The 72089-nt window shown below is 46.7% G+C and overlaps 1 protein-coding gene across 1 annotated transcript; it reads right to left on the bottom strand.

Annotated features, from left to right (window-relative positions):
* Positions 1-15941: 15941 nt before the first annotated feature.
* LOC141088682 (glutamate dehydrogenase, mitochondrial) lies at positions 15942-39344 on the bottom strand. The gene is made up of 13 exons (XM_073574854.1): positions 38868-39344; positions 35395-35475; positions 32745-32800; positions 32581-32644; positions 28225-28319; positions 26293-26472; positions 26055-26192; positions 24727-24864; positions 24561-24641; positions 22559-22682; positions 22387-22478; positions 18531-18593; positions 15942-17152 (listed from the first exon to the last, which is right to left on the bottom strand). The coding sequence occupies exons 1-13, from the start codon at positions 39253-39255 to the stop codon at positions 17033-17035; spliced, it is 1620 nt and encodes a 539-aa protein (XP_073430955.1). The 5' UTR covers positions 39256-39344; the 3' UTR covers positions 15942-17032.
* Between the last annotated feature and the right edge of the window lie 32745 nt (positions 39345-72089).

Here is a 72089-nt window from a genome sequence, read left to right as displayed (position 1 = left end):
ATAGGAATTTTTCCATTGCCTTAGACTACTTTTAATTCTAGTCCTTGGATAAGCCATTTCTGAATTTGGCTTTCCTAATATTCTACCAAAAGTACATTGCCATTAGTGATTGGCATACTTTGCACATGTTGTCCCTACAACTTTGGTTCTTAAATGTTTTTAATAACCTATGTTTCAATAAAATTATGTATTCTAACAGCATATAGCTTCTCTTCTCTTTCTACGATTTAATTAAATCTTTACTGTACGCAAACAAGGTGTGTTATGAACATGTTAAAACAAATTCAATAGGTTACAAGAACAGAACATTTACCTCTCTGCCAAGAATACTCTGAAACCAACTTCAGTTACATGCACACTTCTTCACCAGTACCAACTCACTAGCCTTCCCTGAATCCTTATATATCATAGAAGGCAGAGGCAGATCTAGTTTTTCTGCCACCTGTTGCAAGAATTCAGTTTAGCGCCCCCTTCTATACACAGCTTAAAGGGAATCTGTCACCCCTTTTTTTTTTTACTATGAGCTGTCGGCACCGACATCAGGGGCATATCTACAGCATTCTGTAATGTTGTAGATAAGCCCTCGATGTAACCGGAAAGATAAGAAAAAAAAAGAGTTAGACTATACTCACCGGGGGGGGGTCCGGTCCGATGGGTGTCATGGTCCGGTCCGGCGCCTCCCATCTTCTAAAGATGATGTCCTCTTCTTTCCTTCTTGTCTTGGCTCCTGCGCAGGCACACTGCTCTGTTGAGGGCAGAGCAGAATAATGCAGTGCGCAGGCGCCGGACCTCTCCTGGCGCCTGCGCACTGCAGGACTCTGCTCTGCCTTCAACAAGGCAGAGCAGTGCACCTGCGCAGGAGCCACGACAAGAAGGAAAGGAGAGGACATCATCGCTAGAAGATGAGAGGCGCCGGACCGGACCGCGACACCCATGTGAGTATAATCTAACTCTTTTTTCTTATCTTTCCAGTTACATTGAGGGCTTATCTACAGTATTACAGAAAGCTGCTGATAAGCACCTGATGGCGGTGCCAGCAGCTCATAGTCGAAAAAAGGGGTGACAGATTACCTTTAAGAGGTTTGAAAAATCGTCAAGTGACCGCTCATATACGATTTGCACACTGACAAGCCAACTTGCTGATCATCATAATTCATTCAAAGTTAAGTGAAAAACTACAGTCCCTGCTTCCCTGAGAGAAGCAGGAAGAGAGGCCAGATGGCCCATGACCATGAGCATTAAAATTAATGCATGCTGGAACTGGCAAGCATTGCTGAATCTTGACAGTGAGCATATTACACACTATTGGGATTGAGCATGCTACAGTGCTGAATTTTATAATTAAAGGTGTTGTCAAGGCTTGTGATTAAAGTCTGTAGCCACTCTATATGACTGCAGACTTCTGAATCCTCACAGCTTGCGCACTGCATGCAGTCAGGATTCTTCCATGCCTGGAGTTGACAGTCATGTATATCATGTGCTTACTTCCAAAAACATTATGACTAGATGGCCTTGCTCAATGCAAATGAATTGTGAACATACTTTGAGTTAAGTGACATCCCGCTCTCACCGCCGGCAGCAGTAAGTCCAGACAGCATGCAGTGCGCATGCTGTAAAGTTTCAGAAGTCTACAGTAAAATAGAGTGACTGCAGACTTTCATTATAAACCTGAACAATGTCTTTAATACTCCTAATACAATTACAACTGCTGTAAAGTTATGGATTGTTACATGTGTACAGGATCAGAATCAATAACTGTACAGAAATACATCACTAAACTCCTATTAGTACAGAAATACATCACCAGAACCACCATCTGTACAGAAATAAACCATCATAACCACCATTTAGTACATGATTACATCACCAGAACCACCATCAGCACATGATTACATCACCAGCCACCATCTGCACATGAATACATAGTTACATAGGTTGAAAAAAGACCTAGGTCTGTCAAGTTCAACCTTTCTCTACCAATAGTTCATTTTGTCACTAAATTAATTATAACCCACAATGTTATGTGCATTGAGGAAATCACCAGAACGACTATCAGTACATTAATACATCACCAGAACCTCTATCAGTATATGAATACATCACCAGAACCACCATCAGTACATGACTACATCAACAGAACTACCATCTGTGAATACATGGGGGTCAGCGGGTGCTCTAGTCCACTAGTCGAAACCGCATGGACCAGGGCATATCCCACAAAACACCCTCTCTCCTTTTACTGTGGGCAGAACATTACTCAGGCAACACAGGGTGTGGGTAAAACAGTGTGGTATTACTTTATTGAACCACAAAACAGGCAAATAACAAGTAGAACAGTCCCAGCACAAAACCCAAGATGGTGCAAAATTACAGAGTCTCACCTTTCCACTAACTTGCCAGGGTAAGAGCAGCGGTGACTTCAGAGCTTCTAGGGCCAACTACCCCACCTGTGGCATGCACAGAGAGGAGGTAACGACAAGCATAGAAAGATGACAGTCTATTGAGGTACAAGGCCAGGTGACCATAGGGTCACAACTAGGTATGAGAGAACGAACATACTGGAACCTCATTGAAATCAATGCAAGGTCAAACCAAACATATACTCAACACCTTATGGGGTGACAAAAAGCTTCCCAAACAGTTAAAACTAGAAAAAGTAAAAAAAAATAACCAGCTCACCTGCAGCATCGGGAGGTTGGTAATGTCATAATGGGGGCAGGCTTTGCAGCGTCGATAGTCTCTCCCCCCATGTGCTCACCCACCTATCCACTCTCTCTTTCCCCATGTGCTGACTTCTCCAGTCTGTGCTCTCTTCATTGACCTCTCTACCCCATGTGCTATCCCCCTTGTCTGCTGTCTCTCTCCTTCCTGTGCTGTGTTCTCTCCTCATGTGCTGTCTCGTTTGAGCTGTCTCCCCCCCTGTGTCTGACCATGTACAGAACATACCACAGCTCCTGGGCAGGGGAAGAAGCAAAAGACAATACATTACAGCAGGATATCACAGAGAATAAATTTTGTGAGGTAAAAGCCCAGAGGCCTAGCCCATCGAGACATTTACACAGTGCATAATTTACCTGTGCTTAAGCATCCAATTGCTCCACTCCCTTCCTGCCTCATAACCTTCACCTTCAGAAATCTTTAGAATAACAGGGGCAGCTGATAATGCCAAGAGCCCGCCATGGAGGAAAGTGATGCCATATCCAGGAATTCTGCATTATTGCAGGTGGTTTACTGGCTGAGGGACCTCTACAGAGAAGTGTCAGCCCCAGACTGCATGACAGGGGGAAAGGGAAGACAGAGACCGCCCCCCCAATCCTCCAGAGGCTGTACTCTGATACAACGACTGACAGTCTTCTAGTCAGAGTTGTCAGCCCCTGACTGCATGACAGGGGAATAGGGAAGACAGAGACCCCCCCCCATCCTCCAGGGTCTGTACTCTGATACAGCGACTGATGGCCCTCTAGTCAGAGGTGTCTGCTCTGGATTGCTTTGCAAGGAAGGGAAGGATGGGACCCTCTAATGCCCCCAAGTCCTACAATGAAGCGTCATATGACAAGATCTCTTCACTCTAGGAGCAACTCTCATGCGACTATCCCCTGTAGGGACAGGAAAAACACTTGAGGGTAGAGGTGGGAGCAGCCTTTTAACTCGTGTGTTCCTGCATAGGTCAAGGAAGGACTACCTTCTGGTGTGCTGTCCAGAGGGACATACTGAAGATACAAGATCTCATCTAAGCACAATGACTATTGTCATATCACAATACCAACAAAAACTGAATACTTAGGGTGCACAACATCCAGAAATAGCAGCGCATGTCTGCTTTGTCTAAAGTGCTGCCGGCTATTGAACACACGTGAATCCGCATGTGTTCACCGAATCATGCCTGTGGACTCAGTGGGCATGGGATTTCTTGAAATCCCATCCAATATGCTGTAACATCTGGCCGCTGTGGGTCGGATGCTGCATAACTGATAAAGAGAGTGGCACTCACCAAGTCGATTAAAAATAAAGTCCTTTATTCCAACCTTTGGGACATGGACAGGGTATGCAGGGAAGCAGAGGAGTGCAGGAAGGAAGAGTTAGGACTACGGCCATTTCGCGTTAATGCTACAAGGGGTCCAAGTGTGTAATCACTAATGGTAACTCCCTTTTATAGGCAACCCAGCCCAATGTGAAGTAATGTAAACAATTATTAAAAACAATTACAGAGAATCATTGTACAGAAAAACATTTTATAAAAAAAAAAAAAGATTAGGTTCAAACAATAAATTGGATTTATCATTTAAAAAGTCCTTGTGCATTAGTATTCAAGATCCATTTTGCTTCATGTCTCAATAGGAGTCTGCTGTGATTACCACCTTTGGGTGAAAAATTAACCACCTCGAGACATGCAAATCTGACGGATCCGCAGCATTTTTGGACATGAGGAATTGCACCAATTCCGCAGTGTATAATAATAATAAATTTTATTTCTATAGTGCCTACATATTCCGCAGCACTTTACATTTCAGAGGGGATTTGTACAGACAATAGACATTACAGCATAACAATAATCACATAGATTATAACAAATACCAAGAGGAATGAGGGCCCTGCTCGCAAGCTTACAGTCTATGAGGAAAGAGGTAGACACAAAAGGTGGGTGGTAACAATTGCCCTGATTGTTTGGACCAGCCATAATGTTAAGTGTGTAACAGTACAGACACAGAGGGCTAATAGATGCATAAAGCATTTGGGAACATGATGCGGGGAACCTGGTTATGGTAAAACTTTTGACTGTGCCACTCTGGGATAGATTAGGTTAATGTGTTGAGGCGGTAGGCCAGTCTGAATAAATGCATTTTCAGGGCACGCTTAAAATTGTGGGGATTGGGGACTAATCGTATTGACCTGGGAAGTGCATTCCAAAGAATTGGCGCAGCACGTGTAAAGTCTTGGAGACGGGAGTGGGAGGTTCTGATTATTGAGGATGCTAACCTCAGGTCATCAGCAGAACAGGGGGAGCGGGTAGGGTGGTATACTGAAACAAGGGAGATGTAGGGTGGTGCTGAGCCATGGAGTGCTTTGTGGGTGAGGGTAATAAGCTTGTACTGGATTCTGGAGTGGATGGGTAGCCAGTGTAATGACTGGCACAAGGTAGAGGCAGCGGGTGTAACGATTGGTGAGGAATATGATCCTGGCTGCAGCATTCAAGACAGATTGGAGAGGGGAGAGTTTGGTAAGAGGGAGACCGATTAGAAGAGAGTTACAATAGTCGAGACGAGAATGAATAAGAGAAACAGTAAGAGTTTTTGCGGGTCAAAAGTAAGAAAAGGTCGAATTCTAGAAATGTTTTTTGAGGTGCAGATGACAAGAGCGAGCGAGTGATCGAATGTGGGGGCAAAGGAAAGCTCCGAGTCAAGTATGACCCCAAGACAGCGGGCATGTTGCTGGGGAGTAATAGTGGAACTACACATGAAAATGGCAATGTTGGGTATAGGTACATTAGTAGAGGGAGGAAACACAAGTAGTTCAGTCTTTGACAGGTTCAGTTTCAGATATAGTGAGGACATGATGTTAGATACAGCGTTTAGACAGTTGCCGGTGTTTTCTAGAAAGGCTGGCATGATGTCAGGAGAAGAAGCGTATAATTGGGTGTCATCAGCATAGAGATGGTACTGGAAACTAAATCTACGGATTGTTTGACCAATAGGGGCAGTGTTCAAGGAGAAGAGGAGGGGGCCTAGAACCGATCCTTGAGGAACCCCAACAGTAAGGGAAGGTGAGAGGAGGAGAAACCAGCAAAAGATACAGTAAAGGAGCGGTCAGAGAGATAGGAGGAGAACCAGGAGAGAACGGTGTCCTTGAGGCCAATGGAACGGAGCATAGTGAGGAGGAGCTGATGATCCACAGTGTCGAATGCTGCAGAGAGATCAAAGAGAATTAGCATGGAGTAATGACCATTTGATTTAGCTGTGTAGTGCACAACCAATGGGAATCCAGAATTGGTGTGCACATGCTGTGCGAAAATCTGTGCGTATTTGCAGCGTTTTATTTTCTGCAGCATGTCAATTCTTTTTGCGGATCTGCGTTTCTGCACCCATTGACTTCCATTGAGGCAGTCAAATCCGCAGCAAAACCTCAGTTATATAAAGATTTGCTGCAGATGTGCATGCGAAAAATGCTGCATAAAGGCAAGAGGAAGAGTATGTGGGCAGAGATGTGCATGTCGGTCTACGGGCGTCTGTGTGTGTCTGCGGGTGTGTGTAGGCAGGCATCGTCCGATGGGACTAGTAGTCCCATCCGGCTATGTCTGCTGTCATATATAACAGTGACAGCATTAGCAGATGATGGGATAGTAGTTACAACATCCGGCTATGGTGTTCAATAGTCAAAAAACATTCATACTCAAACAGTTAATCCCCGATGCCCTCGATCTCCTGCAAAAACACGAATACTCCCTGTTCCGATGTAATCCATTTAATAACGAGTGTACCACAATGATCTCCCGTGTAGAACAGTCACATCGGAAAATTTGACACAGTGACGGGAGCTCATCCTCCCGCAGTGTATCACTCAGCTGCACAGTGTTCATGCTGTCACTTGCGGCAACGCTACGTGAGAAAGTTCTCGTGCAGTATAGTGAGACACGAACTCCAATTAACTCTGATGCAGCGCAGGAGCGATTATCTTCTGTCAGTGTTGATGTGACTGTTCTGCACAGGAGATCATTGTGGGACACTCGTTCTTAAATGGATTACATCGGAACAGGGATTATTTGTGTTGGGTTTATTTATTTTTTTTGCAGGAGATCGAGGCCTTCGCATGAAATAGGAGTAATAATAAAATGGCAAACTGTATTGTGTTTTATTTAATTAGAATACTTTATTCTGGCTGTGTCTTTAACATGCAACAACCATAGGCTTAGTAATGAATAGGTGTCTTATTGACCTCTCCATTACTAAGCCGTGGGGTTGATGTCACCAAACAATACAAAGGTGACATCAACACCCCTCCCTCCAACTATTAGCCCACTTGCCACCACTACAGGGCAATTATGATGAGTAAGGCTAAGTGCTAGATTTGGCACATCTTAGAGATGCGCCTTTTCTGGGGCGGCTGAGAGCTGAGGTTATTAGCCAAGGGTGGGGGCCAATATCCATGGCCCCTTTCTAGGCTATTAATATCAGCCCACAGCTGTCTGCATAGCCTTTGCTTATTATAGGGGGACCCAACATTTTTTGGGAGGCTTCCCTATTTTAATAGCCAGTATAGGCTAAAGTATACAGCTGTGAGCCGATATTAATAGCATGGGAAGATCCATGGGAATTATCCCTTTCCAGGCTATTCGGGCAACACGGTGGCTCAGCGGATAGCACTGCAGCCTTGCAGCGCTGGAGTCCTGGGTTCGAATCCCACCAAGGACAACATCTGCAAGGAGTTTGTATGTTCTCCCAGTGTTTGCGTGGGTTTCCTCCGGGTACTCCGGTTTCCTCTCACATTCCAAAGACATACTGATGGGGCTCACAATCTAAATTCCCTATCAGGAACAGTGATGATAAAGTGTGCAAACTGTAAAGCGCTGCGGAATATGTTAGCGCTATATAAAGATTATTATTATATTAAACATTTTAATAGCCAGTAAAGGCTAAATTATACAGCTGTGAGCCGATATTAATAGCATGGGATGCTGGCTTTCCCACTGGGTATCAAAATTAAAGAAAATTGGATACACGTCACTCCGTACTCAAGTTAGTGCTCAGAGAAGGATACCACTCCCTCAATACATATACATCAAAATTCCGGCACTCATGTGGTATGCAGAAATTGATTTATTAAAGTGAAGCAATCCCAAAATTCATAACATTTCGGTCTTACATCTAGGCCTTCATTAGACGGATTGTCATGGAGTGTCTAAATACAGCAATAAGTGCACAAAAACAGGATTTTTGGGTTGCTTACCGTAAAATCTGTTTCTCGGAGCCTTCATTGGGGGACACAGAGACCATGGGTGTATGCTGCTGCCACTATGCACAAAAAAAGGTTAGCTCAGTGTACACCCCACCGACCGGCAGGGAATTCCTCAGTTAGTGAGAAAGCAGTAGGAGAAGCAACAGAATAGATTGAAAACAGAACAAACAACTCAACTGTAACCAATCAACCAAAGGAAGGACAGGAGCTGAAGAACATGGGAGGGTGCTGTGTCCCCCAATGAAGGCTCCGAGAAACAGATTTTATGGTAAGCAACCCAAAAATCCTGCTTTCTCGTTCGCCTTATTGGGGGACACAGAGACCATGGGACGTCCCAATGCAGTCCCTGGGGTGGGAAACAAACTTCCATCAGGCCAGTGGACTCACCACCGCAGCCTGCAAAATCCTTCTACCTAGGCTGGCGTCTGCCGAAGCGTAGGTGTGGACTTTGTAGAATCTCACAAACGTGTGAACCGATGACCAGGTTGCCGCTTTGCAAAGCTGCAGCGCGGAAGCTCTGTGGCGTACCGCCCAGGAAGCACCCACTGCCCGGGTAGAGTGCACTCTGATCCCCGGAGGAGCCACTCGATGCTTAACCCGGTAGGCCCCCAAAATTGCCGATCTGATCCAGTGAGCGATAGTAGCCTTGGAGGCCGGGAGACCTTGCCGCACCCCATCTGGAATGACGAAAAGAGAGTCTCTTTCGCAAGGAAGATGTCCTAGACAAATAGACTCTCAGCGCCCTGACCAGAACCAGCTTGTTCGAGGACCGCTCCCGAGGATGAGATGGACTCGGACAGAAGGAAGGCAGAACAATATCCTCATTGAGGTGAAAGGAGGACACCACCTTCGGAAGAAAAGAGGGCGGAGGCCGCAAAACTACCTTATCCTGGTGAAGTACCAAAAAAGCGAGCGGCAAGAAAGAGCCACCAATTCTGACACGCGCCGGATGGAAGTGATGGCCACCAGAAAAGCTACCTTCCAAGAAAGGAGAGAAAGAGAAACATCCCTGAGAGGTTCAAAAGGAGGACCTTGCAGAACCTCAAGAACCAGATTAAGATCCCATGGAACCACGGGCGCTCGGTACGGAGGAGCCGTGTGAGCCACGCCCTGAAGAAAGGTTTTGACCTGAGGATGGGAGGCCAACGTCTTCTGAAATAAAATAGACAGCGCCGAAACTTGACCCTTCAAAGAACTGAGGGCAAGTCCCGCATCCAGCACTGCCTGAAGAAACGCCAGAACAGAAGGGAGCGAAAAGCACATGGGCGCGATATCATTGGCCTCACACCAGGTGAAATAGGCCTTCCAAGTACAATAATAAATTTTGGAAGATGATGGCTTTCTTGCTTGGATCATGGTATGAATTACTTGATCGGAGAATCCTGCCCGTTTCAAAACCTCGGTCTCAACAGCCACGCCGTTAAATTGAGCGGCCGAGAATTGGGGTGGCAAATCAGGCCGAGAGACAGATCTGCCCTGTCTGGAAGCTTCCAGGGGGTGTCCGCGAGAAGGTTGACAATGTCCGCGAACCAAGACCTTTTGGGCCAATTCAGGGCGATGAGAATGACTGGAATTCATTCTGCTTTGATCTTCTTCAACAGCTTGGGAAGAAGCGGCAGAGGAGGGAACAGGTAGGGGAGTTCAAACTGCGACCAAGGAACGGCCAGAGCGTCGGCGCCCACTGCCAGAGGGTCTCGAGACCTGGAAACAAACTGTGGGACTTTCCTGTTGAGGCGAGACGCTATCAGGTCTACATCCGGGGTTCCCCATCGACGGCAGAGCAGATGGAACACCACCGGATGTAGGAACCACTCTCCCGCCGGGAGACCCTCGCGGCTGAGAAAATCGGCGGCCCAGTTGTCTACGCCGGGAATGTGTACCGCGGAAGTTGGTCGGGACAGAAATCTCTGCCCAATGAAGAATCTTGGACACTTCTGCCAGAGCTGAGACACTCCGTGTCCCTCCTTGGCGGTTGACTTATGCCACCGCTGTGGCATTGTCTGTTTGAATCCGGACAGGCAAGCCCCTGAACAGCCTCTCCCAGTGGACGAGAGCCAGATAGATCGCTCGTATCTCTAGGACGTTGATCGACAGAGCTGATTCCTGAGTCGACCAACGACCCTGAACAGTGTGATTGCGGAACACTGCACCCCAGCCGAGGAGGCTGGCATCCATTGTTACAATCTGCCAGTGAATGGAAAGAAAAGACCGACCCAAGGGGATGAGAGGTGACGTCAACCACCAGTTGAGTGACCGCTTGATCTGGCATGAAAGACGAACAGGGCGATCCAGGGACAGAGCTGACCTGTTCCACCTCGACAGAATGGCGTGCTGGAGAGGTCTGGCGTGAAATTGGGCAAAGGGAACTGCCCCTATCGCCGCCACCATCTTTCCCAGGACCCTCAGTTGTTCGGAGGGATGGAAATCGTGTGGTCTGCAACGATCGTACATCCTGCTGCAGGGAAAGAATCTTCTCTCGTGGGAGAAAGACCCTTGACCAACGAGTGTCGAACAGTAGGCCCAGAAACACAAGACGTTGAGTAGGAATCAGACAGGACTTTTTCCTGTTGACGATCCACCTGAAATTGGAAAGAGTGTCTAGGACGATCGTCAATCTTAGGCGAGCCTGTTGAAATGAGGAAGCTTTGATCAGAATATCGTCGAGGTACGGAAAAAGAACGAGACCTCTGATCCTCAACAAGGCCATCAGCGCAGCCATGATCTTCGTGAAGACTCTGGGAGCGGTGGCGAGACCGAAGGGCAGCGCGACGAACTGGTAATGTTCCTGGCGAATCGCAAAACGCAGGAACTTCTGATGTCCAGAGAATATGGGAACATGTAGATAGGCATCTTGGATGTCTATTGAACACATGAATTCCTGCTCCTCCATGGAAGCGATTACCGAGCGAACCGACTCCATCCGGAAGTGGCAGAGGCGGACTCTCTTGTTGAGAAGCTTGAGATCCAAGATGGGTCGGACCGTCCCGCCTTTTTTCGGCACCACAGAAAGGTTCGAATAAAACCCTGTGAACCGCTCCGAGTCGGGAACGGGCACAATCACCCCGGAACTGAGGAGAGAGGTGATGGCCGTAAAGAACCCCGGGATCAAGGCTGGATCTTTTGGAGGACGGGATTCGAAGAAACGATCCCATGGAAGAGAGACGAACTCTATTTTGTATCCTGACGATACAACCTCCCTGACCCAAGCGTCCTCCGAGGCCAGCCAGACGTAAGAGGAGTCGACCTCCCAATTGGAAGGGACCCTCGGGAGTCCGACGATAGTCATGCAGATGTAGGCAGTCCAGATGTGGATCTGGATGGTCTGCCCTGGGAAGAGTGGGATCGCCAGGAGGGAGTGGGCCTGAAGGAATCTTTCTATCTTGGCGCGCCTGCGGTCTTTGTTGGTTGGATGGGTTCTCCGCCGTATTGAAACAGCGGAAAGCCCGAAAGGGTCGAAACTGACGCCTTAGTGGAGGTCTGCAAGGCTTGGACTGAGGGAGGAAGGAGCTCGTGCCTCTGGTGTCGCTCTTAATAATCTGGTCCAATTGGGATCCAAAGAGGCGTACTCCCTGAAAAGGCAGATTAGTAAGAGACTCTTTAGAAGACAAGTCCGCCTGCCAGGCCTTGAGCCAAATTGTACGTCGGATTGCCACAACGTTGCTTGACGCCTGAACTGCGCAGGATGCGGCATCCAAAGAAGCAGAAAGCAAATAATCCCCCGCATGGGAAATCTGATTGTCGAGATCGGCCAATCGCTCTGGCTGTGCTTTATCTAGGATGCCCTGATGAAGATCCTCTGCCAAAGTAGCTATGGCCTTTGCTGCCCAAGATGAAGCAAAGCTTGGACATACCACCGCTGAAGCCGCTTCGAAGGCAGACTTAGCTAGGGATTCTATAATCCTATCATTAGAATCCTTTAGAGACGCCACGCCTGAAAGCGGGAGAACCGTGTTATTAGAAAGTCTGGACACGGGCGGGTCCACAGAGGGAGAAGCAGACCAGTTGTCCGTGAGCTCTGTAGCAAACAGGTACAGTACGCCTAGACGCTTTCCTCTTTGAAAGAGTCTGGTCGGATCTTCTCTTTCCCTGGTAAAAATCTTTCCAAACTCGGAATGGAAAGGAAATACCCTGGAGGGTGTTTCCTCCCATCTGAACGAAACCTCCTGATCTGAGGATTTCGCAGGGGGGTCAGCAATCTCGAAGGTATGGTGAATCGCTGCAATGAGGTTCTGCACCGTAACCTTCATGTTCGCATCCTGGTCCGAATCCAGCTCTAAAATCCCCTCAGAAGACTTGTCCGAGAACGCTTCACTTTACTCGGGAGAGGAGGTCCGGGAAGGAGGCTGCTGAGAAGGACTCTGCGGTGATATGGGACGAGGAGAGGCTTCCGGCTGGAGATCCTGCCTGGGTCTTTTGCGACTAACGCTGGCTGACTCAGAAGGAATCTCTTGAGACCTGCTGGACCCTGCAGAAGTGTCCAGGGGCAACTTATCCAGAATGGCTACTAGGGACTGAGACACCCTGGTGAGGTCTGCCACTGATTGTGAAAGAGATGAAGCCCAGCCAGGCATGGGGGGTGGGGGGGGGGGGGGTCACTCTCACCTGGGGCCATAGATGGCTCCTGGGCGGCGTCAGGCTGAATTGGATTGCTACAGTCCAGGCAGAGGGGAGTGAACTGACCTGAGGGAAGTTTGCGATTGCAAGAAGAGCACGCAAAGTACTTGACTAGAGTGCAGGGGGGAGCCGTAGAGCGGGTACGATCAGATTTAGAGTTAGACATAGTGAAAACTGAGGTAGTGCCGGAAGGTTGGGGGACAGAAGGCAGAGGAGGGTGTCAGTCGGCAGATGCAGAGCTACTCACGGTCCGGTGTCCCCAGAGACAATGCTATCTGACTTGTCTGCAGCTGCAGGTCAGAGCGATATCCGGCTGACAGAACGGTGTCCGGCTGACAGGCTGAGAAGATGGCGACAGCCTGAGAGGAATGGGGAAGACGCGTGCTTCCAGGGGAAGGGCGGAGCTAACCACCAGGCTGAAAAAGGCACCGCCCGCTGGCCAATATAGGCTGGGGTGCAAGAAAGAGGCGGTGGGAGAAGCCTGCTTAGTAGAAAGAGGCGGGGGGCATGGCCATGACGCTGAAGTAGGCCCGAATTGAAATCGGGCCTAAATTAATAGCGGCGGCCGCCTGTCAGCACGGGGTCGGCGCGGAGGTGCCGCGGCATGAGTTCTGCCACAAAAGAAACCTGTCAGGGGAGAAGGGAACTGTGAGAGCGGAGGCTGCCTGGATGCGCAGGATGACCACAGGTGTCCGCAGCTCTACCGCATCCCTGCTCCAAAGGGAACGCTGCCACCGTGCCCACTGAGGACACCAAAGGGTCCCAATACTCACCCGTCCCGGGCCCGAATAAAGGTACCATGTTCCTGAAGGATGTCTGCGTCTCGTCCAACCGACTGGCTCTGGAAGGCGAGTGGGAGACAAGGACCCTATGAATCGCTGACACGTCTTCGTGTTGGTGTCCGCCTGGAAGGCTGCTGGTCCTGCTACGGAGACCTGCGAGGATACGGGGTGGCAGTACACGCCGTACCCACAGACTCCTTGTGAGAGTACAGATGTGACTATTCATTCACTCTGTATCCCTCCGGAAAAACCTGAAAAGGAACGACGCACATCGAGATAGATATGGGTCTAATCCGAGACCCGTGTCCACCTCCTACTGACACCAAGCTAAACTGGGGAAATCCCTGCCGGTCGGTGGGGTGTACACTGCGGAGGAGGAGCTACCTTTTTTTTTCATGCATAGTGTCAGCCTCCTAGTGGCAGCAGAATACACCCATGGTCTGTGTCCCCCAATAAGGCGAACGAGAAAGAAATGATTCTGAGGGGGGTCAGTTAAACTCAATAAGAATGGTGCATCACTTTTTCAATTCTCACAAACACAATTACTTAATAAAAATAAATCTAAAATTCATCAGGAAAAAAAAAAAAAAAATACAGCGGTTTATTTTCAGCTTTAAACATAGCCCAATGTATAATGTAATCCATACGGCCATCTGAAAACACTGGCATACGTTAGTAGTGAAAGATTTGCAGAATATGGGTCTACAAAAGCCTATTTTTTCTTACAAGAGGTGTCATAATTTAAGTGTCTTTAGACTATAATGTACAGCAAATTGGTTAAGAAAATATAATCCAAGGTGTAATTATAAATGTGGCATTACATATTTTAACTAATCAATTACATATAGGATCAGTCTCACATTGTCAGATTCCCTCTTGTAGAACAAAATTTGTTGTATAAATTTACGGTCAAATGCCTTTATTATATAGTCAAGACGATTAGACGATCAAAACAAGATTTCGTGAGAATTATGTATAAGAAAAGCATAATTCTGGTCCTGATAACCACCTCAAGTCCTACAAAACCTAGGGTAATTTTCCACCCCAAGATGGCAATCACAGCAGACTCCTATTGAGACACGAAGCAAAATGGATCTTGAACACGAATGCACAAGGACCGTTAAATGATAAATCCAATCTGTTTTTTTGTAAAATGTTTCTCTGTACAGTAGGATTCTCTGTAATAGCTTAAGAATTGCATTACTTCACACTGAGCTGTAATGCTTATAAAAGAGTGATCCTTACCCTTCGTGATTGCACACCTGGACCCATTGAAGAGTTAGTCTAACACGAAACGGCCGTCATCCTAACTTTCCCTCCCTGCACTCCTCTGCTTCCCTACATACCCAGTCCATGTGAAGGATGGAATAAAAGGACTTTAATTTTAATCAACTTTGTGTTGCTCTCTTTACTCTGTCAGCTGTATTTTACTGTTATAAGCTGAGCGCCGCAGACCAGTCGACATGCTGACAATAACGCTTTAATCTGGCTGCAATACACATGCATGAATACTGGAGTGCTGTGACACGCCTTAGTTTCATTAGGACGCTGCACAAGTCCGCAGCAAGTCCGGATCATGTGCACATACCCTTAGAAATGCCATTACAAGGGTTGTGATTTCTTATTTTGAGGTGTCTATATACTTTGTGACATGTGTGCCTGGAGTATCCAGTGACCAAGACCCAACTCCAGGAAGCCTTTTGCTTACACTTGACAATAGGCAGAGAACAAATTTAAATAGAAGGGAGACACCAAGTGGTGGACGTGCTGCAGTGCTTCTTTGGAGAGAAGACAATGAGGTCCAAGGAAGGGGGGGGGGGAATCTCCTTGTCAAGAGCACCCAGATGGCATAGGCAAACTTATAGGCCATGTAATGCTCTCCCGGGAATATAACTGCAAGTAGAATCTTCAGAAAGCAAGGACAGGAACTCTAGTGCTATGTAGGATTCAGGAAGCAATCCTAAAAGTTAATATTGACCCTTTAAAAGTGGTCCTTTTTTTTGGTTAAATGCATGCAATTGGTTTTCATTAACATTTTTTCATTGTTTGCCTCCTTTATCCACTGTAGTACACATTCTATTGCTGGCTGCAGAATTCATTACCAGGGCAAGTCACAATCTCAGTTCTCCAGATCATACAATGGCGACTGCTGGAGGAGCCTGTGACCAGATCTGTGCAGATCTCCGATTCGGCATGAGAAAACAAAAGCTACACGTGCATCTGAAATTTAGACCATGTGCACCAATACAAGTCTATGGGTGCGTGTGAGACATCAGACTGCATTTGGATGTCATAGTGCAGTCTGATGTATGCTCAGACAATGGACATTAAGTTCTCAGTCCTCTCCGCATCTGTGATACCATTCTCTCATGAGTGAGGATCGGATCACATTAAGGTGACTGAGCCGAGCGTCATTAGTATAATTGGACCAATTCTTTCACATGAGCGAATGGCAGTGTGAGCCAGCTGTAAAATACAACGATTTCCAGATCCCATATATAGCACTTTTCCAATAATCACCAGTTACTTTTTTGGTCTCTAGTCTCCTTCATTCATAAATGCAGAGTAATGAAACAATTAAAAAAAAAACAAACGTTTTTGTAAAGGAGGAATTTTAATATAGTATTTGATCATTTGTCATGCGGTTACAAATTTCTATACTCTGACAAATCTCTTTGGAACTACAGTGGCAGTTTGATAAAAAAAAAAACCTTTGTTAATGTAAGGCTTGAGAAAAAAAAAAAAAGGAAAGAACACAAAGTACAATATACTTAGGCAAATTGTTCCAGACATCGATGGAAGATTAAGACAAATCGCTGTTATCTGCTACTAATGCAAAACAAGGTTGCTTAGTGAAAAAATAGACTAAAAACCATTAAAATTGTTAATGGCAATATAAAAAAAAACAAAAAAAAAAAAACAAAAAAAAACTTTAACTGGTAATCCAGAAACAATCACCTAAAGCAAATGACAAGGTAAAAAAAAAAAAAAAATGTAATATGTTGGACTTATAGTATAGTCTAAGTGCCTATTTACAGGAAGTAATCCCCATAGTAAAATATGAACCTTACACATTGAACAGAATAATGGGGGGGGGGGGGGGGAGGAGATTTCAGCAGCATAGGTTAAAGGAGGCCAGCAGAGATTAATGTGCAAATAAGTCATTGAAAGACTCCCCTGAAACACTCTACGTAGGGCCTTTCCCAATATTCCCTAACAAATGCACTGATTTAAGGGCTTTGCAGAGACCAAGATATCCACATCTGCAGTCCCCTCTTGGTAAAGACTTTACTTTGTCACAAATACACAATGGCCTGGTAAAATTAAAATGATTAAAACTGAATAAACCCATTTTTTAAATGGCTGTCAAAGCAGTGATGTGTCTCAGAGGGTCCAATAATGTGAGCAACCAACATAACCCTAAAGCCAATGACCATGGCAATACTATCAAGGGTCTACAGCATCTTTGCAAGTGTCATTTATCAGGTCTACACCAGTGGTGTAAAGTTTAAGAAAAAAAATATGTATAAAAAAAAAAGAAATACATGGGCGGAAGCATTTAGATGTAGGATCCTCTAAGATGAGCGAGGTGGAAAACAAATGAAGTCTTGAGGTTATATGTAAACTTGTGTATGACATCTTTCTGATATGGAGGGGGTGGAGGAGAATCCAGGGGGCCGCTTGGTTTATGTGAAGGTCAGGCCGGCCTCATTGTACACCTTGAATACTTTCTCAATGGCATTTACATAGGCAGCAGTTCTCAGGTCCAAGCCGAGGTTGTACTTCATCGCAGTGCGCATGATTTGCTGAAAGAAAAAGGAGGAAAGTGTAACCATTACATCCAGCAGCAATGCTACAGTCAGTCGGCTTACTACATTTATAGCGCCCCCCCTGATGCCCACAGTAAATTATGCCAGTAAAGTTTTTCACATGCAGTCTATTTGAAGATTGTGATGATGATGCACCGAGGAAGTAGTAGCAGCAGTTTAACCACTTAGTGACAGAGCCAGTATGTTACTTAATGACCAGGCCAATTTCTACAATTCTGACCACGGTCACAGGTTATAACTCTGGAATGCTTTAATGGATCCCGATGTTTGAGATTGTTTTTTCGTGACATATTGTATTTCATGTCAGTGGGAAAAATTCTTCAATATGACTTGCATTTATTAATGAAAAAAATATGGCAAAAAAAAATGTAATTTAGCAATTTTTAAACTCTTAATTTTTATGGCCTAAAAAAAAAAAAAAAAAAAAAAAATCAGATGTCACACAAAATAATTGAACAACATTTCCTACATGTCTTATTTTAACCCCCCCCCCCCCCCAATTCTAACTCCAGCCCAACCCCCTCTTTTGGGTTAGAGTGGAACTAATGGGAAAATGGAAATACATTTTTTTATTTTATTATTTTTCCCTAACTAAGGGGGTGATAAAGGGGGGGGGTTTGATTTACTATTTTTTTTATTCTGATCACTGTGATATGGTCTGTCAGTGTGATCAAAATTAACCAATCGGAAAAATCTTTTAATGTTGCCAGGTGCTGGCCAGCAGGTCTCAGCAGGCGTACTGCACATGTGCCCGCCATTTTCTTCCCGGAAGACGATGCCGATGGCCGTGGTGGAATGCAGGAGGGTCCAGTGACACCAGGAGGTACCGGGGCAGGACCAGGGTTTCCATTTCTCTCTCCTCTGATGTGTGATCACAGAGAAATTAAAATGGAAAAAGCTGACTATTTTTACGGTCACCGTTATACCATTAATAATGGCGATCGCAACACCGGGGTCGGTAAAAACCAACCTGAATCATGTTCTCTGGGGTCTCAGCTACCCCCGGTAGCCGAGACCCTACAAGAATCTGACTCTGGGGGGCACTATACCCTTATTCCTCAGCACCGTTAATTAACGGAGTTGTGGTTTACGTACCCTAAACTGCAGTCGTTATAGGCGTATTGACGGTCATTAAGGGGTTAATATCCACTGACTACAATACACAGCACAGTCCCACAGCCAGAAGGAGTGGTCACACGGTCTGACAGCCTTCAGTGTGCGACAAAGAAAGGCTTTAGGTCACAAGATCGCACCCATCTCGCCCCTGCGCGTTTTAGTCTCTGGACAGTAAGGCTCCCACTGCAACCTTTTTCCTTGGGGAATTTAAGCATTACTACATTATTTTTCAACTTACTCTTGCAGACCGCTCCATGGTATAAGCCAGGCCAGAGTGAACAATATCTTTTTCAGAAGCACCCTGAACAGAAAAACAGCATGTTAAATTTAAGGATGAATTATGTTATTGCAATAACCACATTATTGTCACCTGCCTGCAGAAGAGTTTTTTTTTTCTCCAGTATGTACAGATAATCATAAGGCAAACTAGGGGGCAGGTCAGTGAAGGATCAGTGACCTGTCAGCAGTGTGCATCATCAATAGCTCATTAGAGCACCACATAAAGACCCCCACAGGCCACCCCAGAGAACAAGCATATCACTGACTCAAAACTGAAAAGATTAAACAACCACAAGACTGATTTCATGACCCAGGGATTGTAATCAGTATAACGGCGCCGACCTGACACTGTCTGTAGGTTACTCAGCACAATCCTGCTGACAGGTTCCCTTTAACAAGCTTTGCCATGTGGCTTAGGATTAAGGAAACCAGAATCTCAATTTGCAGACACCATTTCAGGGAGTTTCTTTTCCAGTGCAATGTATGAGATCTGATTTAGCTGTATGAATGGGTGTATGCATCTCTATTTCATGTTTGTAGATATCTTAAGGCTGCTGTACTGTACTGTCATTCAGCCTCAAAAGCAAGCAGTTTAACCCCTTTACTCCCAAGGGTGGTTTGCATGTTAATGCCCAGGCCAATTTCTACAATTCTGACCACTGTCCCTTTATGAGGTAATAACTCTGGAACGCTTCCATGGATCCCGGTGATTCTGAAATTGTTTTCTCGAGACATATTATACTTCATGTCGCTGGTAAAATTTCATTCATATAACTCACGTTCGAAAATTCCGCAATTTTCCAACTTTGAATTTTTATGCTCTTAAATCAGAGATACGGCACTCAAAATACTTAAGTAACATTTCCCACATGTTTACATTACATTACATCAGCACAATTTGGGAACCAAAATTTTATTTTTGTTAGGAAGTTATAAGGGTTAAAAGTTGACCAGTGATTTCTCAGTTTTGCAACACCATTTTTTTTTTTTTTTTTAGGGACCACGTCACATTTGAAGTCACTTTGAGGGGTTTATATGATAGAAAATACCCAAAAATAACACCATTCTAAAAACAGCACCCCTCAAGGTGCTCAAACCCACATTCAAGAAGTTTATTAACCCTTCAGGTGCTTCACAAGAATTTTTTGAATGTTTAAAAAAAATGAACATTTTACTTTTTTCACAAAAACATTACTTCAGGTCCAATTTTTTTTTTTTTTTTTTTTTTTTTACACCAAGGGTAACAGGAGAAATTCGACAGGAAAAGTTATTGCACAATTTGTCCTGAGTACGCGGATACCCGATATGTGGGGGGACCACTGTTTCGGCGCATGGCAGAGCTCAGAAGGGAAGGAGCGCCGTTTGACTTTTTCACTGCAAAATTGGTTGAAATTCAGATCAGAAGCCCTGTCAAGTTTGGAGAGCCCCTGATGTAGCTAAACAGTGGAAAACCCCAACAAGTGACCCCATTTTGGAAACTAGACCCCCCCAAGGAACTTCTCTAGATATGTGGTGAGCACTTTGAACCCCCAAGGGCTTCACAGAAGTTTATAATGTACAGCCGTACAATTAAAAAAATCATTTTTTCCACTCCCAATTTTTATTTTCCCAAGGGTAACAGGACCCCAAACGTTATTGTGCAATATGTCCTGAGTATGCTGATACCCCATATGTGGGGTAAACCACTACTTGTGCGCATGGCAAAGCTTAGAAGGGAAGCAGCGCCATTTGATGTTTTTGGCTGGAATTGAGATCGGACACCATGTCGCGTTTGGAAAGCCCCTGATGTGCCAAAACAGTGGAAACCCCCCCCAATTCTAACTCCAACCGGAAAATGGAAATACATTTTTTTTTATTTTATTATTTTTCCCTAATTAAGGGGGTGATAAAGGGGGGTTTGATTTACCATTTATGGCGGTTTTTATGTTTGGCAGCTGTCATACTCTAAAAGACGCTTTTTATTGTAAAAATAGTTTTTACAGCACCACATATTGAGAGCTATAATTTTTCCATATTTTGACCCACCGAGACATGTGAGGTCTTATTTTTTGCAGGATGAGTTGACATTTTTATTGGTACCATTTTCGGGCACGTGACATTTTTTGATCGCTTTTTATTCCGATTTTTGGGACGCAGAATGAACAAAAACCAGCATTTCAAGAATTTCTTTTGAGGGGTGCGTTTACACCGTTCCGCGTGCGGTAAAATTGATAAAGCGGTTTTATTCCTCGGTTAGTACGGTTACAGCGATACCTCATTTATGTTTTTTTTATGTTTTGGCGCTTTTCTGCAATAAAAATTATATAAAAAATTATTTTTGCATCACTTTATTCTGCAAGCTATAACTTATTTTTCCCGCTGATGACGCTGTGTGGCGGCTCGTTTTTTGCGGGACAAGATGACGTTTTCAGCGGTACCATGGTTATTTATATCCGTCTTTTTGATTGCGCGTTATTGCACTTTTTGTTCGGCGTTATGATAACCATTTTTTGCTTCGTTGTTTATTTTTATTTTTTAAGGGGTTCAATAAAGGGTTTAACTAGTGGGACAGTTTTATAGGGCGGGTCGTTTCGGACGCGGCGATACCAAATGTGTACTTTTTTTATTTTGAAAAAATGAATTAGAGAATATATATTTTTTTTTTTTTTAAATTTAGCGATTTTTTATAAATTTTTACACTTTTTTTTTTAAACTTTATTACATTGTCCCAGGGGGGACATCACTGTCATGTGACAGATCGCTGATCTGTCACATTACAGATAGCTGTGACAAATTAGCGATCTGACACAGGCAGCGCAGAAGGCTTCCTCATGCCTGCCCTCTGCAGGCAGTGAGGAAGACAGCTCCCTGCAGGCCCCCGCCGCCATATTGGATCCGGGGACCTGCAAGGAAGGAGGCCCCCAGAGCAGCGCAGCACATCGCGCTGCTCCGGGGGTCTCAGGGAAGCACGGAGGGAGCCCCCTCCCTGCACGCTTCTCTCCTATGCCGCCAGTACACTGCGATCATGTTTGATCGCGATGTGTCGGGGGCGGTCCGTGACCGCCCGACAGTGCCGGGTGTCAGCTGTGATAATCAGCTGACACCCAGCCGCAATCAGCGGCGCTCCTCCCGTGATCAACGCTGATCGCGCTAGACGTACTATTCCGTCCTTGAGACTAAGGTCCCAGGTCACATGGACAGAATAGTACGTCTATTGTAGGAAAGGGGTTAAAAGGGAACCGGTCACCATGAAAATGCAGCCTCATCTGCAGGGGAAGCCAGGTAGACATATATACAGTTATTTGTGAGAAAACTCAGGATAACCAGCGATTTCATGATTTAAACCTCTTTCTAGGATTTTTGGTCCAGTGGGAGTTCCGATCAGTGACAGACAACTTTGTATTAGAGTGCATGCAGTGAGCGGTCCTAAAAATCCCAGAAACCGAAAGGGTTTAAACACAAGTTATGCAGAAACCTGTCTCATATGAATTTGAGTGAAAATATTTAAATTTACTAGATATATCTATGTAAATACTTTTATGCCCAAAACACAACAAAAGTGTTCTAGACGTGTGATGCCTTTATTGGACAAGCAAAAGAATTCTATTTGCAATCTGTAAACCTGCTCTAAAAAGCTGCAAATATTCTTAAGGTTAGCCAATAATCACTCCTAGAATACTTTTGTCATTTTTGGACATGAAAGTATTACCATCAAAGTTTCTGGTACTACATTTTTTTTTTTTTTTTATTATTGCACAACACGTCTTAGTTTCCCTTATGGATCACTGCAGTGTGTCAGTGATATCATTGCCACATGTGCACAAGGAGGCACTTACAGATATTCTAGCCTGGAACTCGGCAGTAGGCACCACAGGAATGGATCCACCATGTTTTCCAAACTTTCTCTCCAAGCTTTCCTGGACAGACACTAAAAATTAAACAGAAAACTTTGTTAATGTGCACGACACCCTCTAATGGTCAGACTAAATATGGATTAGAAATACGTACTGAGCAAGTGGTAGTTGGAATCCCGCTCATATTTGAAGGTCAGCCTTCCATAGCTCACATGATTAAGATTCTTCAGCCACTCAAAGTAAGACACGGTAACACCTCCAGCATTCAGATACAAGTCCTGTGAGAGGGGAAATAAAAAAAAAGCTTTCCAATGGCTATCCATTAAGGGGCAAATTGCTTCAATCCGTAAACCAGCTTAACTGCCAAGACTAGCGTTACAAGGCAGCATTGGCCATGACCGCCATCGCACAATCATATAGTGCTGTGATCCAACAGCGACAGGAGAGCAAACTTCAGTCACTCCATGCATATAGTGTTCATGTAGTTGTCGCATTAAAAAGGAACCCGTCACCAGAAAGACCACTGTTAACCTGCAGATATGGGAGTAACCTGCACAAGGACCGTATTATACTGTCCGGCGCCTGCATGCAGCGGGGAGAAAAGCATCTTTATTCTCCCCACCAGCATTCAGTCATATTGGGGCTCCGCCATTTCAGTCACCACGTATACAGAGCAGCCACTGTGACCGCATCCCCAGTTTTGACTGACACTGGCTCTACGATGAGGCTGGCTGTCAGGTTCGGGGCACCATTTTGTTGGGGAAAAAAAAAAAAAAAAAAAAAAAAAGGCTTCAGCAAAATGGCAGCAGCACTTGTGCAGTAGCATGTATCGTCAAAGGTAGATGCTACTGCACACGCGTCGCCGACAGTTTGCTGAAGCCAAATTTTTGTTCCTTCAACAAAATGGCGATGCTTGCACAGTAACAGATCGGTAAGAGTTCGGCCGCTGCCAGTTTTCTAGATTCAATTTTTTTTCTAAGCCTCACAATAGCCACAATATTGCAGGTATTGATAATATTCTTGATATGGAACATGGTTAACAGTAATATCAACACTATTATATTCAGTATGTAAAATAGGGAGCAGGTCACATACAGATGCATATGTAAGCAGAGTACCACATGAAGACCCCCCCTCACAGGCCGCCCAGGAGCACGAGCATATCATTAACTGAAAATAGAGATTAAACAACCACAAGATGGATTTCATCAACCCAGGTTCATTCTAAAGGGGGTTTTACACATAGTGATATCGCTATAAAGTCACCGATTTTGTGACGTTATAGCGATATCGCTAGCGATAATGCTATGTGTGATACTTACCTCTGACCGGCTCCCCCGCTGCTGATCGCGCGAGAATGTCTGGCTCCATTTCTCGTCGTCAGCTTCCTGCTGTGACAAGCGACGCGTGGAGGTGGGCGGGAGGACGCCAGGATCGCTGTGTGTGAAAGGTGAGTATCGTGCGCTGCGTCGCTGCTGCATCGCTGTGAAGTCTGCCTATGTGACAGCTCACTAGCGATCCTGACCGGGTCGGATCGCTGGTGCATCGCTAAATGTAAAAGGGCCTTAAGGCCGGGGTCACATGCGAGAAACTCACCATTCTCGTGCGAGTCTCCCGCATGAACACCCGGCATTGCCTCCAGCATTCGGAGCGTGCAGCTTCATAGAAATTCATGCTGCCACACACTCCGGTCCAAATGCCGGGTGTTCATGCGAGAGACTCGCACAAGAATCGTGTGAGTTTCTCGCATGTGTGACCCTTGCCTAATCAGTATAACGGCACCGACCTGACAGCGTCGGTAGTTTACAAGCGCAATCCTGACGACAGGTTCACTTTAAGGTGCTCTTCACTCCTAATTTTGGTATCCAATGGTGTGCATGGGTAGACATGACAGCCAGGGACTTACTGAAGCCCCCCTTGTAGTAGTCTCACTACTGCTTGGATCTATAGGCTATGCATGCATGTTCCCAACTAAACGCAGGAAATGCCTCCCACTACCACAGGATTGGCTCCACAGCTGAGCACACCGTGCCTTTCATGATTATATGAAGGTATAGATTCTTTCATCTTACTAAATGCCATAAACTCTGTACGGTCAGACACATTGCAAAGCCAACAGTGAGATGTTCATGAAGCGTTTCTTGTCACATACTTACTGGAATCACCATAATATTTCTCTCAAGGAAGATTTTATCGGCTTCAGGAGTTGTAGGGCCATTGGCTCCCTCTGCGATAATCTAATAATTTAAAGCAAAACAACAACTTAGTAAAGATGAGAGCCGCTCCGAGTTAGGAGTCAGTAGTGGACTGGCATCACTGCACCTTTGCTTTAATTCTGTGGGCATTAGACTTGGTCAGCTGCTTCTCACTGGCTGCTGGGATGAGGATGTCACAGTCTGCTTCCAGAATGTTTCCATCATACGGCTGGGCTTTGGGGAATCCAACAATTGTCCCGTGTTGCTGGTAGAATAACAATTATTTGATTTGCAAAGATTTACAAGTTTTTAACTAGCAATAACCAGCATGAAGAATATAAAGACAATCTACTGCCCTCAAGCACTGACCTCAGGAGTTACATGGTCACCCATCATACAGACACTACACCTCATATTAACCTCTTAAATTAGGACTACAGAAAGAGGTCTGCACCTATCCTGGTGACAAAGAACCAGGTTCTTCAGTGGCCTGCCTACAGCCGATCGCCAGCTCAGCTGAATTCTAACAAGGAGTTGTCAAGCCAAAAGAAAGATGCATCTCACATCTACCGATGACATTCAGTGTGGGAGGAGCACCATTTAACAAGGAAGGCAAGAAGCAAATCCACAGCCTTGATTACACTGCCACCCTGTGGTAATAAGTCATGCAATGTTCTACAGAAAGCTAGGGTTAATGGTGCCCTCTGCTTTATTCTGTCACGTTGATAAGATGGAGGCAAATTGCTGAAATTGTAAAGCATTATAGCAATCTGCCACCAACCACGTCATTACTGGGTCTACTTGGGTGAAAGGAGGAAAAAAAAAAAAAAAAAAAAAACCTGCATTTGGAGACCAAGCTTTTCAGAAACCAGAAAACCCCTTTAAAAGGATATCAGCCAAGTCTTTCAGGCTATGCCTTGGAAGGTGGGGGTCCTTTGTTCAACCCTTGGAAACCCACAATCATGTTGGGTGCCAGAGTGCAACAGAGGGAGCCCCGACATTTATATCTGCCTAGATCACATGGTCACAACTGACCGTGGCATCCAGTGGGTTAACATTGCATTTGTGCTTCACCATCGCTGCCGGCACTGCCTCGTGATTGGAAATTCAGCCGCCATATACACAGAGCGGTCCACAAACAGCCTACAGCCACAATGTATATAGTGAGGTTTGCTAGATCAGAAAGGTCAACATTGCTGACACTTCTGCTATAATCGCACACTGCATTGTTAATGCAAACACACAGGATTACGAGTAGATACAAGATCAGGAGTTGTTGCTTGGGACTAACAGATTTAGAACCTATACATTGGTGACAGTGCAACAACTGGCACCCTCACTAATTAGCCGATATGTGCAGCCACATGTAAAACTACTGATTAGAAAACCTATAGAAGTGTAGCCAGTGTGTGCACCCCGGATAATCCCTTTAACATCCAACAAGGGGACACTAACCAGCTTATAGTCTTCAAGCTCTTTGGGGTCAATGCCATCTGGATTCCAGATCGTTCCATCTATTTCACCAATGCCAACACATTTGGCACCAAAGCGATGAAGATAGCGCATTGAATGTAGACCTACATTACCAAAACCCTGTAGAAAAAAACCAAAGCATGTCACAGTCAGATTGCCAACAATCACCACAAGCCATTTATTTTTAATCTACTAATAATTTACAAGTTTAAGTATTTACCTGAATAACAAAAGTTTTATCACCAAACCCAGGGGTCATTCCCAACAGACTCATGTATGATGCCTCATTTATAAAGTTCTCAATGCCATGAAAGACACCACGTCCTGTCGCAGAGATACGTCCATGAATGCCTCCTTGGCTGATGGGTTTTCCAGTTACGCAAGCATGTGCATTAATATCCTAACAGAATTAGGAGAAATCAAAAAGCTTAGTTCACCATTAGATCAAGTTTAACCAGTTCAAGAGCAGGTCATTTCCTCCCATTCTAGACTAGATACAGTTTGGGATTTTTGAGCTTCAAAATTTTCCCATTTAGATAATTCAGATAATGTCTATTTGTCACGTGTGGCTTAATTTTTATGGTTTTCACTTTCAAGACGACCTCTGGTTGTCCTGCCTACACACCAGTGACCTGCGATCACATGATGCAGGCCACTGATGCGCACATTTCCAGCTGGATGCGCTTGTTAAATGCCGATGTGAGTTTGACAGCAGCATTTAACTAGTTAATAGCAGCAGGAGGATCACGATTCCACCTGCAGGTATTGTAGGCATGTGTCAGCTTTCAAAACAGCTGACATGTCCCGGCTTTGAGGTAGACTCCTCGCCAGAGCCCACATCAAAGCGGGGGGATACTGACTTTGGCGTATTAGTACGTCCGATGTTAGTAAGGGGTTGATCATTTGATACATAGTGCCCTGTAAGGTTAGAGAAAATATTTGAAGCATTTCAACTTTTAAACACTTTTTTTTAAAATCTGATATGCCCTGTAACTGACTAATATACTGGCCCCAGTTACAGGGAATATCTGATTTTCAACCCATTAGCTGCATGGTAGACCTTATCCCAGACTTCTGCTCCCTTCAACCACCCAAAGATTACATTGCCGGTGGGTCTGGAGTAGGAAGCGCTGTTAGCCTTTCCAGTGCCATGTATTACAGCAACCAAAAAAGCAGAGATGGTACTCCATCTCTGCCTTCTCTATGGGATGTCTTGCCTAGTCCTACAACCGGCACTTTGTGCAGCAGCTTACTTTGACGGACATGTTAGAACATCACTGCAGAGCAATAATCTGACTGCCTGGATGTTTAGAGTCTATAGATGGTCTGAAAGTTGGTTAATCACAACTACAGGATTACTTTAAGATACCCAGGCAAAATGCAGTAGTGAGAAAGGGCAAAGATCAGCACATTGTACTGCTCTGCAGGCTGACATTCTATCAGTTTTACTTTGATATATATGGGTACTGCCATTTTGGTCAATATACAGCCCAGTTAAAAACACACAATTTGGTAATTTTTACATTTTGGCTGAAACGGTGAACAGTAATGTTGCTCAGGTCCAAGGACAAAGATGCCCATAGGTTAATTGGTATGTATGAGTGAGAGATGGAAATTCAACTACATCTCAATAGGGATAATTGCAAGCTCTGTAAAAGCAGTATGGGATAAGATGCTGCTGTATAAGCAACAAGAAGTAAAATCCACATCATAAGGGGTAGTGTCTCTCTGTGACATGCCAGTGTAAGGAGACTTCTACGCCATGCAATGCTCCTCTGGGAAAAATGCAAAGTGCCTCTTCAAAGAGGAGTTCAAACCTAGTGCAATCCATTAGAAGTAGCAATATTGACCACATAGTGAGCCATGCCACACGGCTTCCAGATTCTAGTTTGGCTTTTATCCTTAATGTCACAAGTTCGTTATAGGGTCGACATTGACTTAGGATTGCTACTTCTAATTCGTGGCACTAGATTTCAAGTGTGTTTTATTTATTTTTTGAGCGAATCTCCTTCGACCTTATTCAAAGTCACCTGAAATGTGCCACTCCCCTACTCTGAAATAGAAGAACTGGAATCACTGCAATATTATAATATGCTAGAGAACGCTACAATATCCTTTAGGTAAAAAAAAAAAAGTTAAATGAATAACTTACCGTGTATCCAATTGTGTTAGCATACGTGTCAGCAATCCACGACATCTCCCTCTCTCCAGTACTCATATCAGGAGCGGGAACATCGATACCAGGCCCTACATAGAAAAAAAAAAAAAAAAAAAAAGTACATTTTATAACAGTCACCAAAAGTGAAAACACTAAAAATGACAGGATTAAAAAGGATCAGCATTTTGTATCACATCTTGCTCATTTGCTTTGGTTATCAAAGCGCCACCATTTTCACCTTCCTGAATCAGTAGAAGGCCAGTAGGTATAGGAAGGCGTGTCTGACATGCTCAATGAAACTGGTCATGCTCGCCAGTGTTTAAAGGGGTTGTCCAGGCAAGATAAGTCTTCAGTCCCTACGTAACTGTAGACTTCTGAACTGTGATTCAAGATTTCCCGGTATTGTGATTTGTATAGCAGTAGTCTCACGCCAACTAGACTTCTCCAGCTTCTCTCACTTCTATTGGGAGGCCGAGTGCGTCTAGTCGGCATGTGGCTGCAAGCATGTGAATCACATACATGCAGTGACCGCACTGGCAATACTGAATCGCGATTCAGAAGTCTACAGTTGCATTTACCTATATTTGTGCCGGGTCCACACAGGTTAAGTAAAGCGATGGCAACGTTTCCGTGGGGGAAACACTCCCAGCACTTTACTCGACCTGTTTGGACATGGCACAAATATAGGTAAATGCATAATATGTTCTATATTTATGATCTTTATATGGGATTGGTTGTTAGGCAGTTATATTGGACTTTAGATTAAGGCACTAGTACCTTTCCCACTTTAATATATGCTGGATCATGTAAAAAGCCTGTAGTTATATTTAAAACTAATTCCTGCAGTGGGTACCATTGATTTATATTGGCTGGTCCAATTATTGGTTTATTTGAAGTATCTATACCATTTATTTTGTGCTTTGGTAGCTTTTCCCTATCTCTTGAGGCATCTTGTATATGACTTTCATAAATTGGTTCACTTTTTTTTTTTTTTTTTTTTTTAATAGTCATTAATAAAAAACTACTTTTTAAACTAACTCAATTACTCTGAGGGCAGTTTCACACGTCCAGATAATTCCAGTACTGGAGCTATCCATGTCCATACATATGCAATCCGTGTGCTATCCGTATGTCCGTGTGTACCATCCGTGTGCCGTCCGTGTTTTTGAAAAATTATTTTCAATGTTAACCCTTTGACTTTTAAACATGGACAGCATCCGTGTTTACACGGACCCATTGACTTGTATGGGTCCGTGTGATCCGTGCTGTTGCACAAAAACGGACATGTCAGCGTGTTTTGCACACGGACCATGAAAACAAGCTGACATCTGCATGGACACATTCATTAGAATGTGTCTACATGTGTCAGTGTCTCCGGTACGTGAGAAAACTGTCACTACACGTACCGGAGACACTGACGTGTGAAACTGCCCTTGTTGTGTGTGCTGGATGACAGTTCATGTTTGTGTTCACATTAATTGATTTTGGTGGCCGTAACTCGTAGCAGCCAAACCTGGTGACAGGTTCCCCTTAAGAAGGTTTTTTAAATGCATTCTCACATGAGCAAGGATAATTAGAAAACACAACTTAAGGAGTATTCCCATCTCCCAAGATCCAACCCCAATATGTAGGAGGTGTAATATTAGCAAATACCTCCAATTAGAAATGTAGTTTAGTTTCTTATTCGCTATATCTTTACCTCATATGCAGGCATTTCAGGACCTTAAATATCCATGGTTATTACCACTGTCACTATAACAGTTGTCATAACCATGGATATTTAAGGTCCTGAAATGCCTGCATATGAGGTAAAGATATAGCGAATAAGAAACTAAACTACACTTCTAATTGGATGCATTTGCTAATATTACACCAAGCTAACATGGAGAAATTCAGAAAAACATACCATAAGAAAATAGCTTCACCAAAACCTTGTCAGATGACCAATGCACTGACAGGATGCAGCAGCCCCCACTGATAAAGGCTGGAGCAGCACAGGCGCACTACTGAAGAGAACAGCCACGTACTCACCTGGCAAATGAGGAAGGGGTTGGCTGTCTAGTAGCAAAAACGCACAAATAGGGCAGACATACAACGCCAGTCACACAGGTAATATTACACTCATTACATATTGGGGTAGGACCTTGGAAGATGGGAATAAACCTTTAATTCACTTTATTTTTTTTGCCAAGATCAAAGAGCCGTGCTTGATCAAAGTAACAGAAGTCATCGTGGAAGTGTAAGGCTAGTTTCACATTGGCGTTTGGAGGCGCAGTGGACGCTCGCTGTGAAGCTCCACCCCCTGCCACGCCTCCTCCGGTCAGCTCCGCCTATGAGCGCATGCCGCCTGCGTACCCTATCTTTAGCATTGGGTATGCAGGCCATGTGCAGGTATGCTTTTGCCACCGCATGCGTCGTTTTGACGGTGCGGTGAGCGCACCAAAATGCAAAACATTGCGTTTGGCGCAGGTCGCCGCACAGTCAAAACGACACATGCGGCGGCAAAGGCATACCTGCGTATGGCCTGCGTACCAAATGCTAAAGATAGGGTACGCAGGCCGCATGCAGCGGCATGCGCCCATAGGCGGAGCTTACCGGAGGCGTGGCAGGGGGTGGAGCTTCACAGCGAGCGTCCACTGCGCCTCCAAACGCCAATGTGAAACTAGCCTAACAACTTCACTGCAGTTTTTTTTGGGTCAGTGTGGGTCTCAACTATTTTGCAGAGGAGTATGAATTTTACAACAAACATTTGTATTGGTAAATATTTTGCCGCAGGTTACAGGTGGCATTTATGGTTGCCTTTTGATCCATACACTAGTGATTTACAGGAACACTTAAAGGTTTACACTTTCACACAAAATTTTTGTGTTTCCAAATGCAACGTTAACCCCTTAACGACCAGAGGTATTTTTGGTTTTGCATTTTCATTTTTCCCCTCCCCTTCTTCCCAGAGGAGATCAATATGGCCATGTGAGGGCTTTTTTTTTTTTTGAAGGACAAGTTGTACTTTTGAACAACACCATTGGTTTTACCATGTTGTGTAACAGAACATAGAGAAAAAAGTTCCAAGTGCTGTGAAATTGCAAAAGAAAAGTGCAATGCCACACTTGTGTGTTTGGCTTTTTACAAGCTTTACAAAGTTGTAAAATTGACCTGCCATTATGATTCGCCAGGTAATTACAAGTTCATAGACAGCATAGCATCTCCATTTGTCGTGATCTCGGGTTAGGTGAGCTTATTTTTTGCGTGCGAGCGGACGTTTTTATTGATACCATTTTGGTGCAGATATGGTCTTTTGATCACACATTATTGCAATGTTGCAGAGACAAAAATACAACGTAATTCTAGGGTTTCGATGTTTTTCTCGCCACGCAGTTTACAGATTTAATCAATTTTTTTATATTGATTGGGCAATTTTGAATACGGCGAAAGCAAATGTGTCTATTTGATATTTTTATTGTTATATTTTGAATTGGGCGATTTGAACTTTTTTTAAATTTAAAACTTTTTTTTTTTTTTTTAAACTTTTTGCATGCTTCAATAGTCTCCTTGGGAGACTTGAAGCTGCACTTGTCCAATCGACTGACACAGAGCAGGACTGCAGCTCCATGCATCAGAAGTGCTCACTTGCTATAGCGATGCAGCAATGACAACCACAGGGATCTTCTCTTGACCCCGGGTTGTCATGTCAACCTGAAGGCGACCCGCAGTCATGTGACACAGGCACCGATGCGAGGAGGAAAGGACACGCTTCCTGCGTGTGCATGTTAAATGCCGCTGTCAGAGTTTGACAGCGGCATTTAATATGTTGACAGCCGGGGGTGAATCTCGTTTCCCCCCCGCAGCTGTTCCTGGCACACGTCATCTCCCAGAAAAGGTGTGGGATTATCGCTGGAGCCTGCACCAAATAGGGGGGAGGCGTCTAATGATGGACTGAGTCCGTCATTGGACTTAAGGGGTTATCCAACTGCTGAACACTTCGTTTTTTTATCTCATATGGGGCTCAGAAGTGATTAAACAATTTATATATTCACCTCCCAAAGCAACGCCACTATGCTTGATGGGTCACGTGACTGCTGCTGCCAATCACCAGTCACTGATTAGTTGCAGCTCAATTTTCCATCAGAGCAGAAGTCCACTCTGATAAAATAGTAAAAGCTGCCAGAGGTCATGACAGCGTGCTGTCACCCACCAAGAACAGCAGAGCAGGCATTCCTGGAACAGTGCTGCTGCAGGAGGTGAATATACAGTTTGTTTTCCTAAGGGGAAATTAATTGATTAAGCCTGAGTGTTCAGTAGTGGCCAATCGCCTTAGGTTTATTGCACATTGCCATTTATGTGCCAACTTACCAATGAAGCCTTTTTTGGCAAGTTCTATAGTAAATCTTCTCGTAATTTTTTCGAGTTCTGCATCCTGTTTAATAAGAGATAAATAACCATATGTATATATTAAAAAAAATAAATTATAATATATATACACATACACACTTTAATATAATCTATAATCCACTTACTGAGTAATTTCTAGTATTTATTTTCACTCCAGCTTTGGCTCCTCCAAAAGGCACATCTGAAAAAGTTGCATTATACAGAAACGAAGATTACATACAAGTTTAACAAAATGTTAAGCATCAAAACTACTTTATGGCGTATGGCGCCCCTATAACTAACACAGATGCAGGTTGTGAATTAGTGTGTGCTGTACAATTATTGGGGAGCGCCACAATTCCCCTTTGCTTCAAATAACAGCATTTGTGAATGATAGCCGACCCCTGTAGGACAAATGTGATCCATCACAATGGCAGTGTTGGAGCAGCGGGGCACTGAATGCTTTAAGTTTTCTAGCATTTAGTATCATACAATAAGCTCGCTTGAAAAAAATATATTAAATCAAGTGGTGGTTTAGCAGTACACAATGCAGCGTGCCAAATCCTTCTATCCAATTCATTCAGGTGAGAACAGATATATGCTGGTGGATGAGCAGGCTGGCAAAAAAGGATATGGAATCTGCAGAGCAGGTATGAGTATACACCAGGGCTGGACTGGCCATCTAGCAATTCTGGTAAATACCAGAAGGGCCTGTCTGATCATGGGCCGCCTTGTCTGCTACATTGTTAACAGAATTTGTTCTCAAGACACCCATACTGTTAAGCGTTGTGACGGAGCACAAAGTCACTGACTCCATCGCTTACCCCAGAGCAGGTCACGGGTTTCATTAGAAATATTGGTCATGTAGTAAACCTTCATCCAGGGTAATATTAGTAATATACCCCATCCGGTGCTTGGGGGAGGGGACAACAAGGGCCTGTATGATTTCAAATGCCAGGGCTGAATTTCAGCCCCAGTCCATACCTAGTATACATTATACTAGTCACACAAACAAAAGGAGAAATACACACACTGCCACCATTTAACCCCTTAGTGAGTCAAATATTTAAAATCTGGCCAGTGTCACTTTATGTGGTAACTTCGGAACAATTCAACATTTCCCATTGATCAAGATTGTTTTCTCGGTGCACATTATAGTTTATAGCGCAAAACCTATCAGAAATTTGACAAATGTTAAAAGATTGCATTTTTCAAACTTTATCTTGATTAAAGGGATAATCATTCAGTCATACCATAGAAAACATTAATAAATAACATTTCCCTCATGTCTGCTTTACATCAGCGCCATCTGCAAAGTGGTATTTTATTTTGTTAGCATTTTAAAAAGGTTTAAAGATGGAGCAGCAATTTTTTATTTTTTCAAGGAAATTTAAGAAATTTGTGGGGTTTTTTTTTTTTTAGGGGCCTATCCAAGTTTGAAGTGACTGTGGGGGTCCTAGATACTGGAACACTACCAAAAGTTATACCATTTTAAAAAAGGCACCCCTCGACATTGAAAACTGTGGTCGGGTAGTTTATTAACCCTTTAGGTGATTTTCAGAATTAATGCAAATTGGCATAACAGGTTAGGATTACGAACTAAACGTCGCTAATTTTTGAACAGCTCACTATAGCCAGCAGACATCAGGACCACACAATCGTGATCTATGGGAGCTGTTGGGGGCTAAAGAGGGAGAAGCCACACAGTTTACTCACTGATATGATGTAGTCACTATGGACAGCAGCATCTAAGGGGTTTAACAGATATGGACGGTGCCAACACTGATCATGGCTGATGCAGCAAATAGTCAGCTATAGTGTAGTGGACCGGCTGCTGGATTGTCACCTGTATGGGGGGGGGGGATGATATTCTCTTAATCGCAGGTCAGTAAAAAGATGTTTTGGCTGTCATTAAGGGGTTAAAGGGGTGCTCCTAAATAAAAATTCTCATCCTAAATGCCTATTTAATCCCATAATCTAAAGCCATTTTCTAATATACTTTAATGAAATATTCTTAATTACACCAGCTAATAGCCTTTTTTCCTACCACGCTTCACCAAAACTGTAGCATGATTTTACAGGATTTTTGGAGAATGTTTGATACATAATCTCTAGTCTAAAAATAAGCCCCAGTTACAGTCAGTAAGGGGGGTGGGGGGCGGGGGTAGTGAAATGGGCAATTGCCGACGTCCCCCTGCATTTCTATTCTGAGGTTCAGACTGCTTAATGACACAATGTCACAAAACTGTATAATTCTAGAGGAACTGAAGAAAAGCTGGTATGCAGGGCCAGCGTGTGCGGTGACATGATTGGATTTGAATAAATGTTGATTTTTTTCCAAGAATGAATGGTTGTTCATGGGAAATAACCACATTCATCTTTTGGAGCTAAAAATATTACAGCAATCCCAGTGCATGCAGAGACAATCAGAAGAAGCCTTCATTATGCGGTAGGGGCTGCAGCAGTGAAGCCACTTTCAAGGGCACCGCTAGTCCCGGCAAACCGGGTATTTGTCTTACGACGCACACTGACAGTGCACTCTGTTGCAGGCCCATTACTACTGATGTGAGCTGGCGAGGGAGCGCACTGTTTGTTCACGTCACACATTCATTGTGCAGGGACTAGTGCAGCCCTTGAAATTAAAGGTGGCTGACACTGGGATTCTCAAAGTAAGCGTCATCAAACAGGAAAGTAGGAAAAAAAAAAAAAACAGACCACCAGTTAGTGTAGTTAGGGAAAACAGTTTAGATTAAGACCACCCCTATAAGCCATCATCTTATTAAAAGGCCAACTTACCTACAACGGCACATTTGTATGTCATTAAAGAGGCCAGGGCCTTCACTTCATCCACACTCACTTCTGTGCTGTAACGAATACCTGAGAGAGAGAAGAGTGATCATGTAAAGTTAAGAGGTTAGCAGCTTTGTTTGCTTTATAAAAAAAAAAAAAAAAAAAAAAAAAAATGATGACAACCAGAAAACCACAACCACTTTCACGCTCCATGTGTCAGTGTAGTAAATTAACCTAGAGCGTCAGGATTAGAAGAACACGATCGTTCCAAAAGAAAAGTGAAGCGTCCAACGTTACCAAGAGTAACCATTACACAAGCTGCAAACATCTCACAGGAAAAGACAGCGGAAAGTCTATGAATCACTGACTCACTGCCAATTACTTTCAACCACTAACATTTTCCACTCAACATAAACCAAACTAAGTTTTGCTACTCCCTTATACTAGAAACAGACCTCCACTACATTCCTGGTGGAAAAACAGCCATACATGCAGTATTTGGTGAGTAGAAAGGTAGCAGGGTCATCACTGTAGATATCCCAACTTTGTGCTAACTCGTCATTACTACACTGCGTTGTGAATTACACAACTATAAGAAGGTAGGACTGCAAAAAAATAACTTCTACACATCTGGTCTAAACTTAAAAGAGGTTTCTCCATAGTGCTGGCCACTAGAGGTCACCCTACTATCCGACTGCCCAGGGTCAAACTGCCTGCAAATAGCCTCTTCAGGCAGGAGGAGGAGGGGAACTCCAGTGCCACCTATTGGAAGGTGTAATCCTACAAATCAACATCCACCCTTTAAAGAGCCTTTCCACACGGCTTAGAAGTGACAAACCAGACACTATTTACAGATACAGGTTTAAGGGCGTTTTGGCCCTCATCATTGCAAAGTCCTAGAGCAAGGCTCGTTAACGTGTCGATACAGATTTCGGATTGCTACTTAGGATAGGTGACACGAGTTCTAGTTCCCATCTTCTGAAGAATAGTTGCAGATCTAATCTTTCACAGGAGCTCTGATGGCCTTTAGTCTTGCTAAGGCCAGTTTGGCAGCCTGCACATGGAGAAGCCTGACTTGTTTAATGGCCTCAAGGCCCTACAACGGTCATGTTGAGAAGCGGGAGAAAGGAGTGCCAGCTATAGATAAAGACTGTCCCCAAGCATCAGAATCAAGACAGAACATAGATAATAGACTGGTGTAACTTGCAGTGGAAGAGTACAGCAATACTCTGCTATTCTACAGGATGGGAGCACAGGTACACAATCCAGGAGTCAGTCTCACACTGCATATTACAGATTCCGCTAGACTAAAATCTCGAAGACCTGACTGCCCACATGACTAGTTTGTGTTCATCAGAAGTGTGGCTGACAGCAGGGAGGAAACATCGCCCTCCCACAATGACCAATAGCAGCTCAGTTTGGTTTCATTATGTTGGCCAACCTCACATTGGTGCCTATGCAGAGCAATCACATTCTGTAGCACTTTACAGGCATCAATACTGTCCCCATCGGGGCTCTCAATCTAGACTCCCTTTTACTACAGACTTGTGTAAATTTTCAAAATAGTTTTTGCGCCGAGGTCTGGGAGTTCACCGCTTTCCTTTTTGTTTAAAAGGTGTTTTCTATGGGAACAGAAAGAAGTCAGATGCCAGCAGACATTTCACTCTTGTATGAAGAGGTAATCAGTATGGAACATTAAAATAGCTGCAGACTTATTACACCGACCAAACCCTGTCGCAGAACGCAGGGCAGTAGGAATGTGTGGCTATCCCATGAACGGTCATGTCATCCTTCCACAAGCCTGCCCGAATATTCTGGGACAAGACTCGGCCAGTGTTCTAAGGCGGTGGGCTGTTTTATTGCATTGTAGTGATACCCTTCCCACACAAACGAGTGTGAAATATTTAGGAATCTGTCCCACCACCCCAACTTGAGCAACACCTAAAGTCATCCCCCTTGTAAAAGTTAAAATGCACACCACACTCCCCTCCCACACCAATGCTGTTCCAGCAATATTGGCACCAGGTGTGCCACGTGGGTTCTGCAGCCATTCTGTGGCCAGTGTTGGGCAGCTGCGCTCTTGGCTGGGACAATCAGAAGAAATAAAAGTGCAGCGGCCACAGAATGGCTACAGGACCCACGTGGCATAACCCGGTCATTCAAGCCCCGGCATTGCTGGAATAGTGCTGCTGCGGGAGCAGAATATACATTTTATTTTACAAGGAGAAAAACTTGAGAATGGGATTGTCCAGAACCCCTTTACGTCACACTCCCTCCCGCCTGCACCATACTCCATGATAACCGACCTGTATGTATGGAGCAAGTCTACATTAGCAGCACCCAAGTGTTCACAGCACACGTGCAGCCCTATGTGTTCCTACGGTTACAGACTAAAGTGATGGTTGATATGGCGGCACTTGAAGAGGTAATCAGCCATCACTAGTTTGCTGGAAACCGACAAATCTCCAGCCAACACCCATCCTGCTGAGGTTTTAGATGCAATGAAAGTGCAAAATGATGAGAAAGCCCTCTCCGCAGCGGTGACAATCCCTCATTCTCGGTTCAGCCCCCCACCTCACACGTAGCAGGTCGGGCTTTGTGATGGGTAATTTGTTTATATCATAGGGTTTCTACAATTCTTCTGAATGGCCCAACAGGTCTTTCCGCTCTGCAGTTTACCGAAACCTCCAGCTCCCCAGGGTCCTGTGCAGACCTACATGACATTGTCGCTATCTTTCCGGTCATACAGGTTTAGTTCAGGAAAGTCATGGCTGAGCCCATTGTGCGGAGCAGCTCCGTACCACCCCACATCCTCCCGATCCGGCCAAAGGGCCGGTACCCCACCTCACAGTATGCCTTACCCCCGGCAAACTCTACACCGCTGCCTGCCCACGAGGAACACCTATTCTGACACTTCCATAGCGCCAACATTTGACAGCGCAGTACCGACTGTGAGCCCAACCACCCCAGTCCTGTTTGTGGACAGTAGGATGAAGCTCCATGGAGGAGGCACAGTACCCCAGACCTCAACACAGCGCCACATCCCCCCACCCCGAGCGTCAGCTCCGTACAAGAGAGCAGCGCGACTAAACCCAAAGCTGCTACAGGGAAAGGGGTTTGGTGGGCTTCTTTTTACAGCTGACAAGATCTGGTGCCTCAGTGTAGTCACTGGCAGAGAACTGGAAGGGACAAACCTTCAGTCACCCTTCACATTCTCAGAGCCAGCGTGACGTCTGCCCCCTATAGAAGAGGACGACCGTGACAGCTGCGGATCTGATGCCCAGCACCGACCCCACCATTCCAGGCCATGGCTATACACCGTGAGAAGGGAAGCCCCCACACTAGCATCTCATGAATGGCCATGATGGGGGTGGGGTGGAAACTTACACAAAGACACAAACTTCGCTGGAGCGCTTCTCCCAGCCTGCCTCGTGTCACCCGCAGGAGGTGGTGCAGCAGCTGCGCCGCCGGGGACTCACCTCCCTTGCAGGGCGTGCGGTGCTGGCTGTGCTGGGCCCGGTAGCCCTCCACCACCTCCCAGTCGCCGTTGTCCCTCTTGATGGGGAAGCTGACGCTCAGGACGTGGTTGCAGGGCTTGATGATCCGCAGGATGCCCTTCACCCGCTTCCTCTTCTGCTCCTCCGTCTCCCGGGTCCTCAGGTCCTCCACCAGCTTGTCCTCCACAATGCCCGCGCCCCGGTCGAAGAACCCCTCCACCATCTTGAAGAAGTTGGGGTCGTCCTCCTGATCTACGGCCTGACTGTACCGGCGGAGGAGCGGGGAGGCAGCGGCCGGCAGAGCAGTGTCTGCAGCGGAGGCCAGAGCACCGCCGCCCCGGGACACGAGCTCCCCCAGATAGCGATACATGGCTGCGGAGTGGTGGGTGACGGGCGCCGGGACACAGGACAGGAGCTGGGGTGGGACAGCAGCGCCGAGCAGCCGCCTATATAAGGAACGCCCCGAGCGCGACTCCGGCCCGGGGGCGGGCCAGGACGTCCTCTGCTGAGGCGCGCGCTCACGGGCGGCTCCTTCACGGCCTGCGCGCTCACGGCAGGAGACGCGGGAAAAGCGCGGCCATGGGCGGCTCGTTCGTGTGCTATTGTCCTGCGCGCTGTGGCTAGAAGAGAAGACATGGCACGTCTGAGGAGTGCAGACACCAGAGGGAGGGACGTGTCAGTAACGGCCGGAGCAGCACTGGCTCCATGCTCACACTGAGCCCAGTGACACGGCTGCTACAAGCGCTGTCCGTCACAGAACATGGCCCCATACTCCTGTGTTCCAATTCTCTTATGCAAGAAGATGTGAGCACTAAGGCCGGGGTCACACTGGCGAGGAATACGGCCGAGTGAGAGGCGCTAAAAGCACGCATTAGACATGGACAAATGATTCTCTATGGGGTCACTCGCACCAGCCGTATATTTCTCATCCGTATTCTATGCTGCGATTGTCAGCGTACTACACCCGTAATACGCCAGTGCAAGTCTATGGGCACGCAAAAAATACGGATTACACACGGACCACACGTGTGACCTGCGAGAAATATGCACCAGGTGTCTTTTAGCAAAGTCGGCAATTCAGTGCGCTACTGTATTTTGCGTCGGTTAGTGTGACCGCGGCCTAACACTCAGCTCAAACTTGCACACGATGCTATACGCTAGTGTGACTCCGGCCTTAGCCTGTGACTAGGTGATTGATGGTCCCATTGACTCCTTGTTCTTGGGGGAATAACTGCAATCTGGGGTATTTCAACAGAGATGTAAGCAGCCACAAACAGGGATACAGAACTGTGCAGCTTGGATCTAGGACATTTGTATAAAGTGGGGGTGGGGTACCTCTGCACTTGCGGCCATAAACATCGCCAGCTCTGGGCAGGTTTCAGAGGGCCCCATTTTTGTCTGCCTTAAATTCCTCCTTAGACTGAACACGCTCCTTAATGCATGCTGCGGCACATGCAGCGAAGGATAACATCCTGATTCTGTCCATATCGCAGCATCTCCTATGTAATGTATATACAGCAGTCCCAGCGTCTCCTATGTGATGTGCATACAGCAGTCTGGTATATACTAAGTGTTTCCAAAACTCCACCAGGTCATGTTTTAAAAGATTTTTATGCTGTCCTAATAAGTGATGTTTACTCAGTGGCTTGCATGTGATGTGTATACAGAAGTCTCTGTGACTCGTATGTGATGTGTATACAGCAGTCTCTGTGACTCGCATGTGATGTGTATACAGCAGGCTCGGTGTCTCCGCATGTGATGTGTATACAGCAGGCTCAGTGTCTCGCATGTGATGTGTATACAGCAGGCTCGGTGACTCGCATGTGATGTGGATACAGCAGGCTCGGTGTCTTACATGTGATGTGGGTACAGCAGGCTCTGTGGCTCGCATGTGATGTGGATACAGCAGGCTCGGTGTCTCGCATGTGATGTGGATACAACAGGCTCGGTGTCTCGCATGTGATGTGTATACAACAGGCTCGGTGTCTCGCATGTGATGTGTATACAGCAGGCTCTGTGTTTCGCATGTGATGTGTATACAGCAGGCTCTGTGTCTCGCATGTGATGTGTATACAGCAGGCTCTGTGACTCGCATGTGATGTGGATACAGCAGGCTCGGTGTCTCGCATGTGATGTGTATACAGCAGGCTCTGTGACTCGCATGTGATGTGGATACAGCAGGCTCGGTGTCTCGCATTTGTGATGTGTATACAACAGGCTCGGTGTGTCACATGTGATGTGTATACAGCAGTCTTTGACTCGCATGTGATGTGTATACAGCAGTCTCTCTGACTCGCATGTGATGTGTGTACAGCAGGCTCGGTGTCTCGCATGTGATGTGTATCAGTAGTCCTCTCTCTGCTTAAATTTTATAAATGTATCATGAATTTTCTAATGTGTGGAGATATGCAGTGTAATTTAATTTGTTTGCAGAACAACTTAAATGCTGCAAGAAGTTCTTTATAAAACAGACACAAACCTGGAAAAGCATTTGCAAAAAGCTACATCATCCATAACCACTAACATCACCTCACCAAAGAGGAGCAGCTCCTGCCATTGCATTAGGACGGAGTTAATTAAATGTTTGACCAAACAATAGCAGGCACATTTGTAAGTTGATAATTTTGTACAGCAAGCGAATTATGGTATAAATATCCAAATGGCCCTAAGTAGAAAAAAGGTTCCTCACGCTTTTATAAAGGAATCATCAGATAAATATGTCCTAATGATAACCATGAAAACTGACAGAGAGCAATTAACTGTAGAACGCCTCTGTGTACTCTGATCGCTCTCCACAGCAATTATCACTCGTCATATAAACAGCAGCACACTTCAGAAATGCTCGTCGATACTCCATACATTGTGACCCATTCAGTACAATTGTCTGTACAATACATAAATAGCCACCATATTCACTGTAGTGGGCTCACGCCAAATTCCAGGTGTGCAGAAAAGTTTAGGTTATAAAACCCTGTGCAGCAAGTTTGAGAATGGACCCATCACCTGCAGCGACATTTCAGGGTCCATTTTTTTTAGATTTTTGTAGATCAAAATTAACAATTCATGGGTACATTGAAAAAAAGCAGGCAGCATACTGATTACCTCTGTCATCCTAGTGCTCTCCACATAACGTAATTCTGGCGTTTTAATTTTTTTCTCGCTACAGATATATCCATCATTGGATGTTAAGGGGTTAAAATTATATTCTTATCTCAGTTACTGAAACAGGAAAAACTGTCCAGACTGACCATTGGAGGTGAACAATCAGAAATCAGCTAGCTTCATAGCTACACTGTAAATTCCATAGAAATTACCAGGGTTACGTCAATTGTGCAGCCTGCTGTACTACATAGTTTCTGGAAATTTGTATTCATTTTTTGGGGGGAGGGTATGTAAATAGCGTTGCTCTAAAGTTTGTGGCTTTTTCAATATCCCCACCTCCAGTGGTCGAAGCGTTGACTGAATTATTATCATTTCAGCCAAAGACCTTATATGCTTTGCCAGGACACATACCAAGCACGCTGGAGAAAGAACTGGAGTATCACTTAGATTGTGGATTCACTTCTCACCAGATAAGTCAACTCTGAAACTGCAGTAAATTTGGGGGATGTAAGGAAATTTCTTGCTCATAACCACCACAAGAATGTTTGGACTTTGGGGACCACAACCTGAAAATTCAAAATTGCAGAGTAGACATCAATTGTTGGTGTAACACTATTTGCCGATGCCCTTATATGGATTTCCTTCCCTCTCTATGCAGGGACGCTGGCATACTCACCGCCCCGACCACGCAGTGTGGTTCCCAGCTTGCTCCCTGCCTCCATGTGTTGTGCACGCTTCAGATCCCAGTGCACGCCTAATACGCTCACCTGCTCTTAAATTGGCAGCTCACGCACATAGATAAAGGCTCCTGCAAGAGTGCTCACTGTCATTAGCTGGGAGGCATTTGATTTAAAAAGGAGGGGTCAAGCAACCATGAATTAAGTAGTGTACTAATGAGTAGTGAGGTCCCCTGGTTCAGGTGTGGAGAGTGTCCTGAACCCATGGTCCCTGGTCATTGTGCAGCCAATACTGAACCCAAAGTCCCTGGTCCTGGTACGGCCAGTGTTCTGAACTCGTAGTCCCTGGTCCCTGTGTGGTCAGTCCTGAACCGGAAATCCCTGGTCATTGTGCAGCCAGTCCTGAACCTGAAGTCTCTGGTAGTGATGAGTGAACGAGTTCATCGGTACTCGCCAGAGTATCACTGTACTCGGCGAGCACCGAGCATTTCCGGGATTACTCGGCGGGAACTCGGGTCTCCACCCAGCTTTTTTGGCGGACTTTACAGAACCAATCACGATGCAGGGATTGTCTGCCAGGCAATGAAACACAGCAGCCAGCTTTGTTGTGGTCGTGGAGCGATTGGCTGGGGTGTCACTGGACGTATATACAGCAGCATTTACCCCAAAAAAAAAAAAAATTGTCATAGTGGTATATCCGTGCCAGCTCATATCTGTGCGTGCTCAAAATTTTGCTAGGTTAGGCCAGTTTTCTTTTTTGGTCCCGGGTGTCACTGGAATTATATACAGCAGTATTTAGCACAAAAAAAGTGGTAAAAAAAAAAAAAAAAAAATATTTGTAGTAGTGGTATCTGCGTGTCAGTGTAGGGAGGAGGACCCCCGTAGAGTGGGCCGGAATCAAGGGGACCGCCATCTGGGTTCCTAAAGAAACGATACCCAGGGGGCAAAGGAGGAGAGTGGACTGCTGAGAGTGACAGGACAGCAAGGGGCGGGGCGAGTATAAAATGGGCAGGGAGCGCGCCGGGGAGTCAGTTGGTAGTATGCCAGACACGGAGCAAGAGACTGTGGGAGTGTGAGAGAGCCAGAGCGACTGACGGTGACCAGAGGGAAGATCTGCAGCAGACAGGAGATTTACAGTGGCCTTCAGAAAGGAGGTACCAAGCTTACCGACGAGACTGTCGCCCCTCTCTAAGCCTGAGCTGCGACCTGCCCACGGTCGTCCTCGGCTGCTGCCGCTGTACTCCAGTCGCTTCACTCCAGCCTGCGGTTGCAGCCTGCCCACTGCCGCCCCGCTTCGGTCCGTGGTTGCGGCCTGTTCATCACCGCCCACACTTGCCAATGATGGCCCGTTCCCTGAATCTAGTGCAAAAAGGGACCGTCCTGGTGCTCTGCGTCAACGTCGAAGACCGAGACATCGTCCTGAAAGCTCGGACCGAACTGGCCAAGCTAGTAAGGCCTTTGGAAGAAGTGCTGCCGGCTCCTGCGGTTCAATTGAGAGTGCAATCCGAGGACCCTTGGGAAGTAACGATCCGGACTCTACAGGCCACCGAAATCTCGGCTCAGGAGAAGGGTCGAAACTCTCCGGACTAACTCCAGCCCAGCTCTCCCAGATAAAAACACTGCTCGGACAGTACCATGAGTGGTTTGCTAGTCATGAGGAAGATTTTGGATGTACCACCGCCATCACCCATGGAATTCCTACGGCGCTGGCGGCCCCCATCCAAGAATGATATCGACAGATTCCGCCACAACTCTACCAAGAGGTGAAAACTTTGTTGGCCCAAATGCTACGAAAAGGGGTTATATGAGAAAGCCAAAGCCCCTGGGCGGCCTCCATTGTGTTGGTCCGCAAAAAGGACGGCACCTTACAATTCTGCATAGACTATCGAAAGCTGAATGCTTGCACTATTAAAGACTCATACCCACTGCCCCGCATAGAAGAATCCTTGTCCGCCTTGGGGAAGGCGACATATTTTTCGACTTTAGACCTGGCCAGTGGGTACTGGCAGGTGCCCATGTCAGATGAAGATAGGGCTAAGACGGCATTCATATTGCCTATGGGACTATTTGAGTTAAATCGAATGCCCTTTGGACTGGCCAACGCCCCGGGAACCTTTCAGCGTTTGATGGAGCGGTGTCTGGGAGATCTCAATTTTGAGACCACGTTGATATACCTGGACAATATCATCGTCTATGCTGCCACATTCGAAGAACACCTAAAGCGGTTGGGGCAGGTGCTCGGCTGGCTGCAAAGGTACGGGTTGAAGGTTAAACCCCTGAAATGCCACCTGTTTCGCTCCCAGATTGAATCTGGGCCATGTCGTCTCGGCAGAGGGCGTGAGGCCGTCCTGGGAAAAGGTTGCTGTTGTTCAGGGATGGCCTACCCCCGAGACGATAAAAGACGTACTGGCCTTCCTGGGGTTGGCCGGATACTACCGTTGTTTCGTAAAGAATTTTGCATGTCGGGCTCGAGCCCTGCAAGACTTGCTGAAGGGGGCTCCCGCTGGGGCAAATGGACGAAAAATCTTGTGGCAACAACTTCAAGAATAGGCCTTTCAAGACCTTAAGGCTGCACTCTCGGATGCTCCGATGTTAGCTTATGCGGATTTCTCGAAACCGTTCATCCTACACACGGACGGGAGTCTTCACGGGCTGGGGGCTGTATTGTCACAAGTTCAAGACGGCAGGGAGAGAGTGATCGCATATGGAAGACGCTCACTCCATGATTCTGAGCGCAACCCTGACAATTACAGCTCCTTTAAGTTTGAGTTCCTCGCAGTGGTGTGGGCCATGACGGAGCGGTTCGCAGAGTACTTAGCGGGCTCCGAGGTAGTGGTGCGGACCGACAACAACCCGCTGGCTCATTTGCAGCCTCAGTACAGACAATCGTGACCTCAGCACCCCTCGAGCTCCTGACTGTAGATTACCTGACCATTGGTCCCGCATTCCAGGGGTATGAACACTGCCTCGTCATGGTAGACCATTTCACTAAGTTCGCTGTGGCCACCCCCACTCGAGACCAGACCGCGGAGTCGGCCGCCTCCGCAATTTGCAGGAACTTCATACAAGTCTACGGCTGCCCCCAACGAATACTTTTCGATCAGGGAGCATGTTTTTTGGGAAAAGTTATGGAGGAACTACACCATTTCTATGGTATTATAAAAATCCTGGACCATGCCATACCACCCGCAGGGAAATGGGGCCTGCGAACGATTTAATCGGACATTAATCCAAATGTTGCATACTCTGGAGAGTGATAAGAAGGCCCGTTGGCCCGAATTTGTTCCTGAATTAGTATGGGTCTATAACAACTGAGTACATCGAGTTACCGGCTATACTCTCTACTCTCTGTTGTTCAGACGAGAGGGCAAAGGGATCACGGAGGTGGAGTTGGACCCCGAGGAGCCCCAGCCCTGGACGGAGTATCATCATGGGTCCGAAATCATCATCACCGGCTGCAAACTCTTCATCGAATCGTACATACCAAACTCCAAGACTTAGAACACCCAGGAAAGAATGCAACTCCACCTCCCAACCTCCAAAGCGGAGACTGTGCACTTGTACTAGATCAACGGCCCCAGAGCAAACTGGAGCCACGCTGGGAAGAGAGTCCCTATCGGGTCCTATGCCGTATCAATCCTAAAGATCCTATGTACGAAATACGACCCGAGAAAGATGCAACGCTACCTACCCGCATTGTGCATCGTAATATGTTACGCCCAGGTATTTCCACCGACCCAAAGCAACCTGAACCTGTCCCTCCGGCCTCTGAGCCGTTGCCCGTGTTCTGGGTCCCGGACGATGAAGAAGACTTTCCCCCAACAACCAGAGGCTCTCCACTCAATGATGAACCAACTGACATAATTAGCCTGTCGGACCAGTTAGCTCACCACCGTCCACCACCCCAGAAGACTCCACCCCAGTCGAACTAAGACGCTCCGAGCGGTCAACAGCCGGCAAACCCCCCGAACGATACGAACAAGACCAGTTCATATGGCAACAAAAACTGATACCCCCGCAGACCAACCCAAGTATACTGAGGCCCTCACCCGAGGACTGGCGAGCTTACAGGATGGGGGAGTGTAGGGAGGAGGATCCCCATAGAGTGTCTGGGCCGGAACCAAGGGGACCGCCATCTGGGTTCCTAAATAAAGAAAAAAGATACCCGGGGGGCAAAGGAGGAGAGTGGACGGCTGAGAGTGACAGGACAGCAAGGGGCGGGGTGAGTATAAAAGGGGCAGGGAGCGCGCCGGGGAGTCAGTTGGTAGTACGCCAGACACGGAGCAAGAGACTGTGGGAGTGTGAGAGAGCCAGAGCGACTGACTGTGACCAGAGGGAAGATCTGCAGCAGACAGGAGATTTACGGTGGCCTTCAGAAAGGAGGTACCGAGCTTACCGACAAGAGACTGTCGCCCCTCTCCAAGCCGGAGCCGCGACCTGCCCACGGTCGTCCTCGGCCGCTACCGCTATGCTCCAGTCCACTGCGGCCTGCCCGTTGTCTCCCGCGGCAGCTGTCGCTTCACTCCAGCCTGTGGTTGCAGCCTGCCCGCTGCCGCCCCGCTTCGGTCCGCGGTTGCGGCCTGTTCATCACCGCCCACAGTTGCCAATTTCCCGCTGCAGTCAGCAGTTGGGGCCTGCTCCTCGCCTACAGAGAGACTCTCTGCACAGGCCCAGGCTGTGCGCGTGGCCTTCCAACCGCCACTTCTCAAGACTATGTCACTACCCTGCTTGGGGGGGCTGGAACCCCCATGGACTCGCTAACGAACGGGACCCCGCTGTTGCTACAGGGGGTTACCTCATCAAAAAAACTTCCTTAGGGTCTGTTGTGCCCCAACTCCTCCTGGGCGCCGAGACGCCCGAAGACCACGACAGATCCTCAGCAGCTGGGCCCAGCGGCTGCAACGCCAAAGCAGCCACATCAGCGACGCCGAGGGATGTCAGGACGGATAAGTGGCTATAGGAAATAAGGGCCATATCGCGGCCCTATAGTAACCGGCTCTCGCCGGGTTAGTCGTGTTCTCTTTAGAAAAGGTGTTTAAAGGTTGCTGAGTCCATGTGAGGACAATTGTTGTTACCCCTTTTTGGTTGCTTAGTATAGCCATAGCGGCTGCAGTTTGTAAACGATACTTTCCAAAACCCAACTCAGTCTCGCGTCTCGTCACTGAATCCTGTGAACCTGCTGTTTCCTACATCAGCTCATATCTACGGCTGTTTTCTTTTTTGGTCCTGGGTGTCACTGGACTTAGATACAGCACTATGTTGCATTATTTTAAAAAACAGCCCACATTTTACAGTGGGATAAACCTGTGATATGCCTCATACATCCGTGTCTCAAAAATTGAGGCATTTTTGGCCTAAATTCCCTTTTTTTGCCAGTCTGTCACTCTCGTTATATTCAGCACTCTTCTGCATCCAATAAAAAAAAAATATATATATATATTACAGTGTGGTATATCTGTGACACGCCTCATACATCCGTGTGATTAAAATTTGGGGACTTTAGGCCGGTATTCCAGTTTTTTCCTGTCTGTTACTCCAGTTACATACAGCACATTTTACAGTGGATGATGTCGGTAAAAAGAATTCGGGTTAATGTTGTTATGGCAGCTTCATGACTGTGTTAAATGCTCCAACTAGAGTTGAGTGAAACGGGTCGAAAAAATTCAAAAGTCGCCGACTTTTGACAAAGTCGGGTTTCATGAAACGAAACCCGACCCTAGGATGAGGTCGGCCACGAGGTCGGCGACTCACGCGCCAAAGTCGCGTTTCAAAAGTTTGTTTTGCGCTCTTTTTCAGCCAATCAGGATCCACGGACACTGTGGGCAACGTGATGACATAGGCACGGGTCACCACCATCTTTCAGAAGGGCATGCAAGTGATTGGCTTGCTTTGGTGGGCGTCACAGGGGGTATAAAAGGGCGTGCACACCGACCGCCATCTTACTTCTGCCGATCTTAGCATAGGGAGAGGTTGCTGCTGATTCTGTAGGGAGAGCGTTAGGCAGGGAAGAAGACAAAAAAACTGCTTCTGCTGCTAGCGATTTGGCCTGCACAACACACCAGTCACTGTGTGTGCAGTGCAAGGGGAGGCTATATAGTGGTGTATCAGTGGTGTTGGTTGTTGGGCTGCCTTCTAAGGCTTCCTGACAGGCTGGCATTGCTGTTTACCCACTGCTCCGCAAACTGCTTTTTTAAAAGCAATCCAATCTCCCTTATCCTCTAGTCACTTTGGTCACAGCTGCGCCATCGAGCCTGTCACATAGCGCTCAGATATTCATTGGGCCTCAAACTGCTTAAGCAATCCCAATATTTTTTTTTTTGTCCTGCTGAGAAGAAAAAAAAACTGCTTCTGCTGCTGATAGCAATTTGGCCTGCACAACACACCAGTCACTGTGTGCAGTGCAAGGGGAGGCTATAGAGTGGTGTATCAGTGGTGTTGGTTGTTGGGCTGCCTTTTAAGGCTTCCTGACAGGCTGGCATTGCTGTTTACCCACTGCTCCGCAAACTGCTTTTTTAAAAGCAATCCAATCTCCCTTATCCTCTAGTCACTTTTGTCACAGCAGTGCCATCGAGCCTGTCACATAGCGCTGAGATATCAGTGGGCCTCACACAATCCAAAAGTGTCCAGTGTCCAAAAGTGTGTGCAGATATTCAAAATCTCCCTTATCCTCTAGTCACTTTTGTCACAGCAGTGCCATCGAGCCTGTCACATAGCGCTGAGATATCAGTGGGCCTCACACAATCCAAAAGTGTCCAGTGTCCAAAAGTGTGTGCAGATATTCAAAATCTCCCTTATCCTCTAGTCACTTAGGTCACAGCAGTGCCATCGAGCCTGTCACATAGCGCTGAGATAACAGTGGGCCTCACACAATCCAAAAGTGTCCAGTGTCCAAAAGTGTGTGCAGATATTCAAAATCTCCCTTATCCTCTAGTCACTTAGGTCACAGCAGTGCCATCGAGCCTGTCACATAGCGCTGAGATAACAGTGGGCCTCACACAATCCAAAAGTGTCCACTGTCCAAAAGTGTGTGCAGATATTCAAAATCTCCCTTATCCTCTAGTCACTTTTGTCACAGCAGTGCCATCGAGCCTGTCACATAGCGCTGAGATATCAGTGGGCCTCACACAATCCAAAAGTGTCCAGTGTCCAAAAGTGTGTGCAGATATTCAAAATCTCCCTTATCCTCTAGTCACTTTTGTCACAGCAGTGCCATCAAGCCTGTCACATAGCGCTGAGATATCAGTGGGCCTCACACAATCCAAAAGTGTCCAGTGTCCAAAAGTGTGTGCAGATATTCAAAATCTCCCTTATCCTCTAGTCACTTTTGTCACAGCAGTGCCATCGAGCCTGTCACATAGCGCTGAGATATCAGTGGGCCTCACACAATCCAAAAGTGTCCAGTGTCCAAAAGTGTGTGCAGATATTCAAAATCTCCCCTGTCCTATAGACACCTTGTACCTTGTTTTACATTACTATATAGTTTGTTGGATTTTGTCTACATTTCTACCAAAAATGAGGAAGGCTGGTGGAAGAGGCCGTGGAATTGGGCGGGGGTTGGCAGCTGGTAATGATGGTGTTGGTGGTGGATCTGATGGTAGTGGCAAGAGCAAAATAGGACCGAATGCAGGAGGTGCTGACCCTGCGTCATCGTCTGGCTACATAAGGCCTCAAACGCTTAGTTTTCTAGGAGTTGGCAAACCGCTTTTAAAGCCAGAGCATCAGGAAAAAGTTTTGTCTTACATTGCTGACTCAGCCTCCAGCTCTATCGCCTCCTCTTCTTCAGTTGTAAAAAGTAAAAGCACTGAGTCGTCATTGGAGGCTCATGTTCATGAACCACACCTTTCCTTGTGTCCTTCACCCCAACCAAGATTGAAGGATGACGCAGGCCATACTACTGATTACTCCATGGAGCTGTTTTCACATACCATGCCTGGATTATCAAGTGAAATGGTGAATTACCCAGGCCAAGATGAATCTGACATGGAGTGCACTGATGCACAGCCGCTGATGGATGATTCTGCTGGTACATTCACTCAGAGCACTACATTGTCCTCGCAGTGTACAGAGCCAGATTCTGACCCTGATGAGACTCAGGTGCCCCTTCCCGCACACTATACCACCATACACGGTGACACAGAGGAAGGTGCACATGACATAGAAGAGGAGGTGATGGATGACCCAGTTGTTGACCCAGATTGGCATCCATTGGGGGAAGAGGGTGCTGCTTCCAATAGCTCAGATGAGGAGCATCCACAGCAGACATCGACATCGCAACAGCTGTTATCTGGCAGGCCCGGAGCACTCCAAAGACAGGTTCCAAACATCAAAAGAGTTGCTGGACAGCTTGTCCAGAGGGTCAAAAGATCACAGCGTGCTAGGCCGCAAAATGTCTGCCAAAGTAGGAAGAGTGCAGTGTGGCACTTTTTTGAACAAAATCCTCATGATCAGGCCAAGGTTATCTGTAAGAAGTGCGCAAAGACCTTTAGCCGAGGGAAAAATCTGAAAAATTTGAATACCAGTTGCATGCTTAGACATTTAACCAGCATGCACTTGCAAGCGTGGACACAACACCAAACCTCAAGTGCCACATGTGCAACTGATCACAACGAAGGTAGTCAGCAACGCTACATTGTTTCCCCCACTGTAAGCCCACCGGTTAGCACAGCAGCAAATGTTGAGGTGTCGTTGCAAAACCACAGCAGTCAGGGAATCCCACTGTTATATCAACGAAAGACTGATTCTAGGCCATCAGAAAGAACACCAACTCCATCACCATCATCAACCCTCTCTCAGTCCACCCTGTCCACCGCTACTTCCACCATATGCAGCTCTCAAGTCCAGCTCACCCTCCCAGACACTATGAGTAGGTCAAGAGAGCACTCAGTCTCTCATCCGCGTACACTGGGTTTGAACGCCCACATTGCCAAACTAATCTCGTTTGAGATGATGCCCTTTCGGTTGGTGGAAAGCACAGCTTTCCGCGAACTCATGGCCTATGCAGTACCTCGCTATGACCTACCCAGTCGCCACTTCTTCTCTCGCAAAGCCATCCCAGCCCTCCACCATCATGTGAAAGACCGCATTGTCCATGCACTCAAGCAGTCAGTGAGCGGAAAGGTGCACCTCACAACTGATGCATGGTCCAGTCGGCATGGCCAGGGCCATTACGTGTCCATCACTGCGCACTGGGTTAATGTGGTGGATGCAGGGTCCACAGGGGACAGCGGTGGTGGGACAGTGCTGCCTAGCCCACGGTATAGGAAACAGTTGGCTGTAGGCGTTCGACCCTCCTCCTCCTCCTCCTCCAGAAGCGAAAGCTCGTCCACAGAGCGCAGTCGTACGAGCACTCCATCTGCAGCTGCCACTGTTGCACACGATGTGTCCCCCTATCGAGCAGCTAGTGGAAAGCGTCAGCAGGCTGTGTTGCAGATGATGTGTTTGGGCGACAGACACACCGCCGAGGTGCTGGCCGAGTACTTGAAGCGACAAACTGAGTCATGGCTGGGCAGTGTACATCTTGAGGCAGGCAAGGTAGTTAGTGATAACGGCCGTAATTTTGTGGCAGCCATAGCCCTTTCAAAACTCAGCCACATACCTTGCTTGGCTCACACCTTGAACCTGGTGGTGCAGTGCTTCCTCAAAAATTATCCGGAGTTAACAGCCCTGCTCCATAAGGTGCGAAGACTGTGCGCGCACATCCGCCGGTCGCCTGTACACTCCGTTCGTATGCAGAAGCTGCAGCGATTGCTCCACCTTCCCAACCACCGCCTCATTATCGACATTGCAACAAGGTGGAACTCCACCCTGCACATGGTGGAGCGGCTGTGCGAGCAGAGGCAGGCCATAATGCATTTGTGGGAGGATACACGGCCAGGCACTTTGAGAGCAGACATGGAGTTGACAGGTGTGCAGTGGTCGAAGCTGAAAGACCTTTGTAAAGTCCTTCAGTGTTTTGAGGAATGCACACGGCTGGTAAGCGCAGACGACGCCATCCTAAGCATGAGCATCCCAATTATGCGTCTGCTCATGCAAACTTTGACGCACCTTAAGGAGCAGGCGTCTGCAGCCAATGTTGATGAGGAGGAAGAGGAGGAGGGAATCCTTGATGACATTCAGCCATTGTCTGCTCAGGGACCTCTCCTGGACGAGGTGGAGGAAGAAGAGGAGGAGGAGGATGATGATGGGGATGATTACTTAGGGGAGGAGGATGCATCTCGTGGGGCAAGTGAAAATGTTGGCGTGGCAAGGTCTGGTACAGGGTTTGTGCGTGACTGGAGGGATGTGGATTTGCCAGAAAGTGCTCCTCCACCCAGCACTCGCAGTGCATCATTGACACCGGGAACATTGGCCCACATGTCAGATTATGCCTTGCGGATCCTAAAAAGGGACCCCCGCATTGCCAAAATGATGAACGATGACGACTACTGGTTGGCCAGCATCCTGGATCCACGCTATAAAGGCAAATTACAAAACATCATGCCACAGGAGAACCTTGACCTAATATTGGCTAATAAACAAGCAACTCTGGTAAATCGGTTGCTTGAGGCATTCCCAGCACACAGCAACGGGGATGGTTCTCACACGAGCCGTACGGGCTGGGGGCAGCTTGGCAGAGGTGTTCGTGGTGCACACAGCAGAAGTGGCGTTGGAGACAGGGGTTTCATGACAATGTTGTGGACTGATTTTTCAAATACCGCTCACACAACTGGTAATACTGCATCGATGGAAAGTGACAGGAGACAGCAGTTGTCAACTATGGTTACAAACTACTTTTCCTCCCATATCGATGTTCTCCCACACAGGTCATTCCCCTTTGACTATTGGGCCGCTAAACTGGACACCTGGCCTGATTTGGCCCAATATGCCTTACAGGAGCTCGCTTGCCCAGCTGCAAGTGTGCTATCGGAAAGAGTCTTCAGTGCAGCTGGATCAATCCTGACAGAAAAAAGGACCCGTCTGTCAACCCAAAATGTGGATGATCTAACCTTCATTAAAATGAACCACGCATGGGTTTCCAAGGATTTTGTCCCACCTTCCCCTGATGACACATAGGGTGACAGAAAAATGGCTTGCTTTGGTCCACCTCTTCCTGGGACTTCACCTATTTCGCCTTTTGCATCAGCTGAATGTCCAACATCAACATATGCCACTTTCTAAAACTCCCTAACTGTGCTGCCTCCCCCCCCATGGCCGGGGTCACCACCTAGCGCATGACACCGTGCGAGTGCCGTTGCCCTGGACAGGTGGGTAGGCCGACTCTTGGGCGCGGGCACTGGCACAGGGTCCCTCATAGTGCAATCAAGTGTCTCTGACGGTGGTGGTGCACACCCGCCGTCAGACACACCGCTGTACTATGAGGGGCCCAGTGCCAGTACCGACGCCCACGAGTGGGCCCCCCTTGCTGGGGCAGGGCCCCAGCATTTGCAATCTTTACCTCTCCCTGCTCCTCCGCTGTGTAATCTGGGCCGTCAAATCCATACTGTGCCTGACACCGTCTGAGCCTGCCTCCTGATGTATAGACATATATTTTGAATGTGTACGCTATCCATACATGTTATCCGGGGATACGGTACCCTTTCTAACCTTTGTGCAATCACGTGCAATCCATACTGGGCCTAACACCGTCTGAGCCTGCCTCATGCTGTATAGACATATATTTTGAATGTGTACGCTATCCATACATGTTATCCGGGGATACGGTACCCTTTCTAACCTTTGTGCAATCACGTGCAATCCATACTGGGCCTAACACCGTCTGAGCCTGCCTCATGCTGTATAGACATATACTTTGAATGTGTACGCTATCCATACATGTTATCCGGTGATACGGTACCCTTTCTAACCTTTGTGCAATCACGTGCAATCCATACTGGGCCTAACACCGTCTGAGCCTGCCTCATGCTGTATAGACATATATTTTGAATGTGTACGCTATCCATACATGTTATCCGGTGATACGGTACCCTTTCTAACCTTTGTGCAATCACGTGCAATCCATACTGGGCCTAACACCGTCTGAGCCTGCCTCATGCTGTATAGACATATATTTTGAATGTGTACGCTATCCATACATGTTATCCGGGGATACGGTACCCTTTCTAACCTTTGTGCAATCACGTGCAATCCATACTGGGCCTAACACCGTCTGAGCCTGCCTCCTGAGACATATATTTTGAATGTGTACGCTATCCATACATGTTATCTGGGGATACGGTACCCTTTCTAACCTTTGTGCAATCACGTGCAATCCATACTGGGCCTAACACCGTCTGAGCCTGCCTCATGCTGTATAGACATATATTTTGAATGTGTACGCTATCCATACATGTTATCCGGTGATACGGTACCCTTTCTAACCTTTGTGCAATCACGTGCAATCCATACTGGGCCTAACACCGTCTGAGCCTGCCTCCTGAGACATATATTTTGAATGTGTACGCTATCCATACATGTTATCCAAGGATACGGTACCCTTTCTAACCTTTGTGCAATCACGTGCAATCCCGTGCAATCCATACTGGGCCTAACACCGTCTGAGCCTGCCTCATGCTGTATAGACATATATTTTGAATGTGTACGCTATCCATACATGTTATCCGGGGATACGGTACCCTTTCTAACCTTTGTGCAATCACGTGCAATCCATACTGGGCCTAACACCGTCTGAGCCTGCCTCCTGAGACATATATTTTGAATGTGTACGCTATCCATACATGTTATCTGGGGATACGGTACCCTTTCTAACCTTTGTGCAATCACGTGCAATCCATACTGGGCCTAACACCGTCTGAGCCTGCCTCCTGAGACATATTTTGAATGTGTACGCTATTCATACATGTTATCTGGGGATACGGTATCCTTTCTCACCTTTGTGCAATCACGTGTAATCCATACTGGGCGTGAGAATGGCTGGCGAGCTGTTAAGCAAGCTACAGCACCTGTCCAGACAAGTACAGGGATTCCCTAGTGAGGAGACTTATTTGATTGTTTTCAATGTTGGGACAGCAATTTTTGGGGAGCACTATACTCTGGAGAATGATAGATGGGGCCCACCATACACTGGAACATTCCAAAGGTGGATATCAGACACTGGAGCAGCATTTACAGGGCCCATTATACACTAGAGCATTAGAAATGGGGCCCATTATGTTTGGAGCATTATTTGGGCCCATAAGACAGTGGAGCTTCATCCATGGGGACCAACATATACTGTAGCATTAAGTGGAGCTCATCATATACTGTTTCAAACATTATATGGGACCAATGATTCTGTATGGAGAAATAGATGGGCCTCGTCATGAGATGTAAAAAGTGAGGTATTTTTCATTGGACTATACCGCTATTTCTCTGCCGTATCGGAGCATGATGAGTTGTGGTATGTGTTAAAGGGGCGCTCTTTCGTCCAGGGCACATGAAAACCTGGAGCCAGCCCTCCCCCCCCCACAGTTTGTAGCCAAATAACCCCCATTTTTCAGTGCGTAACTTGTATTATGAAGTTAATTACGGTTGACAAGCTTAAGAAAGAAGAATTGATGCTTTTGGCATTCAAATGGGCACTGTAGGTGTGTTTCCTGTCCTCCTCTCACTGCCGACTTTTATTCCCCATTGACTTACATTGGGTTTCGTGTTTCGGGACGACCCCGACTTTTCCCTATAATCGGACGATCTTGCTCGACCCGACTTTTGGAAAAGTCGGGTTTCACGAAACGAAACGCGACCCTAAAAAACCAAAAGTCGCTCAACTCTAGCTCCAACTACTACCACCGTCGTCATCTTCAGCCTAGAGGCAGTCACTGTGCCAATAGAAAGCCTGAGTAGCAGGAGGTGAACGCTTAGAGTACAACAGCACCTGTCTCTGTATTACGAAGGCTAAATCTTTGTGATGAAATCATGCCTGGGAGAGCCAGAGCAAGATTACGTGGAAGTTCACAGGGACAGGACTCGCAACAACTGAAGCCTGGTGTTCCTGGGCAGGATTCTGACAAGCCCTCACCTACTAATACTTAACCGGTTGGCTGCTGATGTTTAAAAGGAGCCCATGTCAATTGGAGAGCATGATGGTCAGAGACGTGACAGACACCACCACACGAGCTGCTGCCTCTCCACCACCCGATTTGCCGCATCCCCCACCTTCTGTCTCTTTCCCATTCTCCTGCAGAATGAAAAGTACTCAAGGACAAGGTCCTCTCCCCCCTGTAACAGTCTGTCATTGTACTGTAATTTTTTTTGTTTAAACAATATTTATTCCTTTGTATGTAACCCCTTGTCATGTACAGCACCATGAAATTAATGGAGCTACTGTATATAAATAACAAAACTAATAATACTATATGGAAGTTTCCCAGAGACAATACATCAAACATGTTATTGATGGATTTTTTTTATGACAACTCTGTTCAGCTGGGCACAAACTATGTCAAATTAGTAACTATACCGCAGTGGGTGATGGCACAGAGTCAAGTTAACTACAGTCCCCAGATGTTATGTAGGTCCCTAATCTCACCTCTGCTTCAGCAGCATGATGAATTAATTGGAAAGGCATATGGTATTGGTGTAGCTGTTTTCTTGCCAAAGAAACTCAATAACATCAATTCGGTGGTTAGCCGCACATGGAATGGAGAAATAGTAAAGATGACAATTGACAAGTAGTTTCACATTTGAGGTAAAATATAATTCAACAATTTCCTTTAACTCTTACAACACATTATATTCAAAAGCCTTGGAGAAAAAGCTGAATATATTGTGAAGCTAATAGGTATGAATAATTAATCACACCAATGATATTACATAATTCTAAACATACACAACCTATCAGTGGTGAAATTATTTTCCACCGAAAATTTAAAGTATCAGAGTAGTGTCATCTTGTGGAATGATATGAACCACAAAACCCTTCAAATTGAAACTGTTGTAGACTTACTGTAGAATTTTCTCTTGAAATTTGGAAGTACATGCCCTCAATGCTGCTTGCATTAAAGAACTGATTTGCCAGATATGTACGGAGTCAGGATGACCGGTCCGCGGGTACCTGTGTTGTGACAGCTCTGGACCTGTTTTGGCTACGTCCCCTGTTTACCGGCGGGAGGAATAGGGGAACGGATAGGCCCCACTGCACAGAATGAGGGCTTATGTTTAGACAGGGAACAAGCCTGAAAGCTGAGGGAAAAAAAAAAAAAGAGAAGAAGTGAGTCCCCAGATGTGACCGTGTGAGCAGCAAGGGGGCAGTGCAATATGCACCCGAAGCGCTGACGCTGCGGCAAAATGCAGCAGACAGACAGACCTGGTTACCTAGAGGCAGGGGGCCAGCTTAAGAGAAAGCGGGCAAGACAGCAATGATTTTTGGCGTGGACAAGCAGCGCATAGGAGGCTGAGTAGCGTGCTCCGTCCTTAGAGCAGTGGCGCTGCAAAGGACTGTTCCCGTAGTCTCCTGCCACTAAAAGCGGTACTGCCATTTAGCAAGGAGCCGTTTGCCCAGTAACCACCAGAGAGCGAGGCGCCGTGCGCTCCTTGACCGTGAGTACAGCGCATGTACGCAGTAGAGAGAGCCAGTTCATGCCACATGTCCAGCTTGGATAAACAATATTTATAAGGCACAGAGGAATGACAGAGGATGTTGGTCAGCAAGATACTCCCTCAGCATCTTCCAAAACATTGCATTCCTTGTGACATTAGCCTGTGCTGCTGTGTCAGGGTGATGAGAGGGTCTGTTAAACTCTACAAGAACTTTGCCATTGTTCCACTGCCTCTGCTGTATTGGAGTTGTGTCTCTCTCACCTGTACTGCTTGGTTGGCCAACGAACTGTATCCTCTGCTGCCAGTGTTTGAGATATTAATAATTCCGCTATAAGGGCCCTCTGGTACTGCAACATTTTAGTACACCTGTCTGCCTCAGGACAAAGAGATATAAAGTTCTCCTATTACCGTGGGTCTAGAAGTGTCATAAATCAGTATTGCCTGTCTGTCATCCAAAATTTTGAGAGCGCGAGGGTCACAGGAAAGGCAGCGTAACAGTCAGCACAATGCATCCCAGACTGTTAGCAGGCAAGACTTCCGTGTCGTCAGCAAGGGGATGACTGACCATGCTGTCCTCCTCCTCCTTGTCTTCAGGCCTACAACACTTACAATGAACCTCAGTAACATCATAGTACAAACATCATTGTAAATACCTTCTTGTAAATACATCCCTGTATTCTTTATCTCCTCCACCTCATTTTAGATTGTAAGTTGTCATGAGCAGGATTGTTTTGTTTGGGTTAAATTATTGTTATCGTTGTTACTTAGTGTAGATTGTAAGCTGTCACGAGCAGGGTAGTTTTATTTGGGGTTAATTATTGGATTATTGTTATCGTTGTTATTTAGGACTGTTGTGTTTGAAACTGTTAAGCTGTAAATATATTTTCGCTCTATAATAACGCTCAATATTCAAATTAGAACTCAAATAAGCAAGATGGAGGCGTTAATTATGGTGTCATTGATGCTCACCCTCTTACTGGATTCCTTAAAGTTTTGGAGGATGGTACACATGTCAGACATCCCAGTCCACACCTCAGATGTTATGTGTGAAGACAGAACTGAATACCAACAACCTAGTTGATGCTGGTAGATTTGTCAACAACTGCCCTCTTCTGCTCAGAAATCCTTTCCTACATCTGCAGTGTAGAGTTCCAAGGCCAGTCGGTGAGCCAGAAGCAGCAAGCGCTGCTGAGTCACGACAAGGGCAGATGAAGCTGTAGCTGACTTTCTAAAATGGGTATTTAGAGCGTTGTATTTTTACCAGCAGATCTGCTAGCTCCGTGTTGCCTTTCAAAAAACATTGACCAATTAGGTTAAGCGCATGAGCCAGGAATGGCACGTGTGTTAGCTCGCCTCGCCAAAGAGCAGCCACCAGGTTCCACCCATTGTCACACACAAACATGCCTGGCTGTGGGTTCAGCGGTCTCATCCACCAATATGCCTGCTGTTTCAGCTGTCCACAACTCTTCAGCATTTTGGCGTTTGTCACAGAAGCATATTAGCTTCAGCACAGCCTGTTCCCGCTTTGATTAGGCAGTGCTGTAGTGCTTCCAGCCTGTGACTGATGTGCTACCTTTTGGAGCTGGAGGCTGAAGAGGAGGCGAAGGAGGAGGAGGTGCAGGAGCTGTACACTGTGGGGGCAACCCAGATTGACGTATGGCACCCAATACTCTGTGTTTGTGAGGACGGCCACCATACAAAGGTCTGAGTGTGTCCCGAATTCCACTATATTAACCCTGTGTACCCTCAGTGAGATGCATCGTCCCTGACCACAAGCACTTGTCCACGTGTTTGGGGTTAAGTCGACTTTCCAAGTACCAGCATTGTGGAGGGCATGGGTAATGTGGGACACGTGCCTGTATAATTCCAGGACGGCACATCGGGACAAATTTTCCCGCATGTTCGTGGCCTCGGGGTGATCCTCAACTCTGTCCTCTCTTTCAAACTACATATCAAAGCCCTTGCCTCCTCCTGTCCATTACAACTCAAAAACATTTCCTTGATCCGTACATTACAAGAAACTTAAAAAAATGTTTGTGCACGCCCTCATGATCTCCCGCCTCGAGTATTGCCACCTTATACTCTATAGCCTCCCCTCTAGCACTGTTGACCGACTCAAATCTATCCAAAACTCTGCTGCCAGAGTAATCCAACTGTCTCTCTATTATTCCACAGCCTCTCCTCTCTGCCATGCCCTTCACTGTCTTCCTATTGCCCATAGGCTACAGTACAAAACCGTAAATATGACATATAAAGCCTTCCCCAAATTGTCTCTTCCATACATCTGTGACATGATTTCACAATGTCCGACTGGGTCATGACTTTTTCTTCGTAAACACAGTGTGCCGTCAGCAAGATGTCCTGTCTCTGCCCACAATCACTTGTCCACGTGTCCGTGGTTAGGTGCACTTTCCCTGTACCTGCATTATTGATGGCACGGCTAATGTTGTGGGACACGTGCTTGTCTAATATCGTGACAGCAGACCGGGAGAAATAGTGCCAGGTGGGGACCGAGTACCTTGTTACGGTCACCGCCATCAGGTTGCGGAAATCGTCCGTTTCCCAAGAGCCTAGAATGCAACATTTCCAGCGCAAGCAGAACACAAATTTGTGAATTTAGTACTGTGGCCTGTGGGCCGTTGGCTGCGTTTTTCCGCGTACAGTCCAATGACTAGGGTATGGACAGCTGAAGGCTGCACTGGGACAAGGACGTGGACATGCTTGATTATGGTGCAATTTGACTGTGGTCAACAGGTGAAGGCCATGAGGCATCTTCACATGCACCGTGGATGGGATTGCCTTGCACGCACAACAGCGGAAGAAGCAGTGTTATCACACGCAGACACTGTTCATGGAGCCTGGTGTTCAACCAACAAAGTCTGTTGCTTTGCTGCCATGTGCATGATCATGCTGGTGGTGGTAAGGCTCGTAGTTTTAATATCCCTGCAGATGCGTCCATGCTACAAATGTCCTTTTTGGGGTTATCGGCAGAGTCTTTAAAAAACAAGAAGACTGGTAGGGGTACATTCATTGTCTCCCTCTACCACACCACCTGTCTTTTGTTCCCCGAGGCTCTGTTCTAGGACCGTTAGTTTTATCCATCGACACCTTCAGCCTGGGCCCAGCTGATGTAATGGCACAATTTGCAATATCATCACTATGCCGATGACACGCAGATCTACCTATCTGTACCTGACATCACCTCCTTATTGACCTAAATCACACTTCTTCCCACATAATCATCCTTATTTTCTGCTTGCTTTCAAAAAGTGGACATAGGCAAATCAGAATACATCATCTGTCAAGCATCTCATGCTGAGTACACCAGAGAGCTGTGTATGCCTCATTCAGTACCACTTTAGTAAGAGGTAAACTTTGACCTAGAGAAAATGATTTTTAAGACATTCACTGCCTTTTTGGAATATTTTTTGCAGCTGTGATGTTCATCTTCTTGGTGTGGACGTGTAAAATATCTAAGTCGTCATCAATACCATCATCGTCCATATGTTGTAAAGTGGAAATCAGGTTTTTCAAAGAGTCGTGGTTATTTACATTTTGTGTCATTCCTTTAACAGTGTTGGTTACACACGGTCAATTAATTTTAGACTGTGACATTTCTATATTTTTGTTAATATGTATGGGTGAAGATGAAGAATCTTGTTGCACGGGTGTGTTTATAGTTACCGACGGTGCACTCCTCTTTAAACTTAGTTTTTCACGAGCATACATCAGTTTGTTTTGTTTTCATCCAACACTGATCTGCTTTCTCTAATTCAGCATCTCACGAACATGTTGCACTTTACCCTTTACACAGACATGTGCGTCTTTGGCAACATATTTTCGACGGGCATTTTTTAGTTTGAGTCTCAGACGCGCATCTGGTACACCGATCTTAAGATGGGCATGAATCCGATTATGGTAATTTATGGTGGCTAGACGACAAATCATTGTTGGTTGTATCGTGGATCTCATACCTCCCATAGCCACTGCTGTTAATGATCATGTACTTTCTCATGCCTCTCATCACCATGCCCCTTTTGCATATCACTTCATCCAACCATTTGTCCGCCATATTTTTACTAAAAACCTGCACCTTCACAGCAGCAACTGTGTATGAAACCACGTTACAGTTTTGCATGGTGTTTATGATGCCCCACACCTAAAAAAGGAAACACTATGTTGATATCTACCCCCAGGGGCAAATGTTTGCCAGCCCATACACAAAATGGGCATTCCAAGTCTAGGAGACCCGCTCCTTTACATTGGGTATAGTTTTTAATCAGGCTTTCCTCCACGTCTCATCATCCACCGCCACTAGATCACCAGCGTTAACGTGTTCCGTGCTGCTACAGCCAGGGTCAACTTCAGAATAAGGGTGGGTGTTTTTTGCTGGGCAGAAACTACTTGTTGTGAAAACGGTTGAGGTGTACCCCACTGGGAAAAATGTTTGACAGCCAACACACTTAGTGTATGGGCATTCCAAGTCTAGGAGACGCGCTCCTTTTTAATGGGACATTTTTGGTTAAAAGGCCCTCCTACATGTTTCTTCCAAGGGGTGATTGGGGTTATTGGGGTGCATATGACTTGGTAGCAGGGCAGGCCTTCCAGTCAATGCATAAGAAAACAGAATGGGAGTACAAAATGAATAATGTCATGTGGATTTTCCTGTGCCCATCCAGCATGTGGTTTCAAAGGCATATTGGGGTGCAGATAACTTGGCAGCAGGGCAGGCCTTGCAGACAAGAAAATAGTTTGGGATTACGAAATGAATAATGTGAAGTGGATTTTCCGGTGGACATCCAGTACGTGGCTTGAAAAGCTTATTGGGGTGCATGTAACTTTGGGAAGGCCAGGCCTTGCATTCAATGCAACATTTTTTTCAGGAAGCCCTCCTCCTGTACCTCTCGTGAAAGGGGTATTATGGTGTGTCGTAATTCTTGGCAGCCCATCCTCTCACTGCATAGGCAATAACAGTTTAGGAGACCCACTGATTAATAATGGCCCTTTAAGAAGATTAATGCCACCTGATGCCCCTGCAAAAATAAGCTCTGTCACTTTAAGAGTCATTCCTTCATAAATGAATCAAGATGTGTCTGCTTATGTGTTACACACCACATGGCCAGCTAGGGTTGTTAAATGTTACGATACCCGATGTGTACGTTAATTACCAGCTGATCGCTGGTCTCCCGCCTGTCACACGCAGTGATGTGTGCTGGCCAGCGGGAGACCAGCGACCAAAGAAAAGTCCTGGGCTTTCCTACAGCGATCAGCGATACCGGCAGATGGGCCAGTCGCTGATCACTGTCACACACAGCGATCTAGCTGGTGAGATCGCTGTTGTATCACAAAACTTGTGACTCAGCAGCGATCTTGCTAGCGAGATCGCTATGTGTGACGGGGCCTTAAGAGTGGTACCCGGCAGCCCCCTGCAGCTCAAGCCTGACTCCACCCTCAGGAGCGCCAATGAACACCAGATGGCCACTTAGCTATGCCCCCCTAGGTAAGCTAGACCCTGTGGCACATTGGGTTCACAAACCATGTTTGCCACCTACGTGTGTAACAGTTGGCAGGTAGTCTACGAAGAATATAATGAGCAAAGGCAAAGCCAGGTCAGTCAGCCCTAAGAGAGAGGTCAGGAGTGTAACAAATTAGAAGAATGCACAATCCATTTACAATGCTTAGGACAAAGTTGAGGTCAGGTTCAAAGCACAAGAGCTTGCTCAATAGAACTTGGTCCACAGGCAATAGTCTCAGGCAAGATGCCACCATAGATACCTTACTGGACAAGACTTCAAAGCTTACCAGACACCGAAGCCTAACATGCAGGATGCCTTGAAACCTAGAATCTGCAACTACCAAATGGATTTCATCTCTTGATCAGGAAGAACGTCAAATGTTTAAAATTCAGGAAAGTTAGCAAATCTTTTGGTCTTCGATTTGACCTGGTTGTCTTCCTGATCTATGAGGATTGCTACAAAGATATACCGGTATATTAAAAAAGAGCAAAAAGGAGTGCTGACTTCAAACTATAATATGTATAAATTAATTTATTAAAGACAATATATAACAATACAGCATCAATAATATAACAGATGAGCAAGGCAGGATTCCTACTTAGATATTACCTAGGGACTTGTAAGTCAGGGGATTATGCTGAGCAGAAAGCAGAGAATACATATTCTAATCCAGTCATCCATACATTCATAGTACCAGGCTATATCCTAGAAGAGGTAAAGTGCATAGTGCCAAGGTCATAAAATCTCCCTTATTAAATCAGCATAGCTTACCCATAATAAGGTGCAAGTGTGGCGCCCTTGAGGGTCCGGTCACCACAGAGGTACTGCACCCAACACACACTAGTTTAGTCAGGGCATCTGGGTGTACCCTTCGGGAGGATGGCCTCATCCCAGACTGGCTAGGAAAGGGTGTTGGGGAGTTAGTGTGGAAGGTAGGTAGAGTGGGAGGAGCTTAGATAGTGGCGTGATTGTGGGCATCCAATCAGAGAGAAAGGTGACAGTTGGTGGGTGGAGCTAGTCTGAGATAAATAGTTTAAGGTAGAAAGAGTCAGTCGGTGACAGGACAGCATAAGAGCAGGATTGCCGTGAGAGGACTGAGGGTCAGAGAAGAAAGAAATATTTTGACCACGCTTCTAGACTGGAAGGAAAGGGTCCATGGGGCACAGGGAGTGTGATTAGCCAACCGTGGGGCCCGCATCCCAGAAGGGAAGGACCAGACCATGGTGAGGGAGCCAGCCCCTGAAGCTAGTGGAGAACTACAAGGCTCAGCTAGGAAGCCGGAGGCTGAGGTAACTAAGTGCCTCAGCCACCACCACAAACAATCCGCAAAAAGGCAGCAGTAGGGATAAAGGACCCCGGGGCCTGACCCACGTCACCCGGTGTGATCTGTGGCTGCCGGCTTGGGACACTGCTTGTGAAGGCGCAGGGCAGGAAGGAAGGGAGGCATCAGCGCAGAGACACGGCCTAGAGAGGAGACACAAGGAGGAGTCTTGAACAGGTGTTCCTGATCTACCTGGGAGTTTGCCAGACCCCTCCCTCAGAGGGCACAGCACCAAGCGGGTCATCTTGTGCACAAGACTTGTGAGTAAAAAACCCAGAAACTGCACCTAACTGTGTCCTTGGAGTCATTTACAACTCGCCTGCCATACACTGCATACACCACCACCGGCTCACCATTTCCATCTCTACTGCCCTGGGACACAGCTCTGCCTGTGGAGAGTTTCATCATCTTGGCTGCTTAAACACCGTCCCAGTGGATCTGCCTAGCAGCGTCGGCTACCCTAGCCGAGTACCACGGGTGGCGTCACGATTCCCCTTTTCCTATTAATCATCCCACCATCTTTCCCCTCATTTAAACTTCCATCTTCTTTATTGGACACCCAGGGCCATGGACCAGGTTACCATCACCACTGTGACACTTTCCCCCTTAAAAGAGCCTGAAAGGCCCGGTACCAAGTTCCCCCGGCCCCGCGGGGTGTTCCATTTTGGCATCACGACGAACAGGATTATCGAGCTCTGCAAAGCTGGGTACTTGGAGCTCGGCAAAGCTGGGTGCCTAGAGTCTAGCAAAGCTGAGTACTGTGTGCCAGAGACTGTAACATACAGTGTGCCAGAAATTTACTATACTGTGTAAAAGAGATTTTGTAGTATTGCTAAAAGGATTATCTGTATTGAGTAATAGTGAATTTGTAAGGCTGCTAAATCATCGCCTCTGTTTACTGCGTCACTATAAAGGTACTGTCACACTTAGCGATGCACCAGCGATCCCGACCAGTGATATGATGCGGTCAGGATCGCTGGTACATCGCTAAGTGGTCGCTAGTGAGCTGTCACACAGGCAGATCTCACTAGCGACATCGCTAGGGACGGGGATCGCTACTTACAAGTCACACTAGGCGATCCTGCGTCCTCCCACCCGGATCCACGCTCGTCGCTCGTCTCTCCACAGGAAGCGCCGCAGGAAGCTGACGACGAGAAACAGTCCTGGACGTTCTCGCGCGATCAGCGATAACCAGCGGAGGAGCGGGTCATAGGTAAGTATCAGACATAGCGATATCGCTTAGTGTGACAGTACCTTTACTGAGTGCTGGTTAAATAGCTGCATCACAGGTTGTGTGGGCTTATCAAATTACAGCAGGAGCTCACAGAGAGGAATGAGCTGCGGTGGGCGGGGCCAGAGAGTGAGTGTAAAGATGATACCCGCCCACCACCAACATCATTATGTGATGCAAAGGTGTCTGTCAGGAGGAAAGACCCACCTCCTGTATTACTTTGATAGGCATAAAGAGCTGAGGAAAGCCAGCCTCCGGAAGATGTCAGGAGTGAGCAGGAAGAACACAGGAGGTATGCAGAAGTAGGCAATAGCCTGAGTGCAGAGAATAAAACCATCTATGCAGAGGAGCTGAGTAGCCAGCTCCAGGATCTGTCTCTGACCGGAGTAGGAGTATGGGAGTCAGAGCAGGTCAAACCACCAAATACCGCAGCTGCGGATGACCCAGTCATGGGGTCTGAGGATACCCTGATAGGTCCCCTTCCTGTCCCCGCAGCCCCTACACCTGGATGGGCACATTATAATATAGTGTGGGAGTCAGGGGAGGCTGATGCAGAAGGTACTATGCCTGGCACTGATGCAGGTGTTGTCATGCAGCAAGAACTGTCCCGGCCAGGAAGTGGCAGGTACCAGGTGCTACCCTGAAAAGCATACCTAAATGAGTAGAAACTGGTGTGACTTTAAATAGTTAAACGGTTGATGTCATTATTAAGTATTACCTAGTTAAGTCTGTTTTATGATCCTGGTTAGGTCTGTTTGATGGTTCTTAATAAAGACTGTGAGGTTATGAATAGTGTTGAGCATTCCGATACCGCAAGTATCGGGTATCGGCCGATATTCGCTGTATCGGAATTCCGATACTTTTTTCATATCGAATACCGGAATCGGAAGTTCCCATAATGCTAGGAGCCCACTCGATTTGATTCAGCCAATGGGGATCCTCAGAAGTGTGGGCACATCCTGTTAGGCATGTAGGCATGTTAACTACTGGCATGGCTGTGATTGGCTGCTGAAATGATGTCATGATGCACTATAAAAACCGCAGCAGCCGCCATTTCGGGTTCACTCTGCTGTGAATTCAGTTAGGGACAGGCTGCTGTTGAAGACTGTGAGGGACAGTTAGAAATAGCGATCATCAAACATATCTATTGCTCTACCCAGGCTACATAATCCACCACTGTAGCATTTTTTTAGCCCAGCAGCGCTGTTTTAATAGCTGTCTGAAAGGGCTGTGTGAGTGCAGACCCACGCTGTGTAGTGTGTCCTGCAGGCACGTCTGCTTGTAGGTCGCCCAGCGTGTCTCTGCCTCATACACATTTATCTTTTATTGCTGCTTTTGTTTTTCTCCTGTATAGTGTGCTTCCATATGTATCCATATACGTTGGTTGCAAACACTAAAGGAGTGGACAGCGGAGCCTTTCAGCAGCCTTTCAGTGCTATAGCCCATTTCTCTGCACTGTTTTTGGCTGTCTGATAGGTCTCTCTGTGTGTGAGTGCAGCTCACGTTGCAGTGTGTTCTACAGCCACCGCTGGTTGTAGTCTGCTCAGCGTGCGTCACTGCCTCATACATAGTCCTTTTTTTGCAGCTAATTTAGCCAGATTTTTGCTCCTATATTAGTGTGCTTCCATCCGCATCCATTGTCATTGCTTGGTTGCAAACACTATATAGGATTAGATAGAGGAGCCTTTTTGCTGGCTTGTGCCCTTCAGGGCCAGCCAGACTAGTATCACCCTATTTTTTGGAGCCTCATCAATTGCATTGTAGGTTAGCTTCCTGCATTGTAATCGCTCCAAAAAGTTTGTGATACTATAGCTTTCAAACTTTGGTCACATCCTTTTCTTTTTCCCCAAAAAAAAAAAAAAAAAAAGGAAATAAAGTTCACCAAACACTCCACTTTAGAGTTGTGTAGGCCACATTAGATCATATTAAAGTGTAGTACACACACTCTTAGCCAAGTTAGTGTTTCTTATACTGGTTAGCAGATGTTCAGGAATAAGAACACTAAGCCACCCCTTTTTTACTTTTCTGCCTATCTTTATCAGTCTACCAAGATGAAGAAGGCAGGGAGTAAGGCACGTGGTCGTGGCCGTGGAGTTTCAGCAGGGAGAGGACGGGGGGGATTCAGCAGGGAGAGGACGTGGGGATTCGGTGTCTGCTGCGGCCACCAGTGACCCGGCATCCCACACTTTTACCAGGCAACAGTCCTTCATGCGCAGCTTTGTAGGACCTCGCCGTACCCCACTGGTGCGTGACGAATAAATTGAAGCAGTCGTCGGATGGATGGCAGCTAACGCATCCACTTCAATGACTTCCGCATCCTTCCAGGGCCAGAGCACTGAAGAGCAACCATCTGTCTCTTCACCACCTGCCAAATTGCCCAGGCAGTCTGAGAGCCCTTTACAGGAGCCATCTCAATCTTTACTTCTGTTCTCAGAATCTGTTGGCTTGGAAAGAGGTGGCCAGCCAAGCAGCATTCTAGAGCGTGAAGAAGAGGGAGTATGCAGTGATGCGCAACTGCTTTGTCCCTCTGAATCTGAAGAGGCGGGTGGGCCAGTGCCTATTGTCAGCACACCTCAGTGCTCATCTGATGATGATGAGACTCAGTTGCCAATTTCTGGTGCGTACGGTGCTGGCGAGACAACCCAGGACCAGCCGGTGCTTGAAGAGGGGAGTGGAGATGATGAGGTCCTTGACCCATCATGACGTCAGCCACAGGAAGGTGGTGGGAGCAGCTCTGAGGAAGAGATTCCCCGAACGGCCAAAAGAGGAGGGAGAGGGCGGGGGCAGACTTGGTTGTCTGTAGCCTCCTCTTTGGCACCCGTGAGGAGCAATCCTCTTCCAAAACAGAAAACGGGCGCTCCCAGGACTTGCAGTGCGTGGTCTTTTTTTGACACAGTTGCAGATGACATTTGCTGTGTCAAATGCAAGCTGTGTCATCAGAAAGTTAAACGAGGGAAAAATGTGAGCAACCTCAATACCACAAATATGTGGAAACATGTGCGTACCAAGCACGAGGTGGAGTTACACGGACACACTGAAGATGTAGGCCAACCTTCAGCAGCACCTACCACCTCTTCAGCTCGTGTTGGGGCCTCTTCCTCCAGCTCACACACAGCTGGTTCGGTTTCCTCACTGGAACGCCATGGAAGAACCACTGCCACTGTTGTCCAGAGACCCAGTGAAATTCCACCCACTGAACCACGTTCTCAGTTATCAGCACACTCCCAGGCCACTCACCAGCAATCGGTAGCACAGGCATGGGAGAAAAAGCGGCCATACTCGGCAAACCATCCCCGAGCACTGGCTCTGAATGCCGGCATTGCCAAACTACTGGCCCTTGAGATGCTGTCATTCAGGCTGGTGGAGACTGACACCTTCCGGAACTTGATGTCATTGGCAGTTCCACAATACAATGTGCCCAGCCGCTTTTATTTCAGCAGGCAAGCCGCCCCTGCCCTGCAAAAGCATGTGGAGGGAAAAATTAAAAATGCGCTACTAAACGCCGTCAGTAGCAAGGTCCACCTGACCACCGATGCGTGGACCAGTAGCCATGGACAGGGACGATACCTTTCCCTCACTGCCCATTGGGTCAATGTTGCGGAGCCGGGTACAGATCTGGAGAGTGGCTCTGTACGTATTCTGCCAACTCCAATGATTGTAGGAATGCAGTCTGTACATATTGAGTCCTCCTACTCTAGTTCCTCGGAATCAGCACTGGATGAGCCTGTTAGGCCAGATATGAGCACAGGTGTGGCCAAACGTCAACAGGCCGTCCTTAAATTAATTTCTTTGGGGAATCGGAGCCACACAGCACAGGAGCTCTGGAATGCCATCAAGCAGGAGAGCGATGTGTGGTTTGTGCCAGCGACTCTCCAGCCAGGTTTGGTAGTGAGTGACAATGGCCGAAATCTAGTGGCAGCTCTGGGCCTAGGCAACCTCACTCACATACCATGTCTGGCACACGTGCTCAATTTGGTCGTGCAGAGCTTTCTGAGGGACTATCCGGATCTTGATGCACTGCTGCACAAGGTTCGCCTAGAGTGTGCTCACTTGCGGCGTTCCAGCATGGCAAGATCGCGCATTGCATCTCTGCAACGCCGATTCCGCCTGCCAGAACATCGCATCATGTGTGACCTCCCCACCAGGTGGAATTCAACGTTACATATGTTGGAGCGGTTGTGTGAGCAGCAGGCAGCAGTAATGGAGTACCAGCTGCATCAGGCGCAAACAAGTCGCACTGTGCGCCGGACACACTTCACCACCACTGAGTGGGCCACTATGAGGGACATCTGCCAAGTTTTGCGTGCCTTCGATGACTCCACGCGGATGGCCAGTGCAGATGATGCACTAGTCAGCATGACTGTCCCCCTTATCTGCCTGCTTCAAAAAAACCTTACAAGCACTAAGTGAGGAGGTTTTTGAAGAGGTCGAGGATGAGCAGTCAGAAATGCCATCTGCTTCTGGCAAGTCTGCGCAACGTGCTTCCACACAAAGGCCCAGGCAGGGGACACTTAGTGAGGAGGATGACGAGGAGTCAATGGAGGAGGAGGAACACATCTCTCCAGAGGAGGGAGGTACACAAGGCTCTAGTAGTCAGTGTGTACAGCGAGGGTGGGGTGATGCTGAGCAGGCTGAGATGCTGCCTCAAGCTGGGGACAGCGTTTCCGGTCCAGTTGGCAGTCTGCAGCACATGGTTGATTTCATGCTGCAGTGCTTGTTAAATGACCGCCGTATCGCCAACATTCTCCACACAGCTGATTATTGGGTGTACACCCTCCTAGATCCTCACTACCGGGACAACTTACAAAGCCTCATACCACAGTTGAACTGGGAGCGAAAAATGTGGGAGTACCAAGAAACACTTGTGCAGGCCATCATGTTCTCCATTCCCCCCGCAAGTGTTGCTAGTAGTGCTTTTCAAAGCAGCCATGTGGGTAGAGGCAGTGGAGGAAGCTCTGCACAAAGAGGTAGCAGAGGCAGTGCCGCAGGACAAGGCAAGGCCAGTATGGCCCAAATGTGGAAAAGTTTTGTGGGACCGCCACAAACGGCTACACCATCACAGACGGCTCCAGTCAGCAGGAGGCAATGTTTCCATCAGATGGTGACAGACTACTTGTCTTGCCCTGTTAGTGTACTCCATGACGACTCTTCCCCATTCAAGTATTGGGTCTCTAAGCTGGATACATGGCCAGAGCTTAGCCAGTATGCATTGGAGGTGCTGGCTTGCCCTGCTGCCAGTGTATTATCGGAACGTGTCTTTAGTGCTGCAGGTGGTGTGGTAACAGACCGTCGCACGCGACTATCCGCCGATAATGTTGACCGGCTTTTCTGAAAATGAACAAGGCCTGGATCTCACCTGAATTTGACAGTCCTTTTCCAGAATAAATAATTGGCTGGCAACAGGATCCAGGTCTCCTGTTGTGTTCATGTTTCTATGACCTGAACTTTATTTCCTGGGCTACAGCAACGCCCGTTGTTGCTCAGAAGTGCTGTCCGCACAGACAAAACACTCGCTCATGTGTAAGTGGGGTTCGGTAATGTCAGCTGATCCCCTGCTGTGTGTACGGCAAACTCTCCTGCTGCCTACAACTTCTGACTACCTCTGATTTAATATGTTCTCTGATTTGCCCTCTGTCTCCACTCTGTTTTGAGTATTTCCTCCGGCCTACAACACTGCCTGTTTCTGCTCTCAAGTGCCGTCTGCACAATCAACACTTGTTCCTGTGTTACCTGGGTCCTGTAACATCTGCTCATCTCCAGAGGTGAGTCCGGCAATGTCTCCTGCTTTGTCTACATTCCCACTACTTGTAGTGGAAAAGTGGACAGAGCAGGAGACATTGCCTG

Source organism: Dendrobates tinctorius, unplaced genomic scaffold (genome assembly GCF_039654945.1).
Source record: "Dendrobates tinctorius isolate UK_male_01 unplaced genomic scaffold, ASM3965494v1 ptg000040l, whole genome shotgun sequence".
Classification (NCBI taxonomy): domain Eukaryota; kingdom Metazoa; phylum Chordata; class Amphibia; order Anura; family Dendrobatidae; genus Dendrobates; species Dendrobates tinctorius.
Note: the sequence above shows the minus strand (reverse complement) of the source record. Positions and strands in the feature narration are given on the sequence as shown.

Coding starts and splice junctions, on each gene's coding strand:
- LOC141088682 (XM_073574854.1), bottom strand. CDS start 39,255: ATGTATCGCTATCTGGGGGAGCTCGTGTCCCGGGGCGGCGGTGCTCTG. Junction 35,476..38,867: donor CCGCACGCCCTGCAAGGGAG/GTGAGTCCCCGG, acceptor TCTCTCTCTCAG/GTATTCGTTACAGCACAGAA. Junction 17,153..18,530: donor CCATGGAGCGGTCTGCAAGA/GTAAGTTGAAAA, acceptor TTTTTCTTTCAG/CAAATCATGCGCACTGCGAT.